This window comes from Pituophis catenifer, unplaced genomic scaffold (genome assembly GCF_029215685.1).
Source record: "Pituophis catenifer annectens isolate HBS135680 unplaced genomic scaffold, rPitCat1.0.hap2 SCAF_5, whole genome shotgun sequence".
Lineage (NCBI taxonomy): Eukaryota > Metazoa > Chordata > Lepidosauria > Squamata > Colubridae > Pituophis > Pituophis catenifer.
The window spans coordinates 2,383,853-2,455,941 of NW_027256885.1; the positions used below are offsets into that span (position 1 = coordinate 2,383,853).

Consider the following 72,089-nt stretch of genomic DNA (forward strand, 5'->3'; position numbering starts at 1 on the left):
TGTTGAACATATGAGGGGCCTCGGGGTCGACCTCTGCCCCCCTGTCAACACAGCCTGTGACCGGTCAGAGAGAAAGGAGGAGAACCACCGCAACACAGTGCCTCCCACCCCTAACTCCTCCAACTGGTGCAGCATGATACCATGGTCGATGGTATCAAAAGCCGCTGAGAGGTCTAACAGGACCAGGACAGAGGAGCACCCCCTGTCCCGAGCCCTCCAGAGATCATCTACCAATGTGACCAATGCCATTTCCGTGCTGTACCCGGGCCTGAAGCCCGACTGGAATGGATCCAGATATGTCATTTCATCCAGGAACTGGGGGAACTGTTGTGCAACCACACTCTCAACAACCTTCGCCACAAAACGAAGGTTGGAGACCGGGCGATAATTAACCAACATTGCCGGGTCCAGAGAAGGCTTCTTGAGGAGAGGCCTCACCACCGCCTCTTTCAAGGCAGCGGGAAAGTCACCCTCACCCAACGAAGCATTTATAATCCCCTGGAGCCAGCCTCGCGTCACCTCCCGGGAAGCCAGTACTAACCAGGAGGGACACGGGTCCAATAAACAAGTGGTCGCGTTCAGTCTGTCCAGAATCCTGTCCACGTCCTCAGGGGTCACAGGATCAAACTCATCCCAGATAACATTCTCAAGACCTGCCCCAGTCCCTCCCCCTGAGACTACCCAGTCGGAGTCCAAATCTTCCCGAATCTAAGTGATTTTGTCATACAGATACTGAACAAAATCCTCGGCTCTACCCTCCAAGGGGTCCTCCCGTGCTTCCTGATGGAGCAGGGAGCGGGTCACCCTAAACAGGGCGGCTGGGCGATTATCTGATGACGCAATAAGAGCAGCAAAATAACTACATTTCGCTGCTTTTATCGCCACTAGGTAAGTCCTAATATGGGATCTTACCAGTGTCCAGTCGGATTCTGAAAGACTGGCCCTCCAACTACTCTCTAGGCATCTTTTCCGGTGCTTCAACTCCCTCAGCTCCTCAGTAAACCAAGCAGCCGAATGAGATCGGCGCCGGGTCAGAGGCCGCAAAGGCACGACCCGATCCAGAGCTCCAGCGGCCGTCCTATCCCAGGCGGCCACTAGGTCTCCAGCCGAGGTGTGTGCCAGAGCCTCAGGAAATGGCCCAAGCTCCATCTGGAACCTATCAGGTTCCATCAGGCGCCTGGGGCGGAACCATCTTACCGGCTCCGCCTCCCTGCGGCGGGGTGTAGCGGTTTGAAAGTCGAGACGAAGGAGAGAGTGATCTGACCATGACAAGGGCTCGGTAACTATATCCCCTATCTCAAGGTCACTCAGCCACTGTCCAGAGACAAAAACCAGATCCAGCGTGTTTCCCCCCATGTGGGTAGGGCCATGAATTAACTGGGTCAGGTCCATGGCTGTCATGGAAGCCATGAACTCCCGAGCCACCTCTGACACCTCGCCCACGGACGGCAGGTTGAAATCCCCCATGACCATAAGCCTAGGGGTATCAACCGCCACCGCAGCGACGACATTGAGTAGCTCGGGCAGGGCTGCTGACATGTGGCAGGGAGCCAGGTATGTAATCAGCAGACCCATCTGAATCCCATGACCCCACTTCACAAGAAGGGATTCACAGCCGGTCGTCTGAGGAACAGTGGCTTCCCTCGGTCTCAGACCATCTTTAATAATAACCGCTACCCCCCCACCCCTACCCTGCAACCTCGGCCGATGGAATGCACGGAAACCTGGTGGGCACATTTCAATGAGAGGGACCCCCCCTCTTGGCCCAACCAGGTTTCCGTAATACCTGCCAGGTCTGCTCCCCCCTCCTGAATAAGATCACAAATGAGGGGGGCTTTATTTACTACAGACCTGGCATTGCACAACATCAGCCGGAGGCAAGGGCCCTGAGGATCTGTGCAACCTGGAGAACGAGTGGAGCTTTGGGGGCCGGAGCGCGCCACCGCTTGGAGATAGCGGGTGTGCGCTCCCCTAACACGATATGGCCCCCTGCTCCTGCCGTATCGCGTGTTCCCTTTGAAGACGCTTTATAAGCGTTGTTTGTTAGTTTAACTTTGTTAATAAAAGCTTATCTGAAACATAAAAGAAAAGAAAAATTCTTTTAAAATAATATGGCTTCCAAGCAAGGAGTTCTTGAAAGTGGTGGAAGCTCTCTAATGGCGTCAGAAATGACACAGAGAACTGACTCACAGAGCCAAGGGGATTTTTTTAGAGACCTTACAGAATTTATAAAGGAAGCCATGAACAACCAAATTGCAATTATTAATAACTTTACAGCAATCATGGAACGAAAATTTATAGATCTGGTGGAGGATATAAAAGCAAATGATGTGTCACATGTAAATGCCTTATTCTCTAATATGTAAATAGTATATGAACGGGATATCAGGGGTTAATTTATTCTTCACTTCTTAATGTATTCATACTTTACCACTCCCATACCTAGCTCCACCCATTGTATATATAAGGAGCTGCACGCACCCATTCCTTGCTTCTATCTGTGAATATTCAGTGAATATAGAATGCCTTGTGTAAATAAAGAGAGATATATTTGAACTCTTAACTCTTACTAGATTTATTGAGTCTGATCCTGAAAATATTGCAACATGATGTTTTTGAAGGAAAGCACAATGACAATGAAGGAGACATTTTGACTAAAACAGAGAAGTTGGATTTGGCTGATTCTCAAGAATCTTCAAACTTTCTTCCTGCCCTTTTGGAATTAACTGACAGAACTTTTCAAAAATATAATTTGGAGCAGAAAGAAGAAGAAATTGATCAGCCCTACGAGGTTTCGGAAGATTTGGCAGAGGCTTTCATACAATTAATTGAAATGCAACAACTGGACTTTTCTTTGCAAACTCATCGAGTTAACTCTTCGTTCTATGAACTGACTGATTATATAAGCAAGAAGAGTCGATATGGGGGCTCTAAATCAGAGGAAATGGTTCCAAGAAAGGGACAAGTTTTAAAGATACATCAACCCCCAGTTGAAACTCAAAACCTCCTCAAAATAAAAGTAAGAGGGAGGAAGAAAGATTGGAAAAAATACAGAAAGAAAGGAAGAATGGAAGATTAATTTTCTTTGGTCTAATAATTGATGTATTAATGACTAATTACAATGATTAAGTAAATGAATTAAGAACTCAATTAATGATTAATTAAGATTTAAGAAAAAATATTTGAATTTTGAGACTAAAAGTAGGAGGGAGAGTAAAATGATTAAGTAAATGAACTAAGAATATCTTACAGATGTATTATGAGAATTTTAGGCTTTGAATGATCTATTAGTGTTTGTTAATGTTTTTAAAACTCTTAGGCTTAAAGGATTATATGTTATTTTGAGTTTAAAGGGAGGTTGATGAATAATCTGTAGAAGGGGAGTTAAGGGGTCTAGGGAGTTTTAAGTCTTGCATTAACTTAGCATATTTTAGCGTATGTTTGGTAAAATTTATACCCTGTTTTTCTTCTGGGAAGTCGGGGGAGGGGGGTGGGAAGGGGGGGTGGAAGGTCGGGTTTATAAATGTTTAAATAGACAAGTGATGTTATTTGTTTGACTATAAAAAATAATAAAAACTTTTTCTCAAAAAAAAAAAAAAGAATCCCAGGGGACCTAGCAGCATCAGGACACTGAATGGGGACACTTTGGGTCAAGTCCACTCCCGCCAACAATGTGGCATCAGAAGGTGGAGTGGGTACCTTAGTCCTAAACCAACCCCTAGACCTAAGGTTAAAAGTTTGACAATCCCAGTAAAGGGAGGAATAGAAAAGGAGAACGGACCCCTACAACAATTGAAAAGAGGAGATTGAATATCAGGGATACTGGAATTGGGTCGAAACCTTGTTAAATCATAGGGTCACCTTCCCTGTGTATAAAGAGACATCAGAAACCTGGTAGGCCTATAGGATCCCTGACAAAAGAACAATGTCCATCACAAGTGTACCTTGGTCCTAGAATGAACCTTAGGGATGTAAAACTAACCAAAGATCTTTTTCCTTCTGCACACCACTCACTTTCTCATCACCACCAACTGCCATCATCACAAAATGGGGAGGATGGAAGGGGTCCTGGAATGTATCCAAGGAAAGGTGCACCAGTCTATTCCAGCCCCCTCGCTTCACTATCTGGCTCTCCATTAGGTCCAACACAGGTTTATGTGTCTTCTTTCCCCCTGGAATACTACCTCCCAGTATCTTTTTGAAGGTCCAATCCTCAGAGATAAGCAAAAGGACCCTTCACTAGAAGTCCCATTACAGCTGCTTGCTGGAATGTTTGTGGCGGGGACTTTGAGGGTCTGGACTAATGAAAAGAACCATCGGACCCACGCTTTCTCCATGAACATAGGCGTATGTGTAAGGGAAAAAGGAGTTTTCTTCTTCTGAGGGAAGGATGTGTATTTATGTTTGCCAACAAATTGGACTGGAACATGCACACTAGTACACCTTTTTCCTAAAATAGATGTTGTCAGTGGAGAACATACCATCCCTGTTCCTCTCATGGGGCATGTTCAGAAACGGGCACCAATCCTAGTCCCACTATTAGTAATCATGGGGATAGGAACTGCAGTGGAAAAGGTGTAGGTAGAGTGACACACTCAGTAATACAATTTCAGCAATTATCAGAGGAGTCAAAGAAAGCCTGAACCAAATTGCTGGAACCCTGGTAGAAGTCCAAGACCAGATAGATTCATTGGCAGCAGTGGTCCTACAAAATCGACGTGCCCTAGACCTCCTAACTGCAGAGAGAGGAGGTATGTGTGTATTTCTGGGAGAAGACTGTTGTTTCTATATGAATAAATCAGGTGTGGTCAGAGAAATTGCCAAGGAATTGCAGGATAGGGCATCCAAGATAAGTCAGAGGTTACAAACAACTGACAGGTGGTTTTCTTGGGTGCCTGGATCCGGCTGGATTAAACAAATGTTATTCTTGTTGATATGGCTGTGGCAGAACCTAGCTTTTATTCCTTGTGCAATCCCTGTGCTGAAACAGCTATCTATCAGAGCAGTGAAAGAGATACAGACTGCGAAGGAATTAGTTTTGACAGAGCGCTTTCTTGAAGATAGAAACTCTGAAACAGATACATATGTAGAAATGGAGTCTGGAAAAGAATGGAGGGAGTACCTCCAAGGATTAATAGAGTGAAGATCAAGAAATACCTATCTCTTGCCTAGATTAGTCATATTTTGTTAGATATTACAGTATATGTTAGCTTTGTTTATCCAAAGGAATGGAATAATATTTACTAAAGAGTTGAACATGTAAGGAATGGTGAAAGTTTCTGCATGGAAAAACTTTCAAAGTGGGGAATAATGTAGATAAAAGAAATAATGTGAATAAAATAGGAATCATACAGAGTCAGATATATGGGCTCTGGGGGACCCTCTCTATTCATATTATTATAAGGAGAAGACGTGTTTAGATACATGAACTCTGAGAGAACCTCTCTATTCACATTATTATAAGAGAGGAAAGTGCTTGTTGGAGATTACATTAACAAACAGTTAAACCTCATTAAGTGGTAATATATCTTCTGATGAAACCTAGATGTCACGAAAGGACAGCCATATGGAAAACATCTGAGTGACCTCACTATGAATGACACAAAGACATATATGTTACAAAGAGTTACTTAATCCAATAAATTTACCCAAGGACAGTAGTAAATCTCCCATTAGCAACTCCGAGCACTTAAAGAAAAATTGTGTGGTTAAGATAATTTTATAAACTAAAATTAATGGTTTAAGTAATTAGATCAGCGGTTCTCAACCTGGGGGTCGCGACCCCTTTGGGGGTCGAACGGCCATTTCACAGGGGTCGCCAAAGCCCTCTCTCCCCCCCCACGCCTTCACTCACTCTCACTCTCTGCTCTGTTGGATTGCCGGCCGTTCGCTTACCCCGCCCACTCCCAATCTATTGCTGCCTCCTGAGTCCCAGCTGATGGCTAGAGGAAAAAAAACTGTTTAAATTCTTGTCGCGGGGCTTCAAAGGGCCGCCCTATAGCCAGTGGTGGGATTCTGCCAGTTCTAGGGGGTTCGGCCGAACCGTTTGTTAAATTGCTGGCTTGCCCCGCCCCTCCGCACCACTATTTATTGCCAATAAATATTGCCAATAAATAGTGGTGGGTGAGGGGCGGGCGAGCCAGCAATTTAACAAATGGTTCAGTGTTTTTTTGTAATTTTATTGGCCCGCGGAGCTTCAGCATAGGCTAATTAGCCCTTGATTAGATCGGCTCCCGACTCTCAGCTGATTTGCTCTCAGCTGTTTTGCTCAGGGCTCTGCTGCTTGCTGGAGCAGATTTTTTTTCCCCTAGCTATGCTGAAAAACGAAACTGAAAGTAAAGCAGGCTGTTGGCTTTGCTGTTGCTGCAACGTTGGAAAATTAGGCAGGCAGATTTCTTTTCTTTTTCCTCACCAAAAAAGGTAGGTGCAAACAATGGGAAATTTAGGGAAAAAGAGGAGAGTTCAAGATTTTAAAACACAAAAGAAAAAAAGCTCTATTTAACTAGGGAATTGTAATAATTGAGATACTATTAATTGTATATTGTGTTGAAAGCAGAAATGGTTAAGTTGTGGTTTGGAGGAATATATGGGGGAAATTATTTGGTTTATTATTATTGGTAAATATAATTAATTGATTTGTAAGAAATTGGATTGCATGGAAATAATTGGAATATTCATGTTCATATTGATTAATATACAAAAAAGGTAGTTATATAACTAATTGATTTATATTAAAATGTTGAATTTATATTAAACAACTGTAATATTACATAATTAACCAATGTGAGGATGGATATAAAAATAGATGACAATGGGAAGGGGTATAATACAGAATAGAAGGGAAAAATTGAATTTGATTAAGATTAGAGATGAGGATGAAGGGTAATATTGGTTTTTTACAAAAATAGATGAGGAATAAATATGGCAAAAAGGAAATATAGAAATTGTTAATTTAATTGAAATGACTAAACACTATTTAAATTTGTGAACTGGCCAAATACTCTGTTCAAAGAAAATACATTGTATGTTTGTATGTGTGTTTCTAATTATTGTTATTTATTCATATTTGTTCTCTTTTATTCTTTAAAGTTTAACAATTCATTCTTTATCTTAATATCTTTATATTTGTTTGGGGTTGGCTTTCTTCCCTTTCATCTTTTTTATTGTACAGCAATCTTTCTCCTCAAACCTACCACCTCTCTCTTTTCTTTCCTTCTTACTTTCTCTTCCTCCCCCTCTTCTTCTCCTCCCTACTTCCTCTTCCTTTCTCCTTCTCCTCCTCTCTTCCTCCCTCTCTTACCCTCACTCCTACTCTAATTTCCCTTCCCTTCCTTCATCCCTCTCTATTGCTGTATCCTTTTATGCATATGGACTACTCAGAGGGCTGAAAAAGTTATTTCTGACTGGTCCTCGCACTTTTGACCAGTCCTCGAACTTACAACTGTCCTCACATTTTACGTTTTTGCCCTATCTTGTCACCATGGTGAAGAGAAGCAGTTGTGAAATGAGTGACATGGTTGTTAAGAATGCTGCACGGGCATAAATGTGAGGATGGTCATAAGTGTGAGGACCAGTCAAAAGTGCGAGGACCTGTCAGAAATGACTTTTTTCAGCCCTCTGAGTAGTCCCTATACACATAGCCATGCCCACCCGGTCACATGACCAGCTAGCCACACCCACCCAGTCACATGACCTCCAAGCCACGCCCACAAAATAAGCCACGCTCACAGAACCAATAGTAAAAAAAATTAGAACCCATCCCTGGTTGGGGGTCACCACAACATGAGGAACTGTATTAAAGGGTCGCAGCATTAGGAAAGTTGAGAACCACTGAATTAGATGAACATATTATCAAATGTATGTAACCATATAGGGAAAATCAGATGTATGATCTCATGTTAACCATATATGGAAAATGTATGATCTCACTGAATCCTTTGTCTTAGAAGTGTATAAAACCAGTTGTATCAGTGTTCTCTCCTTGTTCAAAGCTTCAGGTACAAAACTGGCTCTGAACCTTGCGCAATAAAACTGTTTCTGGCTGACCAAGGAATGTTGTTTGGTCTCATCATTCCACAACACAATAATGATGGAAACGTGGGAAAAAATATGGGTCAGAAATGTGAAGTTTACGCAAGCCCAAAATTTAAGAGAGAATTTTTATAAAATGTTTTATAGATGGCATCTAGATCCTAAAAAGCTAGCCTGTATGTATCCAAGTGTGCAACCTAAGTGTTGGAGATGTGAATGTGATGATGCTACGTATCTGTTTTTGTTAGTTAACCATTGGTAAAATATATCCCATGTTAAAAAGTATTCTGTTTCTTCCTTTTCTTTTATCTTCAGTGTCAATCTATCCATCTCAGCACATTCTAATATTTTTTTTATTACACTTTCATCTGTCGGGACCTCATCATTTTTCCATTGTTGTGCAGACACTATTCTTGCTTCCGTTACTACATGCAAAATTAAATATGTATTCTCTTTATTATACTGTTCTGGTAGTATCCCCAGCAGAAATATTTCTGGTTTCAAATCTGTGTGTTGTTTTATCATTTTTTCTAACCAAGTATGTATTTTAGTCCAGTATTTTTTTGCCTTTGGGCATGTCCACCACATATGATAATATGAACCTGGTGTCTGATTACACTTCCAACATTTAGCTGATAAGTTTTCAAACATCTTAGCTAACCTTGCTGGTGGTAAATGCCATCTATAAAACATTTTGTATAGATTTTCCTTATAGGCCATTGACATTATTAATTTACAGTTTCTATCCCACAATTTCTGCCATTTGTCTAATTCTATTGAGTGACCAAGGTTTTTAGCCCATCTTATCATTGTTTCTTTCACTTGCTCTTCTTCCATTTTAATACTCACTAAATAGCTATAAATTTTTTAAATTAATTTTTCATCTGTCCCTAGTAATATCTGGTCTAGTTCTGTTGGTTCTTTATAGAAACCATGCATTCTTGCATCTTTCTCATATCTTGATTGTATTTGCACGTATGGCCACCATGCTAAATCGATCCCTTGATTATTCAATTCTTGTTTAGATTTGAGTTCTCCTTTATCATTCAAAATATCCTTATATCTTACAATTTTTTCCATATTAATCACATTCGGATGAATCAGTGCCTCCATCGTGGAGAGTCAGACTGGTATTTTTATATAGTGTCTTTCTTTAATTTTCCCCCATACTAACAGTAGTGCATTTCTAACAAGGTGCCTTTCAAAATATCCATGTATTTTATTTTTCCCATTCCATAAAAAGGCATGCCTCCCCAGTTGGAGATCATGACCCTCCAAAGTTAATAGTCTTTTATGTCTCAAGTTTACCCATTCTTTCACCCAGGCAAGTGCAGAAGCCTGGTAGTATAGCTCCCAGTCTGGCAACCCAAGGCCCCCTTTCAGTTTAGTATCTTGTAGCAGTTTCAGTCTTATTCTTGCTTTTTTTCCCTTGCCAAATATATTTTAATATCATTTTGTTTAGTTCTTCAAAAAAAAATCTAACTTTATCGGAATTGTTTGGAATAAGAATAACAGTCTCGGCAGAATGTTCATTTTTATTGTAGCTATCCTTCCTATCAACAATAGCTGCAGGTTTTTCATATAATTATCTTCTTTTATAGTTGCGCATCTTGCTGTTAACTGAACTCCTAAGTATTTAACTTTCTTAACTATCTGAATATCTATCTTTTCCACCAACATTTTTTTTGTTTCTCTGTGACATTTTTAACTAGTATTTCAGTTTTCTCTTTATTCATTTTCAGTCCTACAACTTCACCGTACTCTGCTATTATTTTCATTAACTTGGGTCCAGATTCTTGTGGTTCTTCTAAAATAAATACCAGGTCATCTGCAAATGCCTGTAGCTTATATTTTTCTGTTTTTATTTCCATTCCTTTTATTTCTGAGTCTTGTCTAATATTTCTATTTAGTACTTCCAATGTTAATATAAATAGTAGGGGGGACAGCGGACATCCTTGTCTCATGCCTTTTCTTATGTTAAAGTTCTCGGTCATATCCCCATTAACCATCACTTTTGCAGTTTGCTTGGAATATATTGCCTCAATCATGTTAACAAATTTCTCCCCAAAGTCCATATATTTTAATTGTAATAACATAAATTGCCAATTTATGTTATCAAATGCTTTCTGTGCATCTAAGAATATCAATGCCATTTCATAATATTCCAACATGTTCAAAATAATGGTGTGAGTTATCTTGATTTCTGTCCTGTCCCATAATTTGGCCTTTGCTGTTTCTCCCACAAACACACAACTTTTAACTCTTGTGATTTTTGCAAACCCCTCTTTTATCTATAATGGGGAGCAAGTGGAGAGGTGAAAGTTTTCACATATGTTAAGAAAAACACGGAAAATCATACCGTAGTTGTGTTGCTACATGTAAGAAAAAGTGTTCTTTGTAAGTATTTTATTAAGGCCAACCCCTAGATTAGGAAAGTGTGTGAAAGCTTTTCACTTCACAGGAATTTATCATCTGCCAGCTTGGTGGGAAAAGGCTGAGGCAAAAGAAAAGTTGCTTTTTCTGGCATCTTGCTTGGAAATCTAAGGAACTTGAATGCTGCTGTACTACTTTGTATTTTTTGAGTGGTGGTGATAAATTTGACATCCAGTTTTGGATTTTGTCATGAAATGACTCAAATTGACCTGCAAATGTTAGCCTGTCATGTGTATTGCTGTTGTTAAAAGTTGTGGAGTGATGGGGGTGGTGGTATGATTTCTGTCCTGGTTTGATTGCTTTAATATAATTCAGTGCCACTATATAGGGCAGTCAGTTTGATGTAGTAGCTAAGACAACAGACTACAAGCCACTAGGCTAGAAACCAGGAGATTGTGAGTTCTAGTCCCATTCAGACATAAAGACAGCTGGATAATTTTGGGCCAGTCACACACTCTCAGCCCTAGAAAGTGGGCAATGCCAAACCACTTCCAAAACCCTTGCCAAAAACACAGCGGGGACTAGTCCAGGCAGTCACCAAGAGTCAAAAACTGATTTGAAAGTACATACGCACGTACACACATACTGTATATACAGTAGGAATCTTCTGACATGCTGGGAAGCTTTCCCAGCACTATCTGAATTTAACTTTTCCTTATCCTGGAAAACTGCTGTGGGAGGAAGAATGGGTCTTAGTAGCATATGATTTAGAAGATGATTGCTAATGATTCATAATTAGCTTCTCTGAGGCATAATCCCACCTCCTCACTTACTTACCTCTGGGTATTGTGCAGCACCATTTCAAACATTTTTTTCTCAACCTTGGCAACTCCTAAGATGTGTTGGGTTCCAATTCCTAGAATTCCCTAGCCAGTCATACTGACTGAAGAACAGGGATGAAATCCAGCAGGTTCTGACAGGTTCTGGAGAACCGGTAGCAGAAATTTTGGGTAGTTCGGAGAACTGGCAAATACCATCTCTGGCTGGCCCCAGAGTGGGGTGGGAATGGAGATTTTGCAGTATCCTTCCCCTGGAGTGGGGTGGGAATGGAGATTTTGCAGTATCCTTCCCCTGCCACACCCTCCAAGCCACACCCACCAAGCCATACCACGCCCACCAAGCCATGCCCACAGAACCGGTAGTAAAAAAAATTGGATTTCACCACTGCTGAAGAATTATGAGTGTTGAAGACCACACATCTAAAAGTTACCAAGGTAGAGGACAGTGGTTTAGAAGAATAACTATTTAAAATAGCAGACCTTTCAAAGGTGAGAGCAGGGTTTGCCATCCTTCTTAGAAAAGCACACCACACCACACATTTGATGTGCTGTCAAAAAACAGGAAGTAAGTAACTTCCATTGAAGTGCAGCTTTGTGTAGAAATAGGCTGTCTCATTATTATTTTGTCAAAAAATGAATTCCTCTTGTTTTTAGGATCTCAGCTCTGTTAATAGTTTATGAGAATAGAAACTGGTGGAGGGTGGAATATCTTTTAAATAAATGCATTTTGATTCCAAGATGGAATGATTAAAAATGATTTTAAAAAGAATTAAACATGATTAAAATTCCAAACTGAAGAAGGTGGGGAATGACAGACCTAAGAGGCATAAGAGTTTAATTCATTGTTTCTCGACACTGGTCTCAAAGGTACAAGCTCCGGACCTAAACAAGCTACTCGCTCTGGAAATGAAAATGATTTATTTAGGCTGGATTCTTGGCACACAATGAGTCTCATAATGAAAGTCTCTGAATAAGTCAGTGCTGGGAGCATCCGCCTCTCACCGCTTTTTGTAGGCTGGGAGCCACACCCTTCTGCCTGCTGGAACAAGTCTCCATCCAGCAATCACGGTCAGCCTTGTTCCGGCCCAGCATGCAGGCTTCAACAGCAAAAACCAGAAGCTGCGTGATCAACTGTTCAGTGGGACTGATCAGCTGTGTGGCGGCTCTCGGCTTGGCTCTCAGGCAGGCTTCAATCAGCAGAAGCAGAGGCCAGAAGCTGCGTGATCAGCTCTGTGGCAGCCAGCGGTCAGATTCTTCTCACTGCCAACGCTCGCCCCACCACCTATCTCCCCCACAGGTATGGCAAACCCCGAACTGGGATTTGACAGGTGGCTCCCCTCTACCAGGGCCACATCTGGAAACAGTAAACACAGGCATGAAGTTATCAGGTCATCATGTCTGACCATCCATACCACCCCCGGGGGTTTGTGGGGATATCGCTTGTGGAATTTCCTGAGTCAGTCAGCTCTAACATCTTTATCCGCCACCCAAGAAGCTTCTGTTAATGGGTATCCTTTCCACTGTACCAGGTATTGTAATTTTCCCCTATGGAACTAGACATCCAACACCTGGTCGGTTTTGTAATGGTCCCCCACACTATTACTGGGCCTGGTGGTTGCGCCAGCAGGGGCCAGATGGTGGACTCTTCTACGGGCTTCAGCAGACTGCTGTTGTTCTGACCTAGGCTTCTTTAGACAGTATACAGCACAAACTTAGTCCTGGCAAACCTATTTAATTCAGACGGCTGTGAATTATTGTCATTCCCAGTTGAAAGGCTTATCAAACAGTGTTCCAGGGGAGTGTTTACAAACACTCACCTTATCTCCCTTGGAATGCTGCCACAGAACTAATTGCCACACACAGGGCAAGGCCAAACTTAGCACAGAGTCAAATGGAACTTTTCCTCAGCTTTTACCGACCAGATGAACTAATTGCTTCCTGCAAAAGCTCACGTCCCGTTCGCTTCTCTTTTATGTCTTATGGGAGGGCCCAATCATCTCCAAGCCTTACTCCCAAGTCAACCCTGTTTTCTTAATTGTTCCTGACTCCTGGCAGCTCTGTGCATGTGCACACTGGGAACAGGCTCACGCTGTTCTTCTGCCTCGCTGATGTCAGACTCTGGAGACTCCGGAGGCAGCAAAGAACTACCAGATGGCCTTGGCTCCCTGTCTGCCTCTGACTCAGAGCCATCGTCCGAGCCTTCCCCAGACTCCAGGACTGGCCCATTGTCCTCCCCAACCTCCTCACTGTCCGAATCTACTGCCAGCTCTGCTGGACGCTGGTGAGCCACAACACTATCCCTCACCGCAGGGCCCTTCCCCCGAGTCTGACGATCCAGATGTGGCCATGATGGGAATTGCTTGTGGAAGGACTTCACCAAAACAGGTGCATGCATGGAAGTCACATCCTCCCAGATGAAATTCTCTGGCCCATAACCGTTCCACTCAATGAGATACTGGAACCGTCCTTTCAGCCACCGGGAGTCCCGAATGCTGGCAACCTTGTACTCATGTGGCCCATCCCCGTCATGTGGCACTGGCTGGAGATGGTCAGGTTGGCAGAGCAGACAGGCTGGCCGTTCTGGAACAAGGAGGGATCTATGGAAGACCTGATGGACTCACATCAAGCGTGGCAAGGTCAGTCAGTAGGTGACCGGGTTGATAAACGCTTCAACAGGAAATGGGCCAAGGTACTGGTGGTCTAACTTCTTGACCGGCCGGTCTGATGGAAGGTGCTTGGTGGACAACCATACCAGATCCCCCACAGTCAATGGCAGCGTCGCTCATAGAGACTGGTCTGCAACTTTCTTATAGTCCTCCTTGGCTTTCTCCAGATACCATTGCACCAATTGATGAACAGCCTGTAGCTTGGACAAATAGTCATTAGCTGCCGGAACCGGTGAGTCAAGTTGCATGAGGGGAAAGAACCAAGGATGATACCCCACATTGGCCAAGAATGGGGTCATTTGCGTGGAGGTGTGCTGCGAGTTGTTGAACGCGAACTCTGCTACTACCAGATAATCCGACCAATTGTCCTGTTGCTGGTTCATGAAGCAGCGCAGGTATTGCTCCAGGATCCCAATGACTTTCTCAGTCCCACCGTCAGTTTCCGGATGATGCGCTGCAACAGGCAGATTTTCATGTCCAAGGCCGTCATCAGCCCTTTCCAGAACTGGGCTGTAAATTGAGCCCCTCTGTCTGAAATAACCCTATCAGGTAGGCCGTGCAGCCGGAAGACGTGTTGGATAAACATGCAGGCAGTGCCCCTATAAGAACCCCTGCACAGGGGCTGCTCCCTGCTTTCCCTGCTCTTGTTCTACTCTCCTATGGGACTGACCCATGGGCTCAATCCAGGCATGGATGCCTCCATGCCTGGGAACTTATTTTACTCTACTTTTACTTCTAAATAAAGACTTAATTTGATTGCATCCTTGCGTGCTGGCCTTTTCTTGGAAGCGCCCTCAACGAACCATCATTCTTCATGAGATCCCTCACAAAGTGGTAGCCGAGGATGGTTTGAGGCAATGCTTCCAAGCCAGCAGAAGCAAGATGCCAGGAGATTCCAGCAAGAACTCCCAAGAGATGGATGGTAGGACTTCCCCGGTTATGACCAGGAGTCTCCAAGCAAGGTTGGCAACCCTGCATCCAGTCCCTGATGCGAGCTTCGATCCAGAGGAGGGTACAGATGATCTCTATACCCTCAGAGGACCCAGCGGAACGCAAGGGACCCCTTCGCATGCTTCCTTGCAGCTGCAAGCCACAGAGGAAGGCATGGAAGACCAGCAGTCCACCCAGGACTGCCAGGACACCGGGGAGGAGGCCAGGGACCAGGCCACCCCCAGCGTAGACCAGCTCACTGGTGAGGAATGCAGAGAGCTGCTACGAACGCTCCTAGCAACCCGAGGGATGCCAGGAGCCCAGCCACGTGGGACACCAGTGCAGGGAGCCTCTGGACACCGGGTAAGTCCTTCCCCAGCTCCCAGGAGGCTCCCCAACATGGCACCAGCCACCCTGGGGGCCCCCGGGGCCCCGGAGCTTTTGGCGGGAAAGTTCCCGCCAAATCACAACCTGCAGCTTCCGGGACCAACCGGAAGCAACATGGCGGCCCCCAGGCCACCTACTCCAGCGAGGCTTGGTAGGCCTCAGCTAGGCCACGAGGCCCAGCAACCGATGGCAGCCAGCTGAGGCAGCATGCAAACTGCTTGCCCCCCCCCCACCGGCAAGCCTCGAAGTCTGCCCAGCCACTCCTGCTGCAGCGGGCATAAGAGCTGCAATCCAAGTCCTGATCGCAGCCCTGGAGGCCACGATGACCGTGGCCTCAACCTCGGGGGCAGCCAGCCTCCCTCACTACCCCCAGGAGACCAACGAGGGGGGGGGGGCGTCCAGTCCGGAGCTCCCCAGCCAGGACCCAGGTCTCCAGAGAGCCCCAGAAGAACCCAGGAATGAGTTCTGAGCATGCTCAGTTGGCCCCATCTGAAAAGGAGAAAAATAATCAGAGAAAAATACCTACACCGGCCAGCAGAGGGATCCCTCTCCTATTTACTTCAATGGAACCAAAGCAGAGATACCAAGGACAGCAAAATACATCAGCATTTTCTGCCCCAGCTGTGTCTGTTCTCCCAAATAACTTTGGAAAATTACATCTGGGAGGGGAAAATTTTAACATATGGAATAAAGAGATACAGGTATGTCTCTTAAAAGAGGGGACCCTAGAAATGGTTTTAGACCCCCCCACACCTTTCCCTTGGGGACCTCAAGAAGAGTGGTACCATAGGAGAGCCTATATCACTCTACTGAGCTCACTGGATGCTAAATTGTACCCTAGCATTCCAGATGGGCTCACAGCTGGTGAAATTTGGGGGTTGTTATATAGCTTATTTAATAGTGATAGCTTGGGCTCCACCACAAGACTCACAACGGAGTTCTATAACACCAAGCTAAAATTTGGGGCTAGCATGGCTGAACACCTGGGAAAGTTGAAGGCACTCAGGGCAGAGCTGGTGCTCAGGGACTACCCCGTGACTGAGGCCAACATGATCGCTGTCATTCTTGCATCCCTGGACAAAAGTTGGGGCAATTTTATTGTCTCACTAGAGGGAACCAGAAAGGAAGCCATGACTCTGTCCTACCTCACAGGGAGGCTCAATGAGGAAGACAGGAGACGTAGAGATGCGGGAGAGTACACCAGGGCCACAACTCATCGCATCAACAGAAGGCACCAGAGTTCAGAGCAGGTTAATGCTCTACCCAAGTGTTTCATCTGTGGTTCTGAGGAGCATCTGAAGAAGGACTGCCCCCATTACCAGCAAGGACCTAAGCGTGGTTCCAATCAAGGAAGGGGCAGGGGGCAGAGAAGGGGGCCTGGCGGGGGAAAAGGTGGTGCTAAGGGCAATTTTGTGTATACTAGTTACCTCACCCCCGCCACAAAGGCTGATGGCCCTACTGGCCTCTGGTTACTGGACTCTGGGGCTTCATCTCACATTGCTAACTTGAGGCAAGGCTTTAAGAGGTTAAGGAGAATTAACTCCTCCGTTAAGGTTGCAAATGGTAACAATGCTTTAGTTGTTGGGGAGGGCACTGTCTCTGTACCAGGGCTGGGCAATGTCGAAGGTGTATTACATGCTCCCTCTATAGCCAACAACCTGTTAAGCATAACCAAGCTATGTGATGATGGCAGGGTGGAGGTATTGTTTCGCAAAAGGGGAGGTCATGTCATTCGAGACAAAAGGGTCATTGAGAATGTTACCATTATAAATGGTTTGCCATATTTCTCCCCCGAGTACCCAGCCACAGGAGACAGCTCACAGGGTGCCACCCCAGAAGGGGCCTGCGCGCAGAGAGAGAGAAAGGCTCCACAGCCAGCTCCCAGGCTGTCAAAGTTGCACAAGACTGAGGCAGTTGCGCCCACGCCACCTCAACCAGCACTGTTAGGATATGGTGTAAGCCTAACGGGTTGTTCAGGCAATATATGTGTTCTATAACTTTAAATGTATTCTGTAACTTTAAGATGTAATGGTGAGTAATTGTACTGATGAGTCATTGTAACTGACTGCTGACTGACTGCTGACTGCAATTATCCTAATTGTACTGTTGAGTCATTGCACTGCTGACTTCACTTATCTTAAGTGGATAATTACTAGTGTAAACTTTATATAAGGAGGGAGCCGAGCTATAGTCATTGTTGGTCAGAATTGCTTGACTTGTTGGTTGGAACTGTTACTGTTGTGTGTGAAGACGTGGATGGATCTGTTACCATCGTTATTTGTTACCAGTGTTGAATTGCTGTTTATTACCTACTGCTGTTATGGTAAGAAGATATCTGTAACTTTGGACTGATTTGAATGGCTAAAGACTTGGATTGACTAAAAGACTATGCAATTGTTTTTCACTACAAAGTAAAAGCTTTGTTAAACCAGTTTGTATGTATTGTATTCATTGCTCTCAGTACCGTTTCTCTGTGCACTTACTCTGCTGGTTGGTTAACACCAACAATATCCTTAACAAGCACCACGGCCTTCCAAGGCCAATGCGGGCAAGAAACCCAAGCCTCAGCAGGCACCTAAGGCAGATAAGCCCAAAGAAGGGCCTAAGGTGCCAGCACCGCCCAAGGCAACCAGAACCAAGGGGGTATCAGTGGGAAAGCCGCTCCATACTAAATGTGCCCACCTCTTACATCGGAGGTTAGGCCATGCAAGCTTCCCAGTGGTTAAAAAGATGGGGGAATTCGCTGAGGGGATTCATCTCCAGGATTGTGAGGTGTTTCTGGACTGTGCCATCTGTAAGAGGGCAAAGAGGAAGGCCACCCCAATACCTAAGGTGTCACTGCGTAAAACTCAATACCCATATCAATTAATACATGTTGATTTGGTTGGGCCATTTACACCATCCCTAGGAAAGAGGCAGTATTTTCTCACTGCCATTGATGATTTCTTGAGGTACAGCCATGTGTATACCCTCACAGAAAAGTCTGAAGCCTTTGATGCCATAAAATCATTGTACAACTACGTGGAAACTCAGTACAAGACAAAGATCGCGTAGCTGCAGAGCGACCGTGGGGCCGAGTTCATGTCCCAAAAATTCCAGGACTGAATAAGGCACAAGGGCATACACCATTTTCGTACAGCACCTTTTTCTCCTGCGCAGAACGGCGTTGTAGAAAAACGAAATGGCATTCTACAGACTATGGTGTGCAGCCTGATTGCGGATGCTGGGGTTGTGGAATCGTACTGGGCGGAGGTGGTACACTACGCCAACTACACCCTGAACCGCACCTGGAGCAGCGTTGTGAACCAGACCCCATATTTTCTGGTCCACGGTAGGAAGCCAAGTTTGGGACACTTGCGTGTGTTTGGCTCCTACGCTTGGATGCACATCCCCAAGCAGCTGCAGAAGAAGGGGAGATCCGTCTCCCAGAGACTGAGGTTCTTGGGCTATGCCCCTGGCTCCAAGGCCTACCAATTCCTGGGAGAAGGGGGCAGGACTGTGACCTCCCAATCTGCCTCCTTCAAAGAGGACTCCAATTGGACCCAGATCCATTCAAATGATCTGGGTCCATACATTAACCGGCCCAGCAAAGCTGCACCAACCATGACACCGCCTGAGACAACCACAGACCCTGCCACTGATGAGAGTGAGGAACAGGACGAAGAGGTCAGCCTACCTGGTCCAGATGAGGAGGATGAGCCGTCCAGTCCTGAGGGGGAAGACACGCCATCTTCACCTGACTCTTCGCCTCCAGCGACGCTCCAGAGGCCCATGATGCCCAATGCCTGGGACCGAGGGCCTCCACATCCCGGTCGTGAACAGCCAGTCAGCGAAGAACCCGCAGAGGAAAAGGGTGGTGAGTGGCAGGAGGTCAGAAGGTCAAAGCGGTCCAACAAGGGGGTCCCACCAAAGAGAATCGACATTGGACATGTCGCATCTGTCAACAGCATCATGGTCACCCCAAAGACTTTCTCTGACATATTCACCGGCACCTGTCATTGGCTGGCAAGAAGGGGAATTGTTAGGTGTTTTGTGCCAGCCATGGCAGTCTCTTCAAAGGCCACCAGATGGGAGCAAACAGGCTCCTTTGATCCCACTGGTGGATCAAGGGGCTCCAGCCCCTGCAGCCCCATTGGGGAGAGTTAATGGCCCTCCAGCCCCCTCACACACATGGGTAAGGGAGGGGCCAGGGGCCCCTATAAGAACCCCTGCACAGGGGCTGCTCCCTGCTTTTCCCTTCTTTTCCTGCTCTTGTTCTACTCTCCTATGGGACTGATCCATGGGCTCAATCCAGGCATGGATGCCTCCATGCCTGGGAACTTATTTTACTCTACTTTTACTTCTAAATAAAGACTTAATTTGATTGCATCCTTGCGTGCTGACCTTTTCTTGGAAGAGCCCTCAATGAACCATCGTTCTTCGTGAGATCCCTCACACTTCTGCTGGGGGTTGTTTGCCATTGTCCGCTTTTGAGAGGATAGCCAGGCAGCGAAAAGTCATGTTCAGGTGAGAGATTGCCATGTTTTTTGCACCAGGAATTCAAAGTGGGAAGGAGGAGGAGGAATCAGGCTGTTGTTTTGAGAATCTCTCTCTGTATCCTTTTGCAGGCCTGCATCTGAGGAGGAGGGAACCCCTGTACGTCTTCTGGAGCCCCTGGACAGAGGCAGAACCTCACCCCCCCTTATGTGAGGATGAAAGGTAGTCACCCAAGAAGAGGCAGCAGCTCTAAGAAGGCTCCCCGCCAATGGCGGAAGAGGACAGGGATGCTTGCGATGGAATGGGAGAGACCCTGTGGCGTGTGACATCTCCCATGGAGAAGAAACAGCAAAAGGTGTTGGCTATTGATCTGGAAGACATTTCCACAACCTGAGTGCCTGTAAGGATGCTGTAAAACCTGGAGTGAATGTTAAAGGGATTTGTGGGATAGGCTACCGAACTGAATGGATGATGATGTATCTCCCAGGCTTTGCGTAGGCAGATGGCAATTCCCTCATTACTAGTTGAGACTGGGCGTTCTGAAGTAATAAGCTGGTGCTCTGCCAGCTAAATCAGTGCCCAGTCTTTTTCTGGGCCCTCTGGTTCAAACAATTCCTTTCCCCAAATCTACCCACTGGGTACACAGAAAATCCACTTGTAAGTCTTGAATATAAATGAGATGCATGATACAAAACATGATACAGCCACCTGGCATCACCTAGGTGTGAGTCAGACAGCTATATAAATTTGCTTAATAAATAAATAATAAAAACTTTTTTTAAAAAAAAAAGAATGTCCTTTTACAGATGTCTCTTCCATACCAGATGCCCCAAAAAGCTATCTGGGATTGTTTCAGGACTGATGCCTGATTTTTTGTTTGTTTGTTACTAAGCAGAGACCTTTTGATTTATCCAAGCTTTTTTATATTTAGAATTCTTTTCAAACTTGCAAGTTATTTTTCCTGTTTCTAACCATTTGTGGGATGATGATGTTATACTATGACATCCATTTTGGGGTTGAATTACTAACATTTCTAAGGGCTGATCTATGATGGTAGGGCAGAATGAGATAGGAAAAAAGTAACTTCTTACAATTCTTGTCTCTCTAAAACTCTTCACAAATCTTGTGTTCTGAAATTTGGACTCTTGCTCAGAACAAATGGGTAGATTTGATGACCTAAATGCCCGTCAGAACTGAGAGATTCTCTGAGTGCAGGAAAGCGTTCAAGTGCCATGTTTTGTATAACTGAATCAGGAGAGTTAATCATATGATCTGTGGTTCTCTCTGGCACAGCAGGTGGGAGACTAGTTTATTTTTTCTACCCAAGGAAGAATGTCTGTTTTAAAGCAAATGCATGACTGGCTTGTAGGATGAGGAAAAGAGGCTTCTTATCTGATGTTTAGAGATGTTTGAAAGTTGGATTGTCTCTCCCTCTGTCCAGGAGATTCCACAAAGATGCTCCTTTTTACAAAGACCTGCCTTGTTTCCTTCCAAAAAACTCCAGCTCTTATTTGGGAAAGAGACCAAAGTTTCCTGGTCCAGAAACAGACAGGATAGCACTGTGTGCAGGTGAGCAAGGATCCAGTAAACAAAGGTTGATAGTATGGTTTGTGGATGTCAGCAGCTACCTGTCCGTCTTGCTCCCTCAGATCCCTTCTCCCTAAGGTAGGTTCTCAGCCCTGCAGAGAACCTCAGGAACAGTTGGCTCACACATGCCGGCAGTTGGGGGACCAAAGACTCTGCCCCCCTTGCTGCCGTGAGTCAGAGCGCCTGCAAGCCAAGAGGCAGTGCCTGCAGAATGGAGTCCCTCTAATAAATGGGAGAGAGGGGACACAGGCCACCCCAGAAGAGGAGGCTCATCGGCCAATCCCCACTTTGGAGGATTGTCAGTTGACCCAAGCCCAGGTGAGTTTGCTGCAGGAAATCATCCTGGGGAAAGTGACATATGGGCAAACCTTTCGTAGGTTGGGGTCAGAGGGAAGGTGGACCCATTTTGGTTCAGACCTCTTTTCTTGCTGGCAGGATGCTGACGTTGGCCAGGAGCTGCTGGAGAACTTTCCACCTCCCTGCAGGTGAGTGTTTCCACTTTAGGGTGGAGGAATGACTAAGCCATCCTTCTCCCTTCACCAGAATTACGGTTGTGCAGCCAAACAGACCTTGAGAGTAGTCTTCCTTAACGGGTCACTCCCCAGGTGTGTTAGCCTTCCAGGTACTGCGATTGCCGAATGCCATGCTGGTAGGACAGTTGCCAGAATGGAAGTCCACTTTATTTGGAGTCTCTGGATTGGGGAGGGCTTAACACTTTTTATCCTTTAATGCCACTAGCTGGGTAAATTTCTAACTGCTGCTTCCAGAACATCATCAGACCGAAGAGTTAAAATGATTGCCCATCACTGGGAAGTGATGTTTTTGCTCTTGCTCAGGAGTGATCAAGAATTGTCTCATCAGTTATCAAGCGTAGAAAAGCCAGTGCCTTCAGATTGACATGACCAGGAGCATTGCACAGGTTGGTGGAGCTCTGAACTAAATAAAGTGATCTGGCAGTCTGGTAGTGTGCAAAAAAATATGTTTATACCTAAACACTGATAGCAAAAGTGATCACCCTTTCTGTGGCCAAGGCTTGCATTTTTGGGAAAGGATCCTCAGGGGGTATATAAGAATAATGCTAAAATATGCTGTTTGAGTGAGTGGCAAAGGCAGGGAGGCATTCATGTCATTATTTATTTATTTATTTATTTATTTATTTATTTATTTTATCATATTTATATACCACCCTACTCCCGAAGGACTCAGGGCAGTGAACAGCCAAAATAAAATACAACGACATACAAAAGTTAAAAAAACTATTAAAAACAGATTGATTAATTTAGGCTCAAAAACAAATTAAAACATCCAATTTATCTAAAAAACATTTAAAAGCCAATTTAAAAGCCAATTTAAAAGGGAGAGTTAGGCCAGACCAGCCTGTTGGAATAAAAACGTTTTTAGGGCGCGGCGGAAGATGCGTAAGTCTTGGATCCTCCGTATCTCCAGGGGGAGCTCGTTCCAGATGGCAGGTGCCCCCACAGAGAAGGCTCTCCCCCTGGGGGCCGCCAGTCGACATTGTTTGGCCGACGGCACCCGGAGGAGCCCCTCTCTATGGGAGCGAACTGGTCGGTGAGAGGCTACTGGTGGCAGAAGGCGGTCTCGTAAGTACCCTGGTCCTGAGCCATGGAGCGCTCTAAAGGTGGTAACCAAAACCTTGAAGCGCACCCGGAAGACCACTGGGAGCCAGTGCAGCTCGCGCAGGAGGGGGGTCACATGGGAGCGCCACATCGCTCCCGTTACCACCCACACTGTTCTGAACTTGTTTGGAAAAGATGGGGATTTGCATGGCCAAGAGATTCCAGACTGGTGTATTAGACAGTATTTCTTAACCTTGGTGACTTAAAAAGTGTGGACTCCAATTCCCAGAATTCCCCAGCCTGCCATGGTTAAGAAACACTAGTGTAAGGGGAAAGGAATTTTTTTCTATCTTGATCACTGATGAGAATGCCTCCTCTTCCCTTTATTTATTAGTCTTGACATGTGCTAGCATTACAGACACAAGTGTTAAGGATGAAAATGAAGGTGAATTACTATACCCTTGTAAATATTTAGCAATATTGCTGTGCGTGAGAAAGAGAGCAAGGAAAGAGGAACAGTGAAAAAAGGAAGGAAAAGAGAGGAGAAAGATGAGGAAGCGCACGGACTCGGCTCTGCGCTTGGGGAAGCGAGGGGGAGTGGCGTGACAGCGGCTTCCCTCCTCAGCCCCGACAAGCGATGCATGGTGCCCACACCAGGGTCCCGAGAGAAGCAGAGAAGATCGCTGCTTGCAAGCAGATAAGTAGAGGTAGCAAGCGTATGCTGTGCCATGGGAAAAATGAGAGGCCCTGTTGTCCCGCAGAGCCTGCCGCCGCTTGAGTGGGGGGGGGCAGGAGAATGGTGAGACTCAGGGAGTAGGTCAGGTGGAGCTGGCTGACTGGGGAGGGCGGGATCAGGGGCCAGGCGAGGCGCCCCTCGATGTGAGTGACAGTGAGTTGGCCATGCCCACCCAGACACATGACACCCCCCAGCCACACCCACCAAGCCACACCCACAGAACAGGTAGTAAAAAAATTTGAATCCCACCATTGTCCTGGTTGTAGATGCGGAGGATGCGGATGTTTGTAATTGTGACACATCTGGAAATTTAAGAGAAAAAGGACTGGGTGGAGACTGAATTTAAGTTATTTTCCTGTTCTGTCCTCTGTGAACCGATGAGCAGACTAGTCCAACGTGGAGAATATCTGGACTCTCTTTGACCTGTACGTAATTTGTTTCCTTTGTCCTTTCAAGAACGCCTCCCACTCCCCAGAAGGTGGGTAAAGGGTACCCGTGGTTGGCCTAGGCATGGTTGCATCAGAGCAGTTGATGCTTTCAGAAGATGAGATGAAGGTCAGTCACTGTTTGATATAGGGCCTAACAGAGGAAGTGCTGTGCAGTGAGGGGTGGGGATGGATTAAGACGTGGATTAAGACCCTCCCTCTCTATAGAGCTTGGCTTTCCCATCATGTCCATTCTTATCCCCACTTAATTTCCCTAAAACCTGCAGGAATCCCAAGAGAACACAGTAGGGAAGGTGTCCTGCATAAGAATCTGCAAGATGCCAGCCAAGCACCAAGCCAATCTCACCCCCATGGGGCTTCCCCATCTGGTCAGGTGAGAGCATGCCTTAAACAAATTAGGAGAATGGTTCCCAAATGAAAATGCTTCTGCAGGAAGATGTGAATGGGCTTCTAAATTGCCCAATAGTGGTCTGAGAACCTAGGATCCAGATTCTCTGTGAATCTAAGGGGGAAGGGGGCAGTGCGTAAGCAGAAAGGGCTGGGCCTTTTCCAGGGTTAAAGTTCTGCTGCTGGGTCATTTGCTTTTCAATTGTATTGGAACAAATCTAGGACTTGCACCTTCTGGTGGTGGGTCATAGATCAACTTTTTTGGAACACTGAAGAACAAGGGTTAAAGAGAAGGAAGTTCTGGAACCTTGTGCCTGGAACATTTTCCAAAGATGCTGTGGGCAATATGACCCAGTGAGCAGTTCTGTCACGATCTAATGCAGGGGTACTCAAATTTTTTAAATGGGACCAATTCATGGTCCCTCAGACTGTTGGGGGGCCGGACTGGCTGAGTGGGGGTGGCTAGGTGGTCATGTGACTGGGTGGGTGTGGCTAAGTGGGCGTGGCTAGGTGACCATGTGACTGGGTGGGCGTGGCCAAATTAGCAGTCCATTTTGCCTTTGTCCTTCCTAAGCTGTACTTGCTGAACCCAAGGCATTTATTTATTTAATAAGCCCCCCCCCAAGGAAAAAAGAGCACACAATTTCTTGCCACTTGCCTAATTTCAGTACAACAGCAGCTTCAGGCTTCTTAAAATAGGCCATTAAAAAAAGAATAAAACAAACAGGATTTCCTTCAAAATAACTCCAGATTATATGTTTCAGAAGACCACACAATAAACCAGATTGAGAAATGCACCAATTAAGACTGCAACTAAAACCCCCAAGATTTGGGAAAGAGAACCACTCTAAAATCCATTAGCATTGCATTTCTCTGAATGCACCATATATCTTTCTTATGCATTGTAAATTGATTTCTAATGCATTTAACTTATGGAATTATCTTTTGTTACTACTTCCAGCAGTATTAATCTGCATTTCTTTTTTTTTTATTAAAAAGTTTTATAAGAAATACAAACATTTTCTCCCCACCACCACCGTTTCCCCCTCCCCCCTTCCCCCCCACCCCCCTCCCTAGACTTCCCAGAACAGGCACAGGGTATAGCATTCACAAACATAAAGCTAAGATATGCTAACAAATTATTGCATTCATATTCTCCCTAAATCTTTAACTCCTTATAACTCAAGAACTCTTAACATAAACTACTTAAAAATATTTCATTCATAAGCTATATGAATCTTCTTGTTCGGATACTTTTTTTTGCATATAGTCAATCCATCTTCTCCATTCTGATATGTATCTTTCATTTGAATGATCTTTAAGATATGATGAAATTTTTGCCATCTCAGCCAGATGCACAACTTCCATTCCTCAATGGTAGGTGGATCTTCCTTCTTCCAGTACTGTGCCACCAGTAACCTGGCAGCTGTTATTAAATTCAAAACCAACTTAGTCTCTATTACAGTACAATCCGTGACTATTCCCAACAAAAAAACTGTGGTGTAAATTTAATTTTTTTCCTTAAAATATTTTGAATAATCCACCATATTTTTATCCAAAAAACCTTAATTTTTTTACATGTCCACCATATATGAAAATATGTAGCATCTTCACACTCACATCGCCAACACTCGAGTTGTAAATTTGGATACATGCAGGCTAGTTTTTTGGGGTCTAAATGCCATCTATAAAACATTTTGTAAAAGTTCTCTCTTAAATTTTGAGTTTGTGTGAATCTTACATTTCTAACCCATATCTTTTCTCATGTATCCAACATTATTGGTTCACCTATGTTTTGTGCCCATTTTATCATACAATCCTTGACTAGCTCTGTTTCCGAATCTATTTCCACTAATACATTATACAACCTTTTAATATGCATTTGACCTTTATCTCTTATTTGCTTTATCAAATTCTCATCCTGCTGCAGAATACCAATTTTTTGATCCTCTCTCCATCTGGCCTGCATCTGACCATACTGAAACCAAGTCTTAATAATCCCTTCTTCTCTTAATTGCTCCATAGATTTTAATTGCAATCTAACTCCTTCCTTATAAAGGAGTTCCTTATATGTAATCTTATCTTGTTTTTGCTCCAAATTTATATTCTCTATCGCGTGTCTGGGTACTGTCCATATTGGTAACTTATCCTTTAGTTTATATTTATACTTTTTCCAGACACGCAGTAGAGCATTTCTTAATATGTGACTTTTAAAAGTCTTATCTACTTTCTTGTCATACAATAGATAAGCATGCCAGCCGTAGACCAGACCGTATCCTTCAATATTCAGTATCTCTTCCTCCGTTAAATTTATCCAATCTGTAATTGCTGAGAGGGTAGCAGCTTCATAATACAGTCTTAAATTGGGCATTTTAAGACCACCTCTTTCTCGGGTGTCTTGCATTATCTTTTGATTAACTCGTGGTTTCTTCCCTGCCCACACAAACTTGTTTATGCCCTTCTGCCATTCCTTCAAATTTTCATCTTTTTTAAGTATAGGTATCATTTGAAAAAGAAATAAAAATCTTGGTAAGATATTCATTTTTACAGCGGCTATCCTACCCAGCAAAGACAGTTGCAATTTCTTCCAATTTTCCATCTCTTTCTGTATTTTTTGCCATAACGGTTCATAATTATGTTGATATAATTTCATATTTGCAGTCATAATATAAACCCCTAAATATTTAACCTTCTTAACTATTTCGAATCCTGTTAACCTTTCTATCTCTTCTTTCTGGCTTCTGTCCATGTTTTTAGCTATTATCTTTGTTTTAGCTGTATTTATTTTAAAACCAGATACTTGTCCATATGAGCAGATTATATCCATCAAGGCTGTAATCGGGGACTTCCGGTGGCTCCACGGACAACGAGGATGGTCTCCATAGACCGCCAGCCACCCGATCTGTAAAAACCGCCCTGACAGTGCTAAACTGCTGTCCAGCGGTTTGAAAAAACTCTCCTTCGGGCAAAGAAGGAGAGGAGAGTCGGAGGGGGTGGGTAGAGCTCCCCGAAAGTCACTGGATTAATTCCAGGGACTCGGAGGGTGAGAGCTCCCCAGTTCACCCCTCCCATTGCTCCGGATCGCTGGTGCCTCTGTTAATCAGAGCAAGACGTCTGCATCCAATTCTGCCGGCAAACAGTGAGTTCTAATGATTTCTAACAAGGCAGACAGAGCGGAAGCAAGAGTGCAAGCTTTTTAAAAGAAACAGAACTTAACTCCGTGAATACATTGTTGCAAACGGAGCTCTCTTGAGCTGGAGGCTGGAGAGGAAGCCTTTGTTATGGGCGGAAGGGAAAGTGAAAGTTAAAGGGAAACTGCTTGTTAAGAGCCCTCTGCCTGAAGAGTAAACTGCTGGGGATTGAGTATAGCTTGAAGAGAGGATTGTTTATTTTGAAAAAACTCTGAAACATACTTTGCAAGACTGTTGATAAGACTTTGTGGCTGCAAAAGGAAAAAACTCTTTTTAAAATAAAATGGCTGCTAAACAACTAAAGCCACCAACTTCTAAAGGGGGAGGAGGTTCCCCTGTAGTGACTCAAAAACAACAACTTCCGGCTGATACACAGTCACAAGACCTTAAAGAATTTATAATGGGTGCCCTGAACAATCAGACAGAAATGATGAAAGAATTTTCAGAGGAGTTAAAGAAAATTAAAAGTGTGGTGGAGGAAAAACATGATGAAATAAGAGATGACATTGTTTATGCAGTTTCAGGACTGGCTACTCATATGTTAAAGATTGAGGAGAGAGTACGGGAAATTGATGATGCTAACTTGGAGCTTGCAACTAAATTAGGAGAGGTTATGATACAAACAGAGAAAGTGGATGACGAAATGGTTATGTTACAATACAGATCAATGGAATTTGCCCTGAGGCTGAGAGGTTTGAAAGAAAAGAGTGGTGAAAATTTAAAAGATGTTCGTTCCAATGCTTTAGCAGAGCTGATTTCAGAAAGACCAGAAGATGTGGCAATTCAAATGGATAAAATTTACAGGGTTAATTCCTGGCTGGCAAAACAAAAGCAGCTACCAAGAGATGTAGTGATTTATTTCACAACAAGGAGAATTAGAAATGACATTCTGCAAGCTTCTTATAGAAACAGGATTAAAGTGGATGGACAAGAGCTGGTGGTCCTGAAAGAGCTTCCTCCTAAAATGTTAAGAGACAGAAAGCAGTTTGGTTTTTTGGTGAATGAACTAAGAAACCAGCAGCTCCAGTATAGATGGGATGTCCCATTTGGGATAATAGTGACATACGCTGGGCAAAGATATCACTTAAACACAGTTGGAAAGGCAAAATATTTTTATGTCAATGTTTTAAAGGCTGGAAGGCCACCCTCACCAGGGGGTGCTAGAAAGCAATTGGAAATGACACAACAAGAGAAAGATGGAGGGCAACCACAAACTTACGCTCAAGCACTAGCTGGAGGAGCCAATTTGGAAGAAGATTTACTGTTGAGTGGGGGTCCACCACCAACCCTTGAGTCATTAAAGATGATACAGCTGCCAAAAGATCAATGATTGACAAGAGCTACTTACAAACAACATCTGGCACGACAGCCTCAAGATCCAACCCAACAAGTCCAAAAAACATAAGCAGTGGGAGGAGCTAGGCCGAAGTCTAAAATGGCGGAGGAGGTTCAGCTGATGCTCTCAAAGCTTGGAGGGCCCAGAGATGGCAAATAAATTCTTATCTTGGAATGTCAACGGTTTAAATTCTCCACAAAAAAGAAAGAAAATATTTCACTATTTGAAGCAATTTCAGAATGATGTCATTTGTTTGCAAGAAACGCATATTAAATCTTCAGATCAAAAGTATTTGATAAATTCGAAATTAGGTACACATTTTGTGGCATCAGCACCAGAGAAGAAAAATGGCCTAGTTATATACGTTAAAAGAGGCTTAGTGGCCAATTTAATTGAAGCTGACACTCAAGGTAGATATATTGCAATCGAATTAACAACACAGAATGGGAAGCTGCTTGTAATTGGAGTATACGCACCTAATCAACAACAAGATAAATTTTATAAAGTTTTACATACTAAAATATTACAATGGGATTATAGATCTTTACTTCTAATGGGTAATTGGAATGGGGTAATAAATACCCAGAAAGATAAAAAAAGTCTTTCCAAGATATCCATGTGCGCTAAGTTGCCTAAATCTTTTTTTGATATTTTGGAGGATATGGAGCTCAGAGACATTTGGAGAGAAAGGAACGTATTGGAAAGTGATTTTACTTTTTTTTCAGATAGGCATCAATCTTTTTCTAGGATTGATTTTATATTAACTACAAATGATCTTTTTTCTAGGGTGAAGAATACGAAGATATGTCCAAGAACTTTAACTGATCATAGCCCGGTTTGGGTGGAACTAGAGCAGGAAAGAGGGGAAAGGAGGTCTTGGAGGTTAAATGAGAATTTATTTAGATATGAAGATAACTTGTGTGAGCTTAAAAAACAAATGAAAGAATTTTTTGTTAACAATATGAATAAAGGAACCTCGATGGAGATGGTATGGGATGCGAGTAAGGCATATATGAGAGGAACATTAATTTTCTTGAACAATAAATATAGACTAAAACAACAAAACAGACGGAAAGAGATAGAGGAGGAAATTAAAAAGAAAGAACAATTGCTTATAACTAACCCGGGAGATAAAAAGGCAAAAGATATGATTAATATTTTAAGAGAGCAATTTAATATGTTAATGGCTGGGCAAGTAGCAACCAGCATACAATATGCCAGACATAATACATTTTGTAATGCTAATAAACCTGGGAGATGGTTGGCTTACACGATGAGGAAAAAACAAAAATCACGTGTTATAGACAAGATAGAATTTAGAGGTAAAGAGATTTATCAACAGAATTTAATAAAAAAGGCTTTTTTGGAGTTTTATACAAAGTTATATGCTAAAGATGTAATTCAAGATGTTGATATTGATAGATATTTAAAGATGGAGATTCCTGAATTAACGCTGGAACAGAGAGAGAGATTGAATCAGCCAATAACTTCCGAGGAAATTGTTGGGGCAATTAAACAATTAAAAATAGGTAAGGCTCCGGGAACAGATGGACTAACAGCTGTCTATTATAAACATTTACAATCTGAAATGTTAGAACCACTCAAAATTTTATTTAATAGGCTTCCGGTTTGCTTCTCGTCGCCGCCAGACGGTCCCTCGGGACCGCCAGCCCCATTGCCTGTAAAGAGCCGCCTTTACATCACAAAGGCGGCTTGAAAAACTCCATTTCCATTAGGAAATGTGAGACAGAGCCGGCGGGGGCAGGTAGAGCTCTCTGCAAAGCCCCAAGGGTTTTTTTTTTTACTTTTGGGGACGAAGCAGATGAGGCTCCCTATTTCCCCTGCCGCCGCTCCGGGCTTTGGGAGACCTCTGCCTTTTTGCAGAGCTAGGCAACAAGAACAAGCCTATTAAAGAAAACTAACAGATCAATTAAAGAGGATGAGAGTTGGACCTGTGACCCTGAATCGCAAGTATTTTCATTTATTTTATAAAAGTTACTGAAGAAAGGAAAAAAAAAGAGTTTTTAAAATGGCGACTGCCAAGGCTTGAGAAAGGGCTGAAAGGAGTCCTTCCGTCTTCTATTAAGATACAAAGTAGCGGAATAAATACTCCTGGCTACAATTGAAGATAAAGCTCCACTTTTGTGTTTTCTCTTTCCTGGAGATTTAATATTGATCTTGATTGGAAAGAAGCTTTTTTCTCTTTACTTTGCTTTTCTTTTCTTTTCTAAAAAAGTTTGCCTGTGTGGAAATATGGCATTTAGGCTTACAAAGCCGGACAAACAAGCAGTGGGGGGGATTCCCCCATCCACAAATTATATGAACAAGTTTTTAACTTACAGTCTCAGAAAACTGATTTTAATATAATTGAATTTCTCCTGGAGGAGATTGTAAGAAGGGATGAGATTATGAATCAGAACTTTGAGAAATTTAAGCAGGAAATTAAAGAATTGGTGCAATTAAAGTTTGATATTTTGCAACAAAAGATTACAAAAATGGCTAATGGCTTCACAGAATTTATGATCCAGTTGGATACAAATATTAATTTATTAGAGTCTAAAATGGAGGAAATTGAGGATAACTTGGACAATAAAATACAAAAAATTGAAAATGATTTGATAAACACTCAAGACAACAGCTTAGAAGAAAAACCTAAAATGGAAGCTGATTCAAAGATTTGTGATGCAGAAAACATACAACAACGGATTGAAAAGGAAGTTTTAATGATGCAATATAATTTTACTGAATATGCGATTAGACTGAGAGGATTACAGGAAAATAACAGAGATGACTTAAGAAAAATATCTTCTGAAGTTCTGGCTGGGATCTTAAAGGTTCAACCTGAGGAGGTATTTTGTAGGATCGACAGAGTTTATAGAATAAACTCCTGGATTGCAAAGCAAAGGCAATTGCCTAGAGATGTGGTGATTTATTTTACAGATAAAGAAATAAGAAATAATATTGTGCAAAAATCCTTCAATTCTACTTTGCAATTGTTTGGAAGAAAGATTTGGATATACAAAGAACTACCGCCTAAGATGTTATTGGAAAGAAAGAAATTTGGTTTTCTGGTGACTGAGCTTAAAAAACGAAATATCTTATTCAGATGGAATGCTCCAATTGGTATAATATTGAGATATCAAGGAGAAAGATACCAATTAAATACTGTTGAAAAAGCGGAAGAATTTTACCAAAAAATTTTAAAAATGAATTCAACATCTTTATGCACAACACAAGATAAGCAGAAGGAGTTGGAAATAAAGGAAAAACATCGAGCTACAGAGTTTTTTGTAGATGAATTGCCTTTGGATTCTTTAGACACCTCAGCTGGATTATCTATAAATAAGAGAGAAGAGGCACCGGATTCTAATGTGATGATTCATCAAGTCACAGAAAAGCATGAAAATCAATTAACTGATACACAATTTATAGAAAAGAAATATGAGTCACAAAAGCAAAACCAACAAGATCAAGTCATAAATCAGAATGAAAACCGATCAGTTGATATACAACTTGCAGAAAGGAAATTAGGATGGAGATCAAACCCACAAAAAGAAAGGAAAAAAAGAAACAGGTCTCACAAAAAAACCTTCTAAATTAAGCAACAGTAAAGCCAGTCACTTTTAAAAATACATGACGGAATACATGAAAAGATAGTTGAGGCGAAGTAGTGGTTAATATTATCCTGAGGAGAGTGACAGACCTCTGCAATGCCGTAATTTTGGGATGTGAAAAGGGCCTCAAACGGTTAGATTGGAATTATCTATTTTGGTTTTCTTTTCTTTTTATTGATAAATGTATTATATTTATGCTGAGCTATAAGGCAAGAGAGCTATGCTGGGGCATGCAGAAGATCTGGTTGTTACCCCATTATGACGGTGGGAATTAATAATCCTGAAGAAAGCCACTACTACAGATATTATATGGAATATAATTATAATGTCACTCGGGTGGTTGTTTTCTTTTTTTATATATATGAAGATATTCATTATTGATGGGGGCAGATGATAACTGAGGATTTTGAACATTCTGTTGCAACCGGGATGTTATGTTACCCTAATATGGGCGATGGAGTCAGCAATCCAGTGGAAAGACATCAAAGAAGACATTATATGGATTATAAATTTAAAGTTATTGATTTTATCTATATAAGGGAATATTTTTTTAGTAGGGTGGGCAGAAGAATAAAGATATTAAGAATTGTTGTGTACGGTAATTTTGTAGGGAAGTGGGTGGAGACAGGCTAGTTTATTGATTGTATAGCTTAAGAAAAGGGATGCTTAAGAGATATTTTTATGGGAGTGGAGGAAATGGATAGAGTTGAACAAATGTAAAATTAGAATTTATGGGGAAGGCTGCTTTGAAATGTTATATTAATATACACAAAAGATTAAATGTTAAAGTAGGATTTATTATATAGTCTTAAAGTGGAAGGTTGTTTTGAAATGTTATATTAATATACAGACATAAGTATGAGGGAGGAAAAAAAGGGCAGATTATTGTTAAATTGGGAGTTATAATAATATTACTATGCTAAACCAGAAGTTACTATATAATGTTATAGTAGAATGTTTTTTTGAAATGTATAGTAAAAGGGGGATATAATAATATTATTAGAAAGAAAGGGTCAGTATTTGGGGGATGGAGTAAGGGGATGGTAAAGTATTATATAATCTGTTATGAATTTGGATTTTACTTTGAAGAAGTCACAGGGGGAGGGGTGGAGAGGGGGGGTTAGGGAGGAGGGGGGAGAAAAAAGGGGGAAAAATCTGTATTTGAAAAACTTTTTCAATTAAAAAAAAAATTATTTAATAAAATACAAGTAGGAGGAGGAGTACCACCTTCCTGGAAAACAGCCTTTGTCTCACTAATTCCAAAGGAGTACCAAATTCCATTAAACCTGAGAATTTTAGGCCAATTTCACTTCTGAATACTGATTATAAGATTTTTGCTAAGATATTAGCTAATAGATTAATGCCAGTTATGCAACAAATAATTCATAATGATCAATCAGGGTTTATAAAAGGGAGACAAATGAGATATAATGTTAGACAAATTGTAAATTTACTGGAATATTTGGAAAAAAATAATCAAGTCCCTGCAGCGTTTATATTTTTGGATGCAGAGAAGGCATTTGATCGTTTGAACTGGCAATTTTTGTTTAAAATAATAGAGAAAATGCACTTTGGGGAATATTTCACACAATCAATTAGAGCGATATATCAGCAGCAAACAGCACAAATTATAGTTAATGGAGGTTTAACAGAGGCTTTTAAAATTGAGAAAGGAACAAGGCAGGGGTGTCCTCTGTCCCCATTACTGTTTATTTTGACTTTGGAAGTACTATTGAACAAGATACGTGACTCAGAAAAATTGAAGGGTATTGTAATTAGACAACAAGATTATAGATTAAGAGCATTTGCAGATGACTTGGTTATTACCTTATCCCAACCTATAGAGTCGGCTCCATATATATTGGATATAATTGATCAATACGGGAAAGTATCAGGATTTAAAGTTAACTCACATAAGACAAAGATGATAGTTAAAAATATGACTATACTTGAAAGAGATAAACTAGCAAGATTAACAGATTTTGAAATAGTTAAAAAGGTTAAATATCTAGGGGTATACATAGCAGCTTCAAATACAAAATTATACAAAAATAACTATGAGGTTCTTTGGCAGAAGGTACAGAAGGATATGGAAAATTGGAAAAAATTACAGTTGTCTTTATTGGGAAGAATTGCAGCAATTAAAATGAATGTCTTACCTAGATTTTTATTTTTGTTCCAAATGATACCTGTGCTTAAGAAAGATGAAAATCTGAGAGAATGGCAGAAAGGTGTTAATACTTTCATTTGGGCTGGGAAAAAACCCAGAATAAAAATGAAAATTATACAAGATACACGTGAAAGAGGGGGTCTCAAAATGCCTAATTTAAGATTATATTATGAAGCAGCGGTTTTATCACAAATTAGTGATTGGTTTAATTTAACTGAGGGGAGAATTTTGAATCTAGAAGGTTATGATTTGTTATATGGATGGCATGCCTATTTGTTATATGACAAAAAAGTGGATAAAGTATTTAAGGCTCATATACTAAGAAATGCTTTGTTGAGGGTTTGGAAAAAATATCAATATAAGTTAAATTATAAGATACCTGTATGGGCAAATCCTAGACATGCAATAGAAAATATAAGTATAGAACAAAAACAGGAGGTGATTACCTATAAAGAGCTTCTTATTATGGAAAGGGGGGTAATGTATTTGAAATCTTTAGATACACTGAGAGAAGAAGGTATAATTTATACATGGTTTCAGTACGGTCAACTTCAAGCTAGATGGAAGGAAGATCAAAAAACTGGCTTTGTGCAAAATGAGGAGAATTTGGTAAAACAAATTAGAGATCAAAAACAAATGCATATTAAAAGGTTGTATAATGCTTTATTGGAAATAGATTCTGAGACGGAACTGGTTAAAGACTGTATGATTAAATGGGCACAAAATTTTCAAGAGCCAGTAATGATGGAGACTTGGGAAAAGATTTGGATTAGAAATGTGAAATTTACACAAGCACAAAATTTAAGAGAAAATTTTTATAAAATGTTTTACAGATGGCACTTAGATCCCAAAAAATTATCATGTATGTATCCTAATGTGCAAGCTAAATGTTGGAGATGTGACTGTGATGATGCAACTTATTATCATATATGGTGGACTTGTAGAAAAATCAAAGCATTTTGGATAAAGATTTGGTGGGTGATGCAGAATATTCTTAAAAAGAGACTGAAATTTACTCCACAGTTGTTCTTACTGGGTATAACTACGGACTGTACAGTTGCAGAGACTAAATTGATTTTGAACTTGATAACAGGAGCAAGATTGTTGGTAGCACAACATTGGAAGAAGGACTTTTTGCCTACTATTGATGATTGGGTATTGAAAGTAACTAATTTAGCTGAAATGGCTAAAATTTCAGCATATTTGAAGGATCACACACAAGAAAGGTATATACAGGACTGGAGAAGATGGATTGATTATATACAAAATAAGTATCAGACCAAAAAATATCAAATAGCTTATGAATGATCTCTTTCATTTGTATAAGCGCTATGCAAGTGTTATTAGAAGTTTTATGTTTAAGAAATAGGATTTTATATATGGGGGGTTAAGATTTTTTTTTTTAGGGGGTGTTAGTTTAATGATTGGTTATGCAATTTAGTTTATTGTTAAAGGTCAATAGAAATACCTTGTGTTCTGCTCTGGGAAGTCGGGGAGGGGGAGGGGGGTTGGGAGGGAGGGTTGTGGGGAAATTGTGTTTGTTTTAAAACTTTTTCAATTAAAAAAAAAAAAAGGCTGTAATCGATTGTACCAGTTGGGCTAAAGTAACCACCAGGTCATCTGCAAATGCTCGTAACTTATATTCATGCCGTCTAATTCTAATTCCCTTTATTATATCAGTCCCACGTATTTTATTTAATAAAATTTCCAGCGTCAAAATAAACAATAACGGAGACAAGGGACAGCCTTGCCTTGTTCCTTTTTCTATATTAAAATTATCTGTTAAACCACCATTGATTATTATTTGCGCTGTTTGTTTTTGATATATGGCCTTAATAGATTATGTAAAATGTTCTCCAAATTGCATCCTTTCTATTAGTTTTAATAAAAATTGCCAATTCAATCTGTCAAAAGCTTTTTCAGCATCCAAAAAAACTAGCACTGCGGGGACCTGGTTGTTCCTTCCCAAATACTCTAATAAATTAACAATTTGCCTTACATTACTTTTCATTTGTCTTCCATTTATAAAACCAGTTTGATCATGATGAATCATTTGCTGCATAACTGTCATTAATCTGTTTGCTAAAATTTTAGCAAAGATCTTATAATCTGTATTTAAAAGTGAAATCGGCCTATAGTTTTTAGGATCTGTATAGTCTTGCCCATCTTTTGGGATCAGCGATATAAATGCTGTCTTCCAAGTTGGAGGTACCTCTCCTCCCTGTTGTATATTATTGAATAATTCCTTCAGTGGTTCCACCATTTCCTCCTGTAAACTTTTATAATAAATAGCTGTCAAACCATCCGTTCCAGGAGCTTTACCCACTTTCAACTGCTTAATTGCTAACGCAATTTCCTCGGAAGTTATCAATTGATTTAAGCTATCCCTCTGCTCTTTTGAAGTTATACAAATATTCTCTTTCTGCAGATATCTATCTATATCTATATCTTGAATTTTATCACCAATATACAGCCTTGAATAAAACTCTAAAAAGGCTTTTTTAATCAATTCTTGCTCATAAACCTCCCTACCCTTGTATTTCATTTTCTCTATTGTCCTTGCTTTCTGCTTTTTCCTTAACAAATATGCCAACCACCTACCTGGTTTATTGGCGTTACAAAAAGTATTATGTTTTGCATATCGTAAGTTGGTTGCCACTTGATCTGCTATTAACATATTAAACTGACGGCCGCCGCCAGATGCTCCTTCGGGATCGTCAGCTTCCACTGCCTGTCAGAGCCGCCTTCACAACGGAATGGCGGCTCGAAAGAACTCCGTTTCCATGAGGAAACGGAGATAGAGCCGGCAGGGGTGGGTAGAACTCTCTGCGGAGTCCCAAAAGTTTTTCTTTTACTTTTGGGACGGAGCGGATGAGATGCCCCATATCCCCAGCCGCTGCTCCGGGCTTTGGGAGACCTCTGCTAATGCAGAGCCAGGCGTCAAAAGCAAGCCTGCAAATTTAACAGATTACTCAAAGAAAATGTGAGCTGGACCTGTAATACTGAACCGCAAGTATTTTACTTATCTTTTAAAAATTACTTAAGAGAAAGGAGGAAAAGAAAGAGGAAAAAAAGCCTTTTAAAATGGCGTCTGCCGCGGCTGGAGGAGAGGCTGAAAGGGAAAGTCCTTCCGTTTTCTATTATTACAATGTAGCGGAATAAATACCACTGGCTACATTTGTAGACAAAACTTCGCTCCTGTGTCTTTTTCTCTCTTTTTCCCCTGGAGACTTGATATTGTTGTTGATTGGAAAGAAGTCTTTTTTCTTGTTTTTTTTTTTTTTTTTTTAACAAAGCCTGCCTGGGCGGAAACATGGCACTGAGACTTACAAAGCCAGATAAACAAGTAGGGGGGGGGGGATTCCCCCACCAACAATTTAAAGGAACAAGTTTTAACTCTTCAGTCTCAGAAACCTGATTTTAATATAATAGAATTTCTCTTAGAGGAGATTGAAAGAAGGGAGGAGATTGTGAATCAGCAACTTGAAAAATTTAAGCAGGAAATAAAAGAATTGGTGAAATCTAAGTTTGATTTTTTGGAAAAAAATTTTTTAAAAGTGGCTAATGGTTTTTCAGAATTTATGATACAGTTGGACACAAATATTAATTTACTAGAGTCTAAAATGGAAGAAATTCAAGATAAATTGGACAATAGAACTCAAAAAATTGAAAATGATCTGATAAACACTCAGGATAATAGCTCAGAAGAAAAACCTAAAATGGATGCTGATCAAAAGTCTGGTAATGTAGAAAATTTGCAACAGAGGATTGAAAAAGAGATTCTAATGGTACAATATAATTTTACAGAATATGCGATAAGATTGAGAGGTTTGCAGGAAAATAACAGAGATGATTTAAGGAAAATATCTTCTGAAATTCTAGCTGGGATTTTAAAGGTTCAACCTGAGGAAGTGTTTTGTAGGATTGACAGAGTTTATCGAATAAACTCCTGGATTGCCAAGCAAAGGCAACTGCCTAGAGATGTGGTGATTTATTTTACAGATAAAGAAATTAGGAATAATATTGTGCAAAATTCCTTCAATTCTAATTTGCAATTGTATGGAAGAAAGATTTGGATTTACAAGGAACTCCCACCTAAGATATTAATGGAAAGGAAGAAATTTGGTTTTCTGGTGAATGAGTTAAAAAAGAGAAATATTCCATTTAGGTGGGACGCCCCAGTTGGTATTATATTGAGATATCAAGGAGAAAGATACCAGCTAAATACTGTTGAAAGAGCGGAAGAATTTTATCAAAATAGGTTGAAAATGAACTTAACATCTTCAGGTATAATACAGGATAAGCAGAAGGAGCTGGAAACAAAGGTAAAATATCGAATTATAGAGACTGTACCAGATAAATTGCCTTTGGATTTATCGGACACCCCAGCTGGATTATCTACAAATTTGAGAGAAGTGGCATCTAACCTTAATGTGATGACTTATCAAGGCAAGGACAAGCATGGAAACCAATTAGGGGATATACAAGGGATAAAAAAGAAACATGAGACACAAAAACAAAACCAACAAGACCAACCTACAAAGCAGAATGAAAACCGACCAGATGATACACAATTTCTAGAAAGGAAACCAGGATGGAAATCAAACCCACAAAAAGAAAAGAAAAAAAGAAATAGGTTGCATAAAAATAGAAATTTCTAAATCAAGCAACAGTGAAGCCAGTGACTTTAAAATATGAATGATTATGTGTAAACATAGAAGAGGCGACGTATTGGTTAATATCATCCTGAGGATTGTGGCAGATCTCTGCATGGCCGTAATCTGGGGACGTGAAAAGAGCCTTAAACTGATGGATTTGAATTATCCACTTTGGAATTTCTTTTTGTGTTGATAAACATATTATAATTATCTTGAATCACAAGGCAAGAGAATTATGCTGGGGCATGCAGAAGATCGGGTTGTTACCCACTACGATGATGGGAATCAATAATCCTGATGAAACCCACAATTATTACTATATGGAATATAATTATAATGTCACTCGGGTGGTTGTTTTTACTTTTATACATATAAGAAGATATTTACTACTGATGGGGGCAGATATGATTGAAGATCCTGAATAAACTGTTGCACCAGCAAGCTATGTTACCCTATTATGGATGTTGGTTCTACCAATCCAGTGGAAAGACTTCAAAGAAGATATTATATGGACTATAAATTTAAAGTCATTGTCTTTTCTTTTTTTATTTAGATATAATGGAATATATAGACATATATTTTTAAGTAGTGTGGGCAGTGAATCAAAGATATTAAGAATTGTTGTGTATGGTAATTTTGCAGGATAGTGGGTGAATAAGCTAGTTAGTAGATTGATTAGTCTAAGAAAAGGGATTATTAAGTGATATATTTAGGGGAGTGGAGGAAATGGATAGAGTGGAATAAATGTTAAACTAGATTTGATGGGGAAGGCCGCTTTGAAATGTTATAGTAATATATGTCACGAGTGTTTCCAGGATTGCTGTGGCTATCTGCCTACTCACAAACAGTATGGTTTTAATCAAGCCATCTGCTGTTGGCAATTACCTGCAAGCCTTCCCCGCCCTAGTTAATTGCAGGTTAACTCCCTATATAAGCAAGGACCTTTTGCTTGCTACTTGGGCCTAGTCTTCTAGGCCTAAAAGCACAGCTCCTGCAAGAAGCTTGGTGCCATGCCGCAGATGGGAGAAGAATGCAGATAAGGACTCCAGATGTTACAGAGAGACTCCCACGGATGCTTGCCTTTTGCTGTTTTATAGCACGCAAGCTATCATCGGGACTGCTGTTGCTGGATCTTCTTCCTCCCACAAGCTTCAAGCAATGTTTGCTGTTTGAACTGATTTTATTTCAGGTGACTTTCAGCTGTGAAGCTCGTGCTGCTCCCACCATGATGGCCTTGATGATGTATCGACGCCGAAGCTGCTTACCTTCATGCTAGCTTTATTCTTTTGTGAACTGTTTCGGTATTGTGGAGAGGGATCTAGGGAGATAGCCTTGCTTCACATACCCAGATAAGACTTTGTTTTTAATGTGTTTTCTTAAAGACATAGTGCCTTTTAAATGTTTTAAAGTAAATTATATTTTTACACAAGACGCCTCTGTCAGAATCATTTCAGTCTCAGTGTGTTTACTCATGAGCTGGTTCACGGTCCGGGGTACCCCTCAACCCCATTTCGTCACAATATATATAGAAGATTAAATGTTAAAGTAGGACTTATCGTATAGTTTTAAAGTGGAAGGTGGTCTTGAATTGTTGTAATAATATATAGATACAAGCTTGGGAGAGGAGAAAAAGGGCAGATTATTGCCAAATTGGGAGTTATAATACTATTATGCTAAATTAGAAGTTATTCTATAATGTTATAGTATAATGTCTTTTTTTTTTTATTTTCTCTTTTCTGGAATGTATGGATAAAGGGGGACGTCATAATATTAATAATATTTTTAGTAAGTAAAGGTCAATATTTAGAGGAGGGAGTAAGTAATCTGTTATGAATTAGGTTTTTTTTTTTTTTTTTACGAAGAAGTCACAGGGGGGGATGGGTGGGGAGGGGGGGTTAGGGAGGGGGAGGGAGGGGGAAAAAAAGGGGGGAAAAATTTGTATTTGAAAACTTTTTCAATAAAAAAAAATAGAAAAAAAAATAACAAACATATTAAACTGACCCTCAGTAAATTAATTGCCTCTTTAATTTTCTCATCTGTTGGGTTGGCTATTAAAGCCCATTCCTGTTTATTAATCTACTCTTCTAATTCTTTTCTTTTTGCCCCCTGTTTCTTTCTATATTTATTATTCAAATATATCAAAATTCCTCGCATGTAGGCTTTACTTGCATCCCATACCATTTCCATAGATGTACCCTTTTGCATATTCATAGCAAAAAACTCTTTCATAAATTTTTTACACTCTTTTACATTTTCTTCGTATCTAAACAAATTGTCATTTAACCTCCAGGACCTCCTAGGCCCTTTCCCATACTCCAATTACATCCAGACTGGACTATGGTCTGTCAATGTTCTTGAACAGATCTTCGTGTTCTTCACCCTAGATAATAAATCATTAGTAATTAATATAAAATCAATCCTTGAAAAAGATTGATGTCTATCCGAGAAAAAAGTAAAAAATTTTTCTTCTGGGTTTCTTTCACGCCAAATATCCCTCAACTCCCAGTCGTCCATCATCTCCCAGAACGGTTTGGGCAATTTTGCTCTTGTTAAAACATTTTGTTTAGGTCCCTTCTTATCTTTTTTTACATCCAAAACACCATTCCAATCTCCCAATAGGATACAAGTTTTATATCTCCATTGTGTCAACTTTGAGTGTAGTAAGTTATAAATTTTTTCTTGTTGTTGGTTCGGGGCATATACTCCAATTACAAGTATTTTTTCTCCTTTTATTAAAAGTTCAATCGCTAAAAATCTTCCTTGATCATCCGCTTCAACTAATTTTGCAATTAAGTCTCTTTTCACATATATAACTATACCATTTTTCTTCTCTGATGCTGCTGCAACATAGTGTGTACCTAATCTTGCATTTATCAAATATTTTTGATCTTGTATCCTAATATGAGTCTCTTGTAAACAAATTACTTCATTCTTAAATTGTTTAAGATAGTGAAATATTTTCCTTCTCTTCTGTGGAGAATTCAAACCATTGACATTCCAGGTCAAAAATCTAGTTCCCATCTCTGGGCCTCTGAAGCGTCTGGAGCAATTTCTGATGATCTTGCCTCATTTGACCTTTAGGTCTTGCTCCTCCCACAGCTTCTGTTTTGGTAGTTTCTTGAGTTGCTATCTGCAGTTGTTGTTGTTGTTGTTGTTGTTGTTGTTGCTGTCTTAATTCTTCCTTACACTTAGCTGTTGCTGCTCTGGTCTGTCTTTGATCCTTCGGTTCTGCAAATATATCAATTAAATCCACATCTTGAACAGCCATCTGAATTTGTAGTGGTTCTTCTTGACCAGTCAAAACTCCCCCCTGAACCACTGTCAGTAGCTCTTCTCTCTCTCCTTCCAGTACTTCCTTCTTTCTTTTTCCTTCTGGTGATTTGGATGTCCCAGCCTTTAATACATTGATGTAAAAATCTCTTGCTTTCCATATTGTATTAAGCCGATATCTCTCTCCAGAATACGTCACCACTAAACCGGCTGGGACCTCCCATCTGTACTGTAATTGACGTTTTTTCGGCTCATCCACCAGAAAAGCATACTCCCTTCTCGCTCTCAACATCTTGGGGGGATTTCTTTCATTGTCATAACCTCCTGGCCTTCCACCTGAAGCTTGTTTTTAAAAGTAGCCTGTAAAATTTAATTGCGTACTCTCCTTGTAGTAAAATATATTACAATGTCTCTTGGTAAGTGTTTCTGTCTGGCCACCCAAGAGTTAACACAATATGCCTTGTCAATCTGCCAGCCCAGCTCAGTTTTCGTCTCCCCCAGCAACTGTGCCAATGCCTCTGACATCATTTCTTTCAAGTTCTCTTGTTTATTCTCCTTCACCCCTCTGAATCTTAAAGCAAATTCCATATCTCGATATTGTAACATCGTTACATCATCTTCAGCTCTCTCAAGTCTGCTGTGAGTCTCTCCCAATTTTTTGTCCAAAATTTCCGTAGATTGCTTAATTTCTTAAATTTTATCATCCACCATTTCAATATCACCTGCCAAACATTTAAATGCCAATAGTATATCATCTCTGATCTGCTGGTTCCGAATTAAAATCTCATCTGAAACAGCCTGTATTTTTTTATTAGTTTCATTAATTTTTTCCTTGGTTTCATTAATTTTTTCATTAATCACAGTAGCAATTTTATTTTGTGTGGCTTGTAGGGCTTCTTGTATCATCTCAAACGTTAAAATCTGTGGGTCTGTTAGAGGGGCAGAGGCTTGCAATCTAGGGGTATGAGCTGGGGAGCTTCCAGCGCTCCCCAGTTCCTTTAATAGGAACGGTCTTTACAGATTTTGAGGCCATTTTCAGTTAAAATTGATCGTTGTATTTTATTCAGAAGCCAAAAAGAAAAGTTCATCAAAGTCAAAGAATTTTCCCAATCGTAAATTAACATTTAAAATCCTCCTTCTCTCAGCACAACAGTTCTTTCCAGGCAAGAGGCTGCCAGGGAAATGAAACTTTCTGTAACTTTCCCTTTCTCCACCCCTCCCTTTCAGGTTTCAATCGCCATTTTGATGCAAATTGCTAACTTGTTACTTCCGAAGGAGGCTATAAACTTTGGAGTTAAGTGTAAATACTTGCAGTCTGACTTCTCCTGGCTTGTTCTGCCTGCAGCAATTAAAGGTGTTAAAAATCCCTCATTTGTTGTCAGCAGAGATGGTCACGGCTTCTAGCCCCACTAAATAGCGGAGTCTTCCCAGGTCCAGAGCAGATTGGCAGACTTCTAGGGAGCCCTCACCCTTCGCGCCCCAGGATTTCTCCTAGGGCACTTGGGGGGCTCTACCTCCGCCTGCCGGCTCTTCTCTCTCCCCTTTGCTCGGGGAGAGGGTTTTCAAGCCCCAGACAGCTGTTTTTTGGCTGTTCTGGGGCTTTTACAGAACCGGGGATCGGGCGCCCACAGAGGAGCGTCAGCGAAGTCCTGCGGAGCCAACCGGAAGTCTCTTAATCTGCTTTTCTTACTTTATTTAAAACGAACAGATTTTAAATTATATAAGCCCCATTGAGATTGTCTGTAGCCAGACACAACCCCCACCGATTTGCTCTCACACACACACCAATCTGCTTTAAAAGGTAAATATTATATATAAAGTAAATGTTACAGGCAATACCTTAATGCTGATTAAATCTAAAAGAGGCCAAATCAGGAGGACTGATCAGAAAGTGACTCCCTGATAACTAAGGACAGGTCCTTCTCAAGTTTCATTTAGAATTGGAGGGGTGACAGAGAAAGAAAAGCTTTTAAATTGGCTTACTCTGGTAATTACACAGCTAATCAATTTAGGTCCCGGAACACAGGCAATGAAACAACAACAAAAAACCTCTCCCCCACGTTGCTGCTTCTGAACTAAGGCAATTGAGCAGGGAAGCCAGAATGGGAAAGATCCTTAGCAAAATGTTCACCTTAGCAACCAACCACACACATACACACACACAGAGGAGACGAATCCAAAGTCAGAGAAGGAACCCTTACAAGCCCCAGTCACTGCGTCCTCCACTCCCACCCCCTTTTCTTCCGAATCCAAGGGAAAAAGCTCCCAGCCCAGAAACAACGCTCCCAGAGCTGGAGAGCTGCACTTGCAGTAGAGTAGGAAGAAAAACCTCAGGAATTTAAAAACTCAGGGAGAAACCCCCTCCTCCTCCCCCACGTGGCTGCTTCTGAACTAAAGAAAGCTAGCAATTGAGCAGGGAAGCTAGAGTGGGAGAGATCAAATGCCAGCCAGTCGATGACAGTCCCGAGGATTTAAGCTTTGGGCTCCCCTTTTTCTTCCTTTCCAGCGAGCGGCAGTTTGCAGGGTCTGAAATTTACTTTCCCTTTCTGCCTTTGCCCGCTTCCCAGCCAAGGAATGCTGCTTCTTTTGCTGCCTCCCCACAAAAAGAACCTCTCTTTCTTTCTCCTTTCTTCCTTCTCACCTTCCTTCCTACCTTTCCTGCCTGCCTCCTTCTCATTCCCATCTCGTTCCAGATTTTGGCAATGCTGCTGGTGGCCGTGCTTACCGCAGCTGTGGCTTTCTCGTGTGGGGTGGGGTGGGGGCAGTGAAAGGGAAGCCACATAGACTGCAATGCCGGGCCTTTTTGGCCTTCCTGGCCCCCAGAAGCCTTCTGCCAACCAAAAACGACTGCGTTTTTGGCCTCCCCACGCCTCCAGTAGCTCTCTGCCTTACCTTCCACTTCCAGCTCGCGAAGGTAAATCCTGTGCTCAGCCGAAGGGTGGGGGCCAGCAGGTGGGTGGGGCAATGTGGGCGGGGCAGCCTCGTGGTCCCACGCGGGCCGGATTAATGGCTTCAGTGGGCTGTAGTTTGAGGACCCATGATCTAATGGAATGGCAGGCTAAGAAACTTGTCTGAAAATTGAGCAGAATGTTACCCTATACACTGAGAAAATGTTTTATTATTCTGCGGAACAATTCTCCTATCTCACAGATATTTTCCCCTATTGGCCAAGTTATTCCAAGGTAATATGTTCTCTTTCTCTCCTTTTCTCAGGCTGAACAAGAAGGTGTTCAGTCTGGAGGAGATCTACACGAACAAGAACTATCACAAATGCACGAAGAGGTGAGAAGGCCAGCTAATGGCTTGTATGGTCCTTGGTCCAGGTTGGCCAGGCTGATACATGGTGGAGTCACAAGGTGGTGGGACCTGACCATCAATACACTCTGGTTTATTTATTTATTTTATTTATTTATTTATTAAATTTTTATACTGCCCCCTCTCCCGAAGGACTCGGGGCGGTGAACAGCCAAAATTAAAAACACACAATACAAATATTAAAATACATTAAAACAAAATTAAATTATCTTAGGCTTCTCCAATTTAAAACCCCATTACCCATAAAATTCACCAATTAAAAATTTTTTTTTTTAACCCAGCCCGGCTTGCTGAAATAAAAAAGTCTTCAGGGCCCGGCGGAAGGTCCGGAGGTCCGGGATTAGTCGTATCCCTGGGGGCAGCTCATTCCAGAGGGCGGGTGCCCCCACAGAGAAGGCTCTTCCCCGGGGGGTCGCCAGCCGACATTGCCTGACAGACGGCACCCTGAGGAGACCCTCTCTGTGGGAGCGTGTTGGCCGGTGGGAGGTTATCGGAGGCAGAAGGTGGTCTCGTAAATAACTGGGTCCTAAGCCATGGAGCGCTTTGAAGATGAGAACCAACACCTTGAAGCGCACTCGGAAGACCACTGGAAGCCAATGCAGCTCGCGCAGGAGAGGTGTCACGTGGGAGCGCCATGCCGCCCCCATAAGTACCCGCGCGGCCGCATTCTGCACCAGTTGGAGCCTCCGAGTGCTCCTCAAGGGGAGCCCCATGTAGAGAGCATTACAGTAGTCAAGGCGGGAAGTAACGAGGGCATGAGTGACCGTGCATAGGGAGTCCCGATCCAGAAAGGGGCGCAACTGGCGTATCAGGCAAACCTGATAGAAAGCCCCCCTGGCCACGGCCGTCAAATGCTCTTCTAAGGACAGCCGTGCGTCCAGGAGGACACCCAAGTTACGCGCCCTCTCCGTGGGGGCCAATGTCTCGCCCCCAATAGTCAGCGATGGCACCAGCTGACTATATCGGGACGCCGGCAGCCACAGCCACTCAGTCTTGGAGGGATTGAGTCGGAGCCTGTTCCTCCCCATCCAGACCCGCACCGCCTCCAGGCACCGGGACATCACTTCAAGGGCATCGTTGGGGTGGTCTGGGGTGGAGATGTACAGCTGAGTGTCATCAGCGTACAGATGGCACTGCACCCCAAAACCACGGATGATCTCGCCCAGCGGCTTCACATAAATGTTGAACAGGAGAGGCGAGAGGACCGACCCTTGTGGCACCCCACAAACCAAGTGCCTTGAGGTCGACCTCTGCCCTCCAGCCAACACAGACTGCGACCTGTCGGAGAGATAGGAGGAGAACCACCGTAAAACAGTGCCTCCCACTCCCAACCCCTCCAACCGGCGCAGCATGATACCATGGTCGATGGTATCAAAAGCCGCTGAGAGGTCTAATAGGACCAGAACAGAGGAGCAACCTCTGTCCCGAGCCCTCCAGAGATCATCAACCAACGCGACCAATGCCGTTTCTGTGCTGTACCCGGGCCTGAAGCCGGACTGGAACGGATCTAGATAGACGGTTTCCTCCAGGTACTGCGGGAGCTGTCGCGCAACCACACTCTCAACAACCTTCGCCAGGAAGCGAAGGTTGGAAACTGGACGATAGTTTGCTAAAACAGCTGGGTCCAGAGAGGGCTTCTTGAGGAGGGGCCTCACCACCGCCTCTTTCAAGGCGGGAGGCAAGAACCCCTCACTCAAGGAAGCATTTATAATCCTCTGGAGCCAGCCTCGTGTAACCTCCCGGGTAGCCAGCACCAACCAGGAGGGACACGGGTCCAATAAACATGTGGTTGCGTTCAACCTCCCCAGCATCCTGTCCACGTCCTCGGGAGTCACAGGGTCAAACTCATCCCAGATAACCGTCTCAAGACAGACCTCGGACAACCCGCCTGTACCTACCCAGTCGGAGTCCAAGCCTTCCCGAATTTGAGCGACTTTATCGTGCAGATAATGCGCAAAATCCTCAGCACGACCTTGCAAGGGGTCTTCCCGCGCTCCCAGATGGAGAAGGGAGCGAGTCACCCTAAACAAGGCAGCTGGGCGATTTTCTGCCGACGCGATAAGAGCGGAAAAGTAATTACACTTCGCCGCCTTTATCGCCACTAAGTAGGTCTTGATATAAGACCTCACTAGTGTACGGTCAGATTCGGAGCGACTGGCCCTCCAACTACTCTCTAGGCGTCTTTTCCGGCGTTTCATCCCCCTCAGCTCCTCGGAGAACCAAGGAGCTGGGCAGATTCGGCGCCGGGTCAGAGGCCGCAAAGGCACGACCCGATCTAAAGCACCAGCGGCCGCCCTATCCCAGGCGGCCACCAGGTCCTCAGTCGAGTCGCGTGCCAGAGTCTCAGGAAATGGCCCAAGCTCCATTCGGAACCTATCAGGATCCATCAGGCGCCTGGGGCGGAACCACCTAATTGGTTCCGCCTCCCTGCGGTGGGGCATAGCGGTCAGGAAGTCAAGTCTAAGGAGAGAATGGTCTGACCATGACAAGGGTTCAATAACTATATCCCCTGTATCTAAGCCATTCAACCACTGACCAGAGACGAAAACCAAGTCCAGCGTGTTTCCTCCTATGTGAGTGGGGCCCTGAATTAACTGGGTCAGGTCCATGGCCGTCATGGAAGCCATGAACTCCCGAGCCACCTCAGATGCTTCACCGATGGACGGCAGGTTGAAATCCCCCATGACTAAAAGCCTGGGGGTATCAACCACCACCCCGGCTATAACATTGAGGAGCTCGGGCAGGGTCGCTGCCACGCAGCAAGGAGCCAGGTACGTAACCAGCAGGCCCATCTGCCTCCCATGGCCCCACTTCACAAGGAGAGACTCACAACCGGCTATCTGAGGTACAGTGGCCTCCCTAGGATCAAGACCTTCCTTTACAATAACCGCCACCCCCCCCACCCCTACCCTGGGCCCTTGGCTGATGGAATGCGCGGAAACCCGGTGGGCACATTTCTACGAGGGGGACCCCCCCTCCAGGCCCAACCAGGTCTCAGTAATACCCGCCAGGTCCGCTCCCCCCTCCTGAACCAGCTCACAGATGAGGGGGGCTTTATTAGCCACGGACCTGGCATTGCACAGCATCAGCCTAAGACCCAGGCTCTGAGACTCCGGACAACCCAGGGAACGAGAAGAGCACTGGGGGCCGGAGCATGTCACCGCTTGAAGACAGCGGATACGTGCCCCCACAACATGATATGGCCCCCTGCTCCCACCATACCTGCCCCTCCCACCTACGGTCCTGATGACATCGCCCTCCTCCCTACCAGCACCAACCCCCTCCGATCCCCGCTCCGCACCTCCCCTAGCGCGACCCTGTGCCGGGCCTGGTCCCCTCCCCAACAAATCACCCTCCCCCCTCCCAAAACCCCTTAAAAGATTGGCAAATGACAATTTTAAAAAACCCCTCAACCCCCTCTTCGCCGCATGCCACCTCTCGGGATTCCAAAATCCGTCATCGAGGTAGGCCCTCGATAGAGTGGAGGGCCAATCCTGCGAGAGGGGGGAGTCTCGCAGAACAAGAAGGTCAGCTGCCGTATACATCTTGCCGTATACAGAGGATAAGTGCCCATGTCCCAAGGGTCAGATGGAAAATAAGAGGTCCAAAAGGGAGCAAATAAAGTGGGGGCATCCAAAATCCGAGGTCGAAAGTCCACTGTCCCCTCACCACAGTGGGAAGGATCTCTTGCCAAGTCGACACAGTTCAAGGGGGATACAATCCAACCACCCTCTCACGGTGATTGGTCTGATGGTCAGTCCCCTCTACTAGTGAGATGGAAGTAGTGAACCTTTGCAATATCAGTTCAGCAGGGGTTAAAGTCCATAGCCACCCTCTCACAGTGGCTGGTCTAATAGTCCGCAACCACCCTCTCACGGTGGTTGGTCTGATGGTCAGTCCCCTCTGCTGGAGAAATGCAGATGATACCATACCGACACCGCTCGAGGGGCACAAAAAACCAAAACCACCCTCTCACGGTGGCTGGTATGATGGACAGTCCCCTCTGCCGATGGGATGGAAGAAGTGAACCGGCTCCCATAAGCTCCCAACACAATTTACGGTCCCCCTCCACAGCAGGGGGAAGGGCTCTGATGAATATGAGCTGGATTTCAGTGCCAGCGAGTCCATAGACGGCAACCAGACCGAGACAGGTATAATGCCAAGGGGAACGATGGAAAATAAAGGGGGAAATCTCCCAGCCCCCAAAAGTCAGTGGAGGCCTCCCAACAACGTGAGGGACTAACCCATCAGCTGGGCAGCGCCCCCGCTGGTCATAACCTGTCCCGGACGGACGATGTTATAGTTTGCCGTAAGTCCGTCAAGCACCACAGCAGGGTTGATGGCTGACGCTCTCCTTCCCACCGCCGCCAGACGGCCGCCATTGCAGCCGCAGCCGCCGCTAACGTCGTTTTCACTGCCGCTGCCAAAGAAAAGACTCTGGCAGCGTCCCCGAGCTCACCAGGGAGTCTGACGGCCCCAAGGCAACTGGGGACATCCCTGGGCCTGGGGCCATCTCCAGGACCACCGACGACCTCCACAGGCTCAGCAGCTTTGTGAAACCAATTATGAGTTCTGCAAACCATAGTTAATAAACCATAATACAACGTCTAAGTTCAAACTAGGACTCACAATAGCCAAGTAGAGTCAACACACTTGAAAAGAAATGCTTTGACAATTTCTAACCAAAGATCGACTGATTATAATGGCTGGGAAGGTTGAGACAAATTATTTGGAGGGCACTCGGTGGAATAAACCTAACACATATAAAAGCACTAGACTAGTGGTTCTCCACCAGGGGTGAAATCTAAAAATTTTTGCCACCGGTTCTGTGGGCGTGGCTTGGTGGGCATGGCTTGGTGGTTGTGTGACTGAGTGGGCGGGGCCAACATGATGTCATTTCATTTCATTTCATTTTATTAAATTTGTATACCGCCCTACTCCCGAAGGACTCAGGGCGGTGAACAGCCATGAAATAAAACATATAAATACAAAATTTAAAATAGAAATAAAACAAGTTAAATAAATTTGGCTGAACCATATTTAAAACCCCAATAATTTAAAACCAAATTTAAAATTCCCATTTAAAAGAGGAGAAGTTTAGGTCAGGCCGGCTTGCTGGAATAGGAACGTCTTAAGCGTGCGACGGAAGGTACGCAGATCCGGAATCCTCCGTATCTCGGGGGGGAGCTCGTTCTAGATAGTAGGTGCCCCCACAGAGAAGGCTCTCCCCCTGGGGGCCGCCAGTCGACATTGTTTGGCCGACAGCACCCGGAGGAGCCCCTCTCTATGGGAGTGTACTGGTCGGTGGGAGGCTATTGGTGGTAGCAGGCGGTCCCGTAGATAACCAGGTCCTAAGCCATGGAGCGCTCTAAAGGTGATGACCAAAACCTTGAAGCGCACTCGGAAGACCACCGGGAGCCAGTGCAGCTCGCGCAGGAGAGGCGTTACATGGGAGCGCCACGTTGCTCCCATCACCACCCGCGCGGCCGCACTCTGCGCCAGTTGGAGCCTCCGAGTGCTCCTCAAGGGGAGCCCCATGTAGAGAGCGTTACAATAGTCCAGACGGGAGGTGACGAGGGCATGAGTGACTGTGCGTAACGAGTCCCGATCCAGAAAGGGACGCAACTGGCGGATCAGGCGAACCTGATGAAAAATCCTCCCGGTCACGGCCGTCAAGTGCTCTTCTAAAGACAGCCGTGAATCCAGGAGGACACCCAAGTTGCGAGCCCTCTCCGTGGGGGCCAATGCTTCGCCCCCAATAGTCAGCGATGGCACCAGCTGACTATATTGGGACGTCGGAAACCACAGCCACTCGGTCTTGGATGGGTTGAGTCTGAGCCTGTTTCTCCCCATCCAGATCCGTACGGCCTCCAGGCACCGGGACATCACTTCAAGGGCATCGTTGGGGTGGTCTGGGGTGGAGATGTACAGCTGGGTGTCGTCAGCATACTGATGGTACTCCACCCCGAAACCACGGATGATCTCGCCCAACGGCTTCACATAAATGTTGAACAAAACGGGCGAGAGGACCGATCCTTGTGGCACCCCACATATAAGGGGCCTCGGGGTCGACCTCTGCCCCCCTGTCAACACAGACTGCGACCGGTCGGAGAGAAAGGAGGAGAACCACCGTAATATGGTGCCTCCCACCCCCAACCCTTCCAACCGGTGCAGCATGATACCATGGTCGATGGTATCAAAAGCCGCTGAGAGATCTAATAGGACCAGGATAGAGGAACAACCTCTGTCCCGAGCCCTCCAGAGATCATCCACCAACGCGACCAATGCCGTTTCCGTGCTGTACCCAGGCCTGAAGCCCGACTGGAACGGATCTAGATACGTCGTTTCATCCAGGTACCGGGGAAACTGTCATGCCACCACACTCTCAACAACCTTCGCAACAAAGCGAAGGTTGGAGACTGGACGATAATTAGCCAATATTGCCGGGTCCAGGGAAGGCTTCTTGAGGAGAGGTCTCACCACCGCCTCTTTCAAGGCGGCGGGAAAGACACCCTCACTCAATGAAGCATTTATAATCCCCTGGAGCCAGCCTCGCGTCACCTCCCGGGAAGCCAGCACTAACCAGGAGGGGCACGGGTCCAACAAACATGTGGTCGTATTCAGTCTACCCAGAATCCTGTCCACATCCTCAGGGGTCACAGAGTCAAACTCATCCCAGATAACATTCTCAGGACCTGCCTCCGTCATCCCCACTGGATCTACCCAGTCAGAGTCCAGATCTTCCCGAATCTGAGTGATTTTGTCATACAGATACTGAACAAAGTCCTCGGCTCTTCCCTCCAAGGGGTCCTCCCTCGCTTCCTGGTGGAGCAGGGAGCGGGTCACCCTAAACAGGGCGGCCGGGCGGTTATCTGATGACGCAATAAGAGCAGCAAGATGAGTACATTTCGCTGCTTTTATCGCCACTAGGTAATTCTTAATATGAGATCTTACCAGTGTCCGGTCAGATTCAGTGCGACTGGCCCTCCAACTACTCTCTAGGTGTCTTTTCCGGCGCTTCATCTCCCTCAGCTCCTCAGTAAACCAAGGAGCCAGGTGAGATCGGCGCTGGGTCAGAGGCCGCAAAGGCACGACTCGATCCAGAGCTCCAGCGGCCGCCCTATCCCAGGCGGCCACTAGGTCTCCAGTCGAGGTGTGAGCCAGAACCTCAGGAATTGGCCCAAGCTCCGTCTGGAACCTATCGGGTTCCATCAGGCGCCTGGGGCGGTACCATCTTATCGGTTCCGCCTCCTTGCAGCGGGGTGCCGCGGTACGAAGGTCAAGGCGAAGGAGAGAGTGATCCGACCATGACAAGGGCTCGATGACTATGTCCCCTATCTCGAGATCACTCAACCACTGTCCAGAGACAAAAATCAGGTCCAGTGTGTTTCCCCCCATGTGCGTAGGGCCATGAATTAGCTGGGTCAGATCCATAGCCGTCATGGAAGCCATGAACTCCCGAGCCACCTCAGACGTCTCACCCACGGACGGCAGGTTGAAATCCCCCATGACCATAAGTCTGGGAGTATCAACCGCCACCGCGGCGATAACGTTGAGTAGCTCGGGCAGGGCTGCTGCCACGTGGCAGGGAGCCAGGTACGTGATCAGCAAACCCATCTGAACCCCATGACCCCACTTCACAAGGAGGGTCTCACAACCGGCCGTCTGAGGAACAGTGGCCTCCCTCGGCCTAAAACCTTCTCTAATAATAACCGCTACTCCCCCGCCCCTCCCCTGAGACCTCGGTTGATGGAATGCGTGGAAGCCTGGTGGGCACATTTCTACCAGAGGGACCCCTCCCTCCAGCCCCAACCAGGTCTCCGTAATACCTGCCAGGTCCGCTCCCCCCTCCTGAACAAGATCACAAATGAGGGGGGCTTTATTTACTGCGGACCTGGCATTGCACAACATCAGCCGAAGGCCCGGGCCCTGAGGGTCTGTGCAACCTGGAGAACTAGTGGAGCCTTGGGGGCCGGAGCACGCTACCGCATGGAGACAGCGGGTGCGCGCTCCCTTAACATGATATGGCCCCCTGCTCCCGCCATATCTACCCCTCCCCCTCACAGTACCGATGGTAAAAACACAATCTGGACAAGCTCGACCCCCTCCATTTCCTCCGGAACTCCCACACCCCCCGCCGCGTATAGTGGCCAGGCCTGACCTTCCCCTTGGTGGGTTATCCCCCAAACCCACTACCCTAGTTCCAATTTTGCCTCCCCCCCCCCGGGGACCCCTTAAAATTTTTTTCAAAAATTTACATAAAAAACCCCTCAACCCCCTCTTCGCCACATGCCACCTCTCTGGGTTCCAAGACCCGTCATTGAGGTAGGCCCTCGATAACGTGGAGGGCCAGGCTTGCGAGAGGGGGGAGTCTCGCAGTGCAAGAAGCTGTGCCCTTCGGTACATCTGTCACTCTTTCTTCTCTCTCTCTCTTTCTCCCTCCCTTTCTCTTTCTTTTTTCTCTCTCTCTTGTCAGCCCCGCTGCGCCGGGGCTGTCATTCCGTCGGGGACGGCAGCTGATGGAACCAACCGCCCCACATTCCAGCTGCCCAGGAAGCCTCACCCTGCCTCCACTTGCTAGCCCTGCATCCTGTCGCTCGCTGGTGGCTCCCTCTCCTGCTCGCTGCTTCCGGGACCGCTGCCGCGACCTCAGATCTCCTAGTCACCGCCGGCCCGCTACTGCCTCTCAACTGAAAGGCGGACAGGAAACAGCAGGTGCTCGGGTTAGCACTGGCCACTTCCATGCCTGCGCAGAGGCCCCAAGCCTGATCAGGAGCAACATCGCCGCCCAGGCTGCCCAGGATTACTCAGGGCTTGCCCAGGAGTAATCAGGACTCGATAGCCAAGGCAGCCCAGGATTAATTAAGGCTTGCTAGCCTGGACGAGCTGCAGCTGGAGCTGTGCGCCAGTTGCATAACTGGGGGTGGAGTCGGGGGGAGTAGCGGGGTGGGGCGTGCTGGGCGCGTCCCCCGTCATTGGCTGGATGCAGGTGGCAGGACCCGAGGTGGAGGGGAAGGCAAATGGGCGGCAGTCGCCCAAAGTCCCTCTCCCATCCCCCCTACGTCAGCGTCGGCCTTACCTTCTAGATCCTTGTGAAATCTCATTCACAAGCTTCAGGGCTTTTTTTCTGTTGACAAACTGCAACTCTGTCTTGCTCTCTGGGAGACTCAGATAGCTATTTCTGCCTTATAAGGCTTTGTCGGTGAGCCACAGATTTCACACAACCAGAGCTGCAAAACAACTTAGTTTACGTAGGTAAAACCTGGCTAGAAAGAATATGCACATAAAAGCCCACGAAAAAGAAAAAGACACATTATACCTTTACAGGGGGAATATCCGAGAAGTGGGTGTGGCTCACCGACGAAGCCTTATAAGGCAGAAATAGCTATCTGAGTCTCCCAGAGAGCAACACAGAGTTGCAGTTTGTCAACAGAAAAAAAGCCCTGAAGCTTGTGAATGAGATTTCACACAACCAGAGCTGCAAAACAACTTAGTTTACGTAGGTAAAACCTGGCTAGAAAGAATATGCACATAAAAGCCTACGAAAAAGAAAAAGACACATTATACCTTTACAGGGGGAATATCTGAGAAGTGGGTGTGGCTCACCGACGAAGCCTTATAAGGCAGAAATAGCTATCTGAGTCTCCCAGAGAGCAACACAGAGTTGCAGTTTGTCAACAGAAAAAAAGCCCTGAAGCTTGTGAATGAGATTTCACACAACCAGAGCTGCAAAACAACTTAGTTTACGTAGGTAAAACCTGGCTAGAAAGAATATGCACATAAAAGCCTACGAAAAAGAAAAAGACACATTATACCTTTACAGGGGGAATATCCGAGAAGTGGGTGTGGCTCACCGACGAAGCCTTATAAGGCAGAAATAGCTATCTGAGTCTCCCAGAGAGCAACACAGAGTTGCAGTTTGTCAACAGAAAAAAAGCCCTGAAGCTTGTGAATGAGATTTCACACAACCAGAGCTGCAAAACAACTTAGTTTACGTAGGTAAAACCTGGCTAGAAAGAATATGCACATAAAAGCCTACGAAAAAGAAAAAGACACATTATACCTTTACAGGGGGAATATCTGAGAAGTGGGTGTAGCTCACCGACGAAGCCTTATAAGGCAGAAATAGCTATCTGAGTCTCCCAGAGAGCAACACAGAGTTGCAGTTTGTCAACAGAAAAAAAGCCCTGAAGCTTGTGAATGAGATTTCACACAACCAGAGCTGCAAAACAACTTAGTTTACGTAGGTAAAACCTGGCTAGAAAGAATATGCACATAAAAGCCTACGAAAAAGAAAAAGACACATTATACCTTTACAGGGGGAATATCTGAGAAGTGGGTGTGGCTCACCGACGAAGCCTTATAAGGCAGAAATAGCTATCTGAGTCTCCCAGAGAGCAACACAGAGTTGCAGTTTGTCAACAGAAAAAAAGCCCTGAAGCTTGTGAATGAGATTTCACACAACCAGAGCTGCAAAACAACTTAGTTTACGTAGGTAAAACCTGGCTAGAAAGAATATGCACATAAAAGCCTACGAAAAAGAAAAAGACACATTATACCTTTACAGGGGGAATATCTGAGAAGTGGGTGTGGCTCACCGACGAAGCCTTATAAGGCAGAAATAGCTATCTGAGTCTCCCAGAGAGCAACACAGAGTTGCAGTTTGTCAACAGAAAAAAAGCCCTGAAGCTTGTGAATGAGATTTCACACAACCAGAGCTGCAAAACAACTTAGTTTACGTAGGTAAAACCTGGCTAGAAAGAATATGCACATAAAAGCCTACGAAAAAGAAAAAGACACATTATACCTTTACAGGGGGAATATCCGAGAAGTGGGTGTGGCTCACCGACGAAGCCTTATAAGGCAGAAATAGCTATCTGAGTCTCCCAGAGAGCAACACAGAGTTGCAGTTTGTCAACAGAAAAAAAGCCCTGAAGCTTGTGAATGAGATTTCACACAACCAGAGCTGCAAAACAACTTAGTTTACGTAGGTAAAACCTGGCTAGAAAGAATATGCACATAAAAGCCTACGAAAAAGAAAAAGACACATTATACCTTTACAGGGGGAATATCCGAGAAGTGGGTGTGGCTCACCGACGAAGCCTTATAAGGCAGAAATAGCTATCTGAGTCTCCCAGAGAGCAACACAGAGTTGCAGTTTGTCAACAGAAAAAAAGCCCTGAAGCTTGTGAATGAGATTTCACACAACCAGAGCTGCAAAACAACTTAGTTTACGTAGGTAAAACCTGGCTAGAAAGAATATGCACATAAAAGCCTACGAAAAAGAAAAAGACACATTATACCTTTACAGGGGGAATATCCGAGAAGTGGGTGTGGCTCACCGACGAAGCCTTATAAGGCAGAAATAGCTATCTGAGTCTCCCAGAGAGCAACACAGAGTTGCAGTTTGTCAACAGAAAAAAAGCCCTGAAGCTTGTGAATGAGATTTCACACAACCAGAGCTGCAAAACAACTTAGTTTACGTAGGTAAAACCTGGCTAGAAAGAATATGCACATAAAAGCCTACGAAAAAGAAAAAGACACATTATACCTTTACAGGGGGAATATCTGAGAAGTGGGTGTGGCTCACCGACGAAGCCTTATAAGGCAGAAATAGCTATCTGAGTCTCCCAGAGAGCAACACAGAGTTGCAGTTTGTCAACAGAAAAAAAGCCCTGAAGCTTGTGAATGAGATTTCACACAACCAGAGCTGCAAAACAACTTAGTTTACGTAGGTAAAACCTGGCTAGAAAGAATATGCACATAAAAGCCTACGAAAAAGAAAAAGACACATTATACCTTTACAGGGGGAATATCTGAGAAGTGGGTGTGGCTCACCGACGAAGCCTTATAAGGCAGAAATAGCTATCTGAGTCTCCCAGAGAGCAACACAGAGTTGCAGTTTGTCAACAGAAAAAAAGCCCTGAAGCTTGTGAATGAGATTTCACACAACCAGAGCTGCAAAACAACTTAGTTTACGTAGGTAAAACCTGGCTAGAAAGAATATGCACATAAAAGCCTACGAAAAAGAAAAAGACACATTATACCTTTACAGGGGGAATATCCGAGAAGTGGGTGTGGCTCACCGACGAAGCCTTATAAGGCAGAAATAGCTATCTGAGTCTCCCAGAGAGCAACACAGAGTTGCAGTTTGTCAACAGAAAAAAAGCCCTGAAGCTTGTGAATGAGATTTCACACAACCAGAGCTGCAAAACAACTTAGTTTACGTAGGTAAAACCTGGCTAGAAAGAATATGCACATAAAAGCCTACGAAAAAGAAAAAGACACATTATACCTTTACAGGGGGAATATCCGAGAAGTGGGTGTGGCTCACCGACGAAGCCTTATAAGGCAGAAATAGCTATCTGAGTCTCCCAGAGAGCAACACAGAGTTGCAGTTTGTCAACAGAAAAAAAGCCCTGAAGCTTGTGAATGAGATTTCACACAACCAGAGCTGCAAAACAACTTAGTTTACGTAGGTAAAACCTGGCTAGAAAGAATATGCACATAAAAGCCTACGAAAAAGAAAAAGACACATTATACCTTTACAGGGGGAATATCCGAGAAGTGGGTGTGGCTCACCGACGAAGCCTTATAAGGCAGAAATAGCTATCTGAGTCTCCCAGAGAGCAACACAGAGTTGCAGTTTGTCAACAGAAAAAAAGCCCTGAAGCTTGTGAATGAGATTTCACACAACCAGAGCTGCAAAACAACTTAGTTTACGTAGGTAAAACCTGGCTAGAAAGAATATGCACATAAAAGCCTACGAAAAAGAAAAAGACACATTATACCTTTACAGGGGGAATATCTGAGAAGTGGGTGTGGCTCACCGACGAAGCCTTATAAGGCAGAAATAGCTATCTGAGTCTCCCAGAGAGCAACACAGAGTTGCAGTTTGTCAACAGAAAAAAAGCCCTGAAGCTTGTGAATGAGATTTCACACAACCAGAGCTGCAAAACAACTTAGTTTACGTAGGTAAAACCTGGCTAGAAAGAATATGCACATAAAAGCCTACGAAAAAGAAAAAGACACATTATACCTTTACAGGGGGAATATCTGAGAAGTGGGTGTGGCTCACCGACGAAGCCTTATAAGGCAGAAATAGCTATCTGAGTCTCCCAGAGAGCAACACAGAGTTGCAGTTTGTCAACAGAAAAAAAGCCCTGAAGCTTGTGAATGAGATTTCACACAACCAGAGCTGCAAAACAACTTAGTTTACGTAGGTAAAACCTGGCTAGAAAGAATATGCACATAAAAGCCTACGAAAAAGAAAAAGACACATTATACCTTTACAGGGGGAATATCCGAGAAGTGGGTGTGGCTCACCGACGAAGCCTTATAAGGCAGAAATAGCTATCTGAGTCTCCCAGAGAGCAACACAGAGTTGCAGTTTGTCAACAGAAAAAAAGCCCTGAAGCTTGTGAATGAGATTTCACACAACCAGAGCTGCAAAACAACTTAGTTTACGTAGGTAAAACCTGGCTAGAAAGAATATGCACATAAAAGCCTACGAAAAAGAAAAAGACACATTATACCTTTACAGGGGGAATATCTGAGAAGTGGGTGTGGCTCACCGACGAAGCCTTATAAGGCAGAAATAGCTATCTGAGTCTCCCAGAGAGCAACACAGAGTTGCAGTTTGTCAACAGAAAAAAAGCCCTGAAGCTTGTGAATGAGATTTCACACAACCAGAGCTGCAAAACAACTTAGTTTACGTAGGTAAAACCTGGCTAGAAAGAATATGCACATAAAAGCCTACGAAAAAGAAAAAGACACATTATACCTTTACAGGGGGAATATCTGAGAAGTGGGTGTGGCTCACCGACGAAGCCTTATAAGGCAGAAATAGCTATCTGAGTCTCCCAGAGAGCAACACAGAGTTGCAGTTTGTCAACAGAAAAAAAGCCCTGAAGCTTGTGAATGAGATTTCACACAACCAGAGCTGCAAAACAACTTAGTTTACGTAGGTAAAACCTGGCTAGAAAGAATATGCACATAAAAGCCTACGAAAAAGAAAAAGACACATTATACCTTTACAGGGGGAATATCTGAGAAGTGGGTGTGGCTCACCGACGAAGCCTTATAAGGCAGAAATAGCTATCTGAGTCTCCCAGAGAGCAACACAGAGTTGCAGTTTGTCAACAGAAAAAAAGCCCTGAAGCTTGTGAATGAGATTTCACACAACCAGAGCTGCAAAACAACTTAGTTTACGTAGGTAAAACCTGGCTAGAAAGAATATGCACATAAAAGCCTACGAAAAAGAAAAAGACACATTATACCTTTACAGGGGGAATATCTGAGAAGTGGGTGTGGCTCACCGACGAAGCCTTATAAGGCAGAAATAGCTATCTGAGTCTCCCAGAGAGCAACACAGAGTTGCAGTTTGTCAACAGAAAAAAAGCCCTGAAGCTTGTGAATGAGATTTCACACAACCAGAGCTGCAAAACAACTTAGTTTACGTAGGTAAAACCTGGCTAGAAAGAATATGCACATAAAAGCCTACGAAAAAGAAAAAGACACATTATACCTTTACAGGGGGAATATCTGAGAAGTGGGTGTGGCTCACCGACGAAGCCTTATAAGGCAGAAATAGCTATCTGAGTCTCCCAGAGAGCAACACAGAGTTGCAGTTTGTCAACAGAAAAAAAGCCCTGAAGCTTGTGAATGAGATTTCACACAACCAGAGCTGCAAAACAACTTAGTTTACGTAGGTAAAACCTGGCTAGAAAGAATATGCACATAAAAGCCTACGAAAAAGAAAAAGACACATTATACCTTTACAGGGGGAATATCCGAGAAGTGGGTGTGGCTCACCGACGAAGCCTTATAAGGCAGAAATAGCTATCTGAGTCTCCCAGAGAGCAACACAGAGTTGCAGTTTGTCAACAGAAAAAAAGCCCTGAAGCTTGTGAATGAGATTTCACACAACCAGAGCTGCAAAACAACTTAGTTTACGTAGGTAAAACCTGGCTAGAAAGAATATGCACATAAAAGCCTACGAAAAAGAAAAAGACACATTATACCTTTACAGGGGGAATATCTGAGAAGTGGGTGTGGCTCACCGACGAAGCCTTATAAGGCAGAAATAGCTATCTGACTCTCCCAGAGAGCAACACAGAATTGCAGTTTGTCAACAGAAAAAAAGCCCTGAAGCTTGTGAATGAGATTTCACACAACCAGAGCTGCAAAACAACTTAGTTTACGTAGGTAAAACCTGGCTAGAAAGAATATGCACATAAAAGCCTACGAAAAAGAAAAAGACACATTATACCTTTACAGGGGGAATATCTGAGAAGTGGGTGTGGCTCACCGACGAAGCCTTATAAGGCAGAAATAGCTATCTGAGTCTCCCAGAGAGCAACACAGAGTTGCAGTTTGTCAACAGAAAAAAAGCCCTGAAGCTTGTGAATGAGATTTCACACAACCAGAGCTGCAAAACAACTTAGTTTACGTAGGTAAAACCTGGCTAGAAAGAATATGCACATAAAAGCCTACGAAAAAGAAAAAGACACATTATACCTTTACAGGGGGAATATCTGAGAAGTGGGTGTGGCTCACCGACGAAGCCTTATAAGGCAGAAATAGCTATCTGAGTCTCCCAGAGAGCAACACAGAGTTGCAGTTTGTCAACAGAAAAAAAGCCCTGAAGCTTGTGAATGAGATTTCACACAACCAGAGCTGCAAAACAACTTAGTTTACGTAGGTAAAACCTGGCTAGAAAGAATATGCACATAAAAGCCTACGAAAAAGAAAAAGACACATTATACCTTTACAGGGGGAATATCCGAGAAGTGGGTGTGGCTCACCGACGAAGCCTTATAAGGCAGAAATAGCTATCTGAGTCTCCCAGAGAGCAACACAGAGTTGCAGTTTGTCAACAGAAAAAAAGCCCTGAAGCTTGTGAATGAGATTTCACACAACCAGAGCTGCAAAACAACTTAGTTTACGTAGGTAAAACCTGGCTAGAAAGAATATGCACATAAAAGCCTACGAAAAAGAAAAAGACACATTATACCTTTACAGGGGGAATATCCGAGAAGTGGGTGTGGCTCACCGACGAAGCCTTATAAGGCAGAAATAGCTATCTGAGTCTCCCAGAGAGCAACACAGAGTTGCAGTTTGTCAACAGAAAAAAAGCCCTGAAGCTTGTGAATGAGATTTCACACAACCAGAGCTGCAAAACAACTTAGTTTACGTAGGTAAAACCTGGCTAGAAAGAATATGCACATAAAAGCCTACGAAAAAGAAAAAGACACATTATACCTTTACAGGGGGAATATCCGAGAAGTGGGTGTGGCTCACCGACGAAGCCTTATAAGGCAGAAATAGCTATCTGAGTCTCCCAGAGAGCAACACAGAGTTGCAGTTTGTCAACAGAAAAAAAGCCCTGAAGCTTGTGAATGAGATTTCACACAACCAGAGCTGCAAAACAACTTAGTTTACGTAGGTAAAACCTGGCTAGAAAGAATATGCACATAAAAGCCTACGAAAAAGAAAAAGACACATTATACCTTTACAGGGGGAATATCCGAGAAGTGGGTGTGGCTCACCGACGAAGCCTTATAAGGCAGAAATAGCTATCTGAGTCTCCCAGAGAGCAACACAGAGTTGCAGTTTGTCAACAGAAAAAAAGCCCTGAAGCTTGTGAATGAGATTTCACACAACCAGAGCTGCAAAACAACTTAGTTTACGTAGGTAAAACCTGGCTAGAAAGAATATGCACATAAAAGCCTACGAAAAAGAAAAAGACACATTATACCTTTACAGGGGGAATATCCGAGAAGTGGGTGTGGCTCACCGACGAAGCCTTATAAGGCAGAAATAGCTATCTGAGTCTCCCAGAGAGCAACACAGAGTTGCAGTTTGTCAACAGAAAAAAAGCCCTGAAGCTTGTGAATGAGATTTCACACAACCAGAGCTGCAAAACAACTTAGTTTACGTAGGTAAAACCTGGCTAGAAAGAATATGCACATAAAAGCCTACGAAAAAGAAAAAGACACATTATACCTTTACAGGGGGAATATCTGAGAAGTGGGTGTGGCTCACCGACGAAGCCTTATAAGGCAGAAATAGCTATCTGAGTCTCCCAGAGAGCAACACAGAGTTGCAGTTTGTCAACAGAAAAAAAGCCCTGAAGCTTGTGAATGAGATTTCACACAACCAGAGCTGCAAAACAACTTAGTTTACGTAGGTAAAACCTGGCTAGAAAGAATATGCACATAAAAGCCTACGAAAAAGAAAAAGACACATTATACCTTTACAGGGGGAATATCTGAGAAGTGGGTGTGGCTCACCGACGAAGCCTTATAAGGCAGAAATAGCTATCTGAGTCTCCCAGAGAGCAACACAGAGTTGCAGTTTGTCAACAGAAAAAAAGCCCTGAAGCTTGTGAATGAGATTTCACACAACCAGAGCTGCAAAACAACTTAGTTTACGTAGGTAAAACCTGGCTAGAAAGAATATGCACATAAAAGCCTACGAAAAAGAAAAAGACACATTATACCTTTACAGGGGGAATATCTGAGAAGTGGGTGTGGCTCACCGACGAAGCCTTATAAGGCAGAAATAGCTATCTGAGTCTCCCAGAGAGCAACACAGAGTTGCAGTTTGTCAACAGAAAAAAAGCCCTGAAGCTTGTGAATGAGATTTCACACAACCAGAGCTGCAAAACAACTTAGTTTACGTAGGTAAAACCTGGCTAGAAAGAATATGCACATAAAAGCCTACGAAAAAGAAAAAGACACATTATACCTTTACAGGGGGAATATCCGAGAAGTGGGTGTGGCTCACCGACGAAGCCTTATAAGGCAGAAATAGCTATCTGAGTCTCCCAGAGAGCAACACAGAGTTGCAGTTTGTCAACAGAAAAAAAGCCCTGAAGCTTGTGAATGAGATTTCACACAACCAGAGCTGCAAAACAACTTAGTTTACGTAGGTAAAACCTGGCTAGAAAGAATATGCACATAAAAGCCTACGAAAAAGAAAAAGACACATTATACCTTTACAGGGGGAATATCTGAGAAGTGGGTGTGGCTCACCGACGAAGCCTTATAAGGCAGAAATAGCTATCTGAGTCTCCCAGAGAGCAACACAGAGTTGCAGTTTGTCAACAGAAAAAAAGCCCTGAAGCTTGTGAATGAGATTTCACACAACCAGAGCTGCAAAACAACTTAGTTTACGTAGGTAAAACCTGGCTAGAAAGAATATGCACATAAAAGCCTACGAAAAAGAAAAAGACACATTATACCTTTACAGGGGGAATATCCGAGAAGTGGGTGTGGCTCACCGACGAAGCCTTATAAGGCAGAAATAGCTATCTGAGTCTCCCAGAGAGCAACACAGAGTTGCAGTTTGTCAACAGAAAAAAAGCCCTGAAGCTTGTGAATGAGATTTCACACAACCAGAGCTGCAAAACAACTTAGTTTACGTAGGTAAAACCTGGCTAGAAAGAATATGCACATAAAAGCCTACGAAAAAGAAAAAGACACATTATACCTTTACAGGGGGAATATCCGAGAAGTGGGTGTGGCTCACCGACGAAGCCTTATAAGGCAGAAATAGCTATCTGAGTCTCCCAGAGAGCAACACAGAGTTGCAGTTTGTCAACAGAAAAAAAGCCCTGAAGCTTGTGAATGAGATTTCACACAACCAGAGCTGCAAAACAACTTAGTTTACGTAGGTAAAACCTGGCTAGAAAGAATATGCACATAAAAGCCTACGAAAAAGAAAAAGACACATTATACCTTTACAGGGGGAATATCCGAGAAGTGGGTGTGGCTCACCGACGAAGCCTTATAAGGCAGAAATAGCTATCTGAGTCTCCCAGAGAGCAACACAGAGTTGCAGTTTGTCAACAGAAAAAAAGCCCTGAAGCTTGTGAATGAGATTTCACACAACCAGAGCTGCAAAACAACTTAGTTTACGTAGGTAAAACCTGGCTAGAAAGAATATGCACATAAAAGCCTACGAAAAAGAAAAAGACACATTATACCTTTACAGGGGGAATATCTGAGAAGTGGGTGTGGCTCACCGACGAAGCCTTATAAGGCAGAAATAGCTATCTGAGTCTCCCAGAGAGCAACACAGAGTTGCAGTTTGTCAACAGAAAAAAAGCCCTGAAGCTTGTGAATGAGATTTCACACAACCAGAGCTGCAAAACAACTTAGTTTACGTAGGTAAAACCTGGCTAGAAAGAATATGCACATAAAAGCCTACGAAAAAGAAAAAGACACATTATACCTTTACAGGGGGAATATCTGAGAAGTGGGTGTGGCTCACCGACGAAGCCTTATAAGGCAGAAATAGCTATCTGAGTCTCCCAGAGAGCAACACAGAGTTGCAGTTTGTCAACAGAAAAAAAGCCCTGAAGCTTGTGAATGAGATTTCACACAACCAGAGCTGCAAAACAACTTAGTTTACGTAGGTAAAACCTGGCTAGAAAGAATATGCACATAAAAGCCTACGAAAAAGAAAAAGACACATTATACCTTTACAGGGGGAATATCTGAGAAGTGGGTGTGGCTCACCGACGAAGCCTTATAAGGCAGAAATAGCTATCTGAGTCTCCCAGAGAGCAACACAGAGTTGCAGTTTGTCAACAGAAAAAAAGCCCTGAAGCTTGTGAATGAGATTTCACACAACCAGAGCTGCAAAACAACTTAGTTTACGTAGGTAAAACCTGGCTAGAAAGAATATGCACATAAAAGCCTACGAAAAAGAAAAAGACACATTATACCTTTACAGGGGGAATATCTGAGAAGTGGGTGTGGCTCACCGACGAAGCCTTATAAGGCAGAAATAGCTATCTGAGTCTCCCAGAGAGCAACACAGAGTTGCAGTTTGTCAACAGAAAAAAAGCCCTGAAGCTTGTGAATGAGATTTCACACAACCAGAGCTGCAAAACAACTTAGTTTACGTAGGTAAAACCTGGCTAGAAAGAATATGCACATAAAAGCCTACGAAAAAGAAAAAGACACATTATACCTTTACAGGGGGAATATCCGAGAAGTGGGTGTGGCTCACCGACGAAGCCTTATAAGGCAGAAATAGCTATCTGAGTCTCCCAGAGAGCAACACAGAGTTGCAGTTTGTCAACAGAAAAAAAGCCCTGAAGCTTGTGAATGAGATTTCACACAACCAGAGCTGCAAAACAACTTAGTTTACGTAGGTAAAACCTGGCTAGAAAGAATATGCACATAAAAGCCTACGAAAAAGAAAAAGACACATTATACCTTTACAGGGGGAATATCCGAGAAGTGGGTGTGGCTCACCGACGAAGCCTTATAAGGCAGAAATAGCTATCTGAGTCTCCCAGAGAGCAACACAGAGTTGCAGTTTGTCAACAGAAAAAAAGCCCTGAAGCTTGTGAATGAGATTTCACACAACCAGAGCTGCAAAACAACTTAGTTTACGTAGGTAAAACCTGGCTAGAAAGAATATGCACATAAAAGCCTACGAAAAAGAAAAAGACACATTATACCTTTACAGGGGGAATATCCGAGAAGTGGGTGTGGCTCACCGACGAAGCCTTATAAGGCAGAAATAGCTATCTGAGTCTCCCAGAGAGCAACACAGAGTTGCAGTTTGTCAACAGAAAAAAAGCCCTGAAGCTTGTGAATGAGATTTCACACAACCAGAGCTGCAAAACAACTTAGTTTACGTAGGTAAAACCTGGCTAGAAAGAATATGCACATAAAAGCCTACGAAAAAGAAAAAGACACATTATACCTTTACAGGGGGAATATCTGAGAAGTGGGTGTGGCTCACCGACGAAGCCTTATAAGGCAGAAATAGCTATCTGAGTCTCCCAGAGAGCAACACAGAGTTGCAGTTTGTCAACAGAAAAAAAGCCCTGAAGCTTGTGAATGAGATTTCACACAACCAGAGCTGCAAAACAACTTAGTTTACGTAGGTAAAACCTGGCTAGAAAGAATATGCACATAAAAGCCTACGAAAAAGAAAAAGACACATTATACCTTTACAGGGGGAATATCTGAGAAGTGGGTGTGGCTCACCGACGAAGCCTTATAAGGCAGAAATAGCTATCTGAGTCTCCCAGAGAGCAACACAGAGTTGCAGTTTGTCAACAGAAAAAAAGCCCTGAAGCTTGTGAATGAGATTTCACACAACCAGAGCTGCAAAACAACTTAGTTTACGTAGGTAAAACCTGGCTAGAAAGAATATGCACATAAAAGCCTACGAAAAAGAAAAAGACACATTATACCTTTACAGGGGGAATATCCGAGAAGTGGGTGTGGCTCACCGACGAAGCCTTATAAGGCAGAAATAGCTATCTGAGTCTCCCAGAGAGCAACACAGAGTTGCAGTTTGTCAACAGAAAAAAAGCCCTGAAGCTTGTGAATGAGATTTCACACAACCAGAGCTGCAAAACAACTTAGTTTACGTAGGTAAAACCTGGCTAGAAAGAATATGCACATAAAAGCCTACGAAAAAGAAAAAGACACATTATACCTTTACAGGGGGAATATCCGAGAAGTGGGTGTGGCTCACCGACGAAGCCTTATAAGGCAGAAATAGCTATCTGAGTCTCCCAGAGAGCAACACAGAGTTGCAGTTTGTCAACAGAAAAAAAGCCCTGAAGCTTGTGAATGAGATTTCACACAACCAGAGCTGCAAAACAACTTAGTTTACGTAGGTAAAACCTGGCTAGAAAGAATATGCACATAAAAGCCTACGAAAAAGAAAAAGACACATTATACCTTTACAGGGGGAATATCCGAGAAGTGGGTGTGGCTCACCGACGAAGCCTTATAAGGCAGAAATAGCTATCTGAGTCTCCCAGAGAGCAACACAGAGTTGCAGTTTGTCAACAGAAAAAAAGCCCTGAAGCTTGTGAATGAGATTTCACACAACCAGAGCTGCAAAACAACTTAGTTTACGTAGGTAAAACCTGGCTAGAAAGAATATGCACATAAAAGCCTACGAAAAAGAAAAAGACACATTATACCTTTACAGGGGGAATATCTGAGAAGTGGGTGTGGTTCACCGACGAAGCCTTATAAGGCAGAAATAGCTATCTGAGTCTCCCAGAGAGCAACACAGAGTTGCAGTTTGTCAACAGAAAAAAAGCCCTGAAGCTTGTGAATGAGATTTCACACAACCAGAGCTGCAAAACAACTTAGTTTACGTAGGTAAAACCTGGCTAGAAAGAATATGCACATAAAAGCCTACGAAAAAGAAAAAGACACATTATACCTTTACAGGGGGAATATCTGAGAAGTGGGTGTGGCTCACCGACGAAGCCTTATAAGGCAGAAATAGCTATCTGAGTCTCCCAGAGAGCAACACAGAGTTGCAGTTTGTCAACAGAAAAAAAGCCCTGAAGCTTGTGAATGAGATTTCACACAACCAGAGCTGCAAAACAACTTAGTTTACGTAGGTAAAACCTGGCTAGAAAGAATATGCACATAAAAGCCTACGAAAAAGAAAAAGACACATTATACCTTTACAGGGGGAATATCCGAGAAGTGGGTGTGGCTCACCGATGAAGCCTTATAAGGCAGAAATAGCTATCTGAGTCTCCCAGAGAGCAACACAGAGTTGCAGTTTGTCAACAGAAAAAAAGCCCTGAAGCTTGTGAATGAGATTTCACACAACCAGAGCTGCAAAACAACTTAGTTTACGTAGGTAAAACCTGGCTAGAAAGAATATGCACATAAAAGCCTACGAAAAAGAAAAAGACACATTATACCTTTACAGGGGGAATATCCGAGAAGTGGGTGTGGTTCACCGACGAAGCCTTATAAGGCAGAAATAGCTATCTGAGTCTCCCAGAGAGCAACACAGAGTTGCAGTTTGTCAACAGAAAAAAAGCCCTGAAGCTTGTGAATGAGATTTCACACAACCAGAGCTGCAAAACAACTTAGTTTACGTAGGTAAAACCTGGCTAGAAAGAATATGCACATAAAAGCCTACGAAAAAGAAAAAGACACATTATACCTTTACAGGGGGAATATCCGAGAAGTGGGTGTGGCTCACCGACGAAGCCTTATAAGGCAGAAATAGCTATCTGAGTCTCCCAGAGAGCAACACAGAGTTGCAGTTTGTCAACAGAAAAAAAGCCCTGAAGCTTGTGAATGAGATTTCACACAACCAGAGCTGCAAAACAACTTAGTTTACGTAGGTAAAACCTGGCTAGAAAGAATATGCACATAAAAGCCTACGAAAAAGAAAAAGACACATTATACCTTTACAGGGGGAATATCCGAGAAGTGGGTGTGGCTCACCGACGAAGCCTTATAAGGCAGAAATAGCTATCTGAGTCTCCCAGAGAGCAACACAGAGTTGCAGTTTGTCAACAGAAAAAAAGCCCTGAAGCTTGTGAATGAGATTTCACACAACCAGAGCTGCAAAACAACTTAGTTTACGTAGGTAAAACCTGGCTAGAAAGAATATGCACATAAAAGCCTACGAAAAAGAAAAAGACACATTATACCTTTACAGGGGGAATATCTGAGAAGTGGGTGTGGCTCACCGACGAAGCCTTATAAGGCAGAAATAGCTATCTGAGTCTCCCAGAGAGCAACACAGAGTTGCAGTTTGTCAACAGAAAAAAAGCCCTGAAGCTTGTGAATGAGATTTCACACAACCAGAGCTGCAAAACAACTTAGTTTACGTAGGTAAAACCTGGCTAGAAAGAATATGCACATAAAAGCCTACGAAAAAGAAAAAGACACATTATACCTTTACAGGGGGAATATCTGAGAAGTGGGTGTGGCTCACCGACGAAGCCTTATAAGGCAGAAATAACTATCTGAGTCTCCCAGAGAGCAACACAGAGTTGCAGTTTGTCAACAGAAAAAAAGCCCTGAAGCTTGTGAATGAGATTTCACACAACCAGAGCTGCAAAACAACTTAGTTTACGTAGGTAAAACCTGGCTAGAAAGAATATGCACATAAAAGCCTACGAAAAAGAAAAAGACACATTATACCTTTACAGGGGGAATATCCGAGAAGTGGGTGTGGCTCACCGACGAAGCCTTATAAGGCAGAAATAGCTATCTGAGTCTCCCAGAGAGCAACACAGAGTTGCAGTTTGTCAACAGAAAAAAAGCCCTGAAGCTTGTGAATGAGATTTCACACAACCAGAGCTGCAAAACAACTTAGTTTACGTAGGTAAAACCTGGCTAGAAAGAATATGCACATAAAAGCCTACGAAAAAGAAAAAGACACATTATACCTTTACAGGGGGAATATCTGAGAAGTGGGTGTGGCTCACCGACGAAGCCTTATAAGGCAGAAATAGCTATCTGAGTCTCCCAGAGAGCAACACAGAGTTGCAGTTTGTCAACAGAAAAAAAGCCCTGAAGCTTGTGAATGAGATTTCACACAACCAGAGCTGCAAAACAACTTAGTTTACGTAGGTAAAACCTGGCTAGAAAGAATATGCACATAAAAGCCTACGAAAAAGAAAAAGACACATTATACCTTTACAGGGGGAATATCCGAGAAGTGGGTGTGGCTCACCGACGAAGCCTTATAAGGCAGAAATAGCTATCTGAGTCTCCCAGAGAGCAACACAGAGTTGCAGTTTGTCAACAGAAAAAAAGCCCTGAAGCTTGTGAATGAGATTTCACACAACCAGAGCTGCAAAACAACTTAGTTTACGTAGGTAAAACCTGGCTAGAAAGAATATGCACATAAAAGCCTACGAAAAAGAAAAAGACACATTATACCTTTACAGGGGGAATATCTGAGAAGTGGGTGTGGCTCACCGACGAAGCCTTATAAGGCAGAAATAGCTATCTGAGTCTCCCAGAGAGCAACACAGAGTTGCAGTTTGTCAACAGAAAAAAAGCCCTGAAGCTTGTGAATGAGATTTCACACAACCAGAGCTGCAAAACAACTTAGTTTACGTAGGTAAAACCTGGCTAGAAAGAATATGCACATAAAAGCCTACGAAAAAGAAAAAGACACATTATACCTTTACAGGGGGAATATCCGAGAAGTGGGTGTGGCTCACCGACGAAGCCTTATAAGGCAGAAATAGCTATCTGAGTCTCCCAGAGAGCAACACAGAGTTGCAGTTTGTCAACAGAAAAAAAGCCCTGAAGCTTGTGAATGAGATTTCACACAACCAGAGCTGCAAAACAACTTAGTTTACGTAGGTAAAACCTGGCTAGAAAGAATATGCACATAAAAGCCTACGAAAAAGAAAAAGACACATTATACCTTTACAGGGGGAATATCTGAGAAGTGGGTGTGGCTCACCGACGAAGCCTTATAAGGCAGAAATAGCTATCTGAGTCTCCCAGAGAGCAACACAGAGTTGCAGTTTGTCAACAGAAAAAAAGCCCTGAAGCTTGTGAATGAGATTTCACACAACCAGAGCTGCAAAACAACTTAGTTTACGTAGGTAAAACCTGGCTAGAAAGAATATGCACATAAAAGCCTACGAAAAAGAAAAAGACACATTATACCTTTACAGGGGGAATATCTGAGAAGTGGGTGTGGCTCACCGACGAAGCCTTATAAGGCAGAAATAGCTATCTGAGTCTCCCAGAGAGCAACACAGAGTTGCAGTTTGTCAACAGAAAAAAAGCCCTGAAGCTTGTGAATGAGATTTCACACAACCAGAGCTGCAAAACAACTTAGTTTACGTAGGTAAAACCTGGCTAGAAAGAATATGCACATAAAAGCCTACGAAAAAGAAAAAGACACATTATACCTTTACAGGGGGAATATCTGAGAAGTGGGTGTGGCTCACCGACGAAGCCTTATAAGGCAGAAATAGCTATCTGAGTCTCCCAGAGAGCAACACAGAGTTGCAGTTTGTCAACAGAAAAAAAGCCCTGAAGCTTGTGAATGAGATTTCACACAACCAGAGCTGCAAAACAACTTAGTTTACGTAGGTAAAACCTGGCTAGAAAGAATATGCACATAAAAGCCTACGAAAAAGAAAAAGACACATTATACCTTTACAGGGGGAATATCTGAGAAGTGGGTGTGGCTCACCGACGAAGCCTTATAAGGCAGAAATAGCTATCTGAGTCTCCCAGAGAGCAACACAGAGTTGCAGTTTGTCAACAGAAAAAAAGCCCTGAAGCTTGTGAATGAGATTTCACACAACCAGAGCTGCAA

General features: G+C 43.5%; 1 protein-coding gene across 1 annotated transcript; it reads left to right on the forward strand.

Annotated features, from left to right (window-relative positions):
- The first annotated feature begins 19,007 nt into the window (after positions 1-19,007).
- Positions 19,008-45,960, forward strand: PRR14 (proline rich 14). The gene is given in 11 exon segments (XM_070944558.1): positions 19,008-19,082; positions 19,653-19,732; positions 19,834-19,900; positions 19,902-20,102; positions 21,144-21,271; positions 21,352-21,607; positions 21,725-21,774; positions 22,126-22,234; positions 24,059-24,157; positions 24,315-24,421; positions 45,888-45,960. Coding segments are annotated over 11 exon segments (1,245 nt in total).
- Positions 45,961-72,089: the final 26,129 nt, after the last annotated feature.